This window comes from Pteropus medius, unplaced genomic scaffold, assembly GCF_902729225.1.
Source record: "Pteropus medius unplaced genomic scaffold, Ma_sr-lr_union100, whole genome shotgun sequence".
NCBI classification, from domain to species: domain Eukaryota; kingdom Metazoa; phylum Chordata; class Mammalia; order Chiroptera; family Pteropodidae; genus Pteropus; species Pteropus medius.
In genome coordinates, this window is record NW_024340692.1 from 14,323,537 (window position 1) to 14,395,625 (window position 72,089).

Here is a 72,089-nt window from a genome sequence, read left to right on the forward strand (position 1 = left end):
AAAAAGTAAAGGAGTCACCTAACAGTCAGATGCAATTTGGGCGTGGTCTTAAAATCACATTTTGCAAACTACAGGGCAAGCCCCTTTAGGCAGACCTCAGCCGCAGTCTGGGAGAGCCCTGTAGTTAAACCATCCTTTTCCAATGTGGCCAGCAGCTTGCCAGTCCTCTGATGTGAACTCAAAGGGGCACAAATTTTTCCTTAATGACCTATAAAGTATATTTCAGATTTAATCGACATCTCAGAACTTAAAATTTTTACTACACATTAGAAAATATTTCTAAAAACATTCAGTACAAGGGGGAAAAAAATCTGTTCATTCTATCTAATAAAAACTAGCAGGTATTAAAATTGAAGAGAGTATTTTTCTCATGTTATTAGAATAAAGGTATATGAAATGATCAAGCTTATCAAAATGTGTTTGAGTTAATTTAAAGCAATTGTCCACATTAAACTTCAGTTTAAATTGATTGGTAGGTATAGATCTAAAATAAGAAAGTATTCCATCTCTCCTCCTAGATGAATTTTTATTTACTTCAAAATTATAAAGAAGATTAGTAATGCTACCAAATGAGTTAGTAAATTAAAAAAAAAAATCTTGTAAGCAGATGTTAAAACCTCTTATAGGCATTTTTCCAAGTATTTTCTATATCTTTTCCAAGAAAAATTAAAATTATTAAATGGTAACAAAAATAATAGTCTATATACTTCAGAGAGACTTAATAATTAACCGTACAAAGACATACATACAGTATGAAAAATTAAACATTTATTCAATTTCCAGTAAATACCACTTAGAATGAGCTTAAATGATAATGCAAAGATAGCTATAAGCAAACATTTTGACAGGAGGAATGTGAAGAATTAGCACAGATTGCCTAGGAAACTACAGTGTGTGTATGTGTGTGGTGGTAAAAGTTATTCTTTTTTCCCCGCTTCTTCTGAAATTAGGTAAAACTTTCCGAAAGATATAGAGCTAGATAAGACTTCTTGAGGTGATCTGTAGCCCTGGTTCTGGGGCTGATGAAAAATTCTTGAGGTAAAAATATACTGATCTTTTATTTTTTTATTTTAAGCGTTATAGACATACTAGCAAAATACAGATTCTTTTCAGCTAAGTACTTTCTGATTTTTTTTTTTTTCTGAATGGGAGGTCTTTTACATATGCATAAGTTTTCATAATATTTTATATTTAGAGTTTCTTTCATCTATATATAAAAAACAAATTTCTAAACATTAAATTTCAGGGTTGTTAAGCATTGAAGTGGGTTATGGAGGGAAATTTTAGAATATATTTTCCCTAAAGGTCTTTAAAACAGGGTATATTTTGCATTTGGGTTGCTGTAGGTGTGATCCAACCAAAAGAGGAGATAGAGATTTCTAACATTTATTTTAATTCTCTATGATTCTATGAATCTCTTTAATAAGATCAAGAAAGTGGTAGAATTAAATATATTTGAGGACTTGGTATAAGCATACTAAATAATGAACTTTATATATTAAAGCCCTCTAAAAAAGCACCACCTTTAACAAAAAAAAAAAAAAGCCAGGTCTTACTGAGAAGATAATATAATAATTACTTAAATTCAGTTCTCAAAGTGTTTTTCCTCCTTTCAGAGTTTAAATAGTTCATCAACAAAAGCTGTAACGGTGCAATAGCACTAGCATTTCATTTATTCTGGGCACTTTCTTTAGCATTACAGCCTCTAAATACCTATGCAGAAGCCAAAGATGACTCCTTGAGGTATATTCAAGTAACTGTTTTTAAAACCACATTTAATAATTACAAAGGGGGGGCGGGCATTCAGAGCATGGTTGATACCTTTCATTCCTAATCTAGTCATTTTTAGCCTATGACTCCTAACTAGAGCTGATACATACATAGCTGGCCTTCTTTAGTTGATAAATATAAAGGCATTCTTATCTGGTCGACTGATCTTTAAAATCGAGAAGCAGAGAGAGATCCAAACATGGCCTTATACATTCAAATCTCCAATTTAAAAAGTACTACATCTTGTTGTGAATTAAACAGGTACACTTAAAAGTACCCTGCCCCAAAATAACTGATAAAGTTCACCTCAGCTCTATCACTACTGGTCATGCGAGCCTGAGCAAGTTAATTTACCCCTTGTGCCTCACTTTCCTCATCTGTAGAATGGTGCTAATAATAGTATCCACCTCACAGGGTGATAGTGAGGATTCAATGAGACAATGTGACTACATGCTCTCATCATTTTTACTGCCACCGAGGATGTGAATGTAGGGAAATATAATTTAATTACTCGGCTTTATGAAAGACTCCATGGCAAAAGAACAGCTGTTAGGAAATTTGGCACTGTATTAGCTGGAAATTTTGGGAGTACTCTTTTGTACAGCAAACTTCAAAATGTTTCTACAGTTTAATACAACTCAGCACAAATACTCAGATAAGTTGGCTTGCCATGTGCTTCCTGTAAATCTGCTGTCAGAGTCACAAGCAAACTCTTTTCCTAACCGAACACCACAAGTTCATTTACTGCATAGGTCTATTTTCTACTCCTTCCAACAGATTATATAAAAACTTCTATTTACAGAAGCTGGGAAACTGAGTGCAGCTTGCTGTAATTAAGCATGCCCAGAATGTCACTATCTATTCATTAGGTTTTACGCCTGTCCCTCAGGCGGCTTATGGAGTTGAGTTGCCTGACTGGATTTGCTCTCTATTGACAGAAATCATCTCTACAACAGATACTCATGGGCCTGCTAAATGATAAGACCTCTCCCTGGAATCTTCAAATGGAAGACAAATTACATTCTTTAGCTTATCTCCTACTCCCTCTCCAACATAAACAATTGTCAGAGGTACAAAATGTGTCTGCTTTCCCTTCAGTCCTCACCTTAGAAGTCAAGGTAGAGGTATCCCCTGACACTCCTGAGGGGCATCCCAGGGCAGCTAAGGGGGGAAGGAGTCTTTACTGGATGCAATGCTATGCCTGATTTTAAGGAACAGGGAAATAAACTCATTAAAATACCTAAGTCTCACATGTACAGAATTTCTGAGCATTCGATTTGCCTTCTAGGACAAAAGCATATTTATGCGAATAACCATTCTGTGCATTAAATAAGGATTGAAGTGGTTTCCACAGGTTGAAAAAATAAAGTGTATTTAATTGAACATATCAAGAAACTTGAGATAACTAAAATGTGATGGGAGAAGCAGGAGAGGGACAAGCATTGAAAAAAAATTAGCAATAAAACTTTTACTTTCTACCATGAGGTCCTTCTGCCCGCTGCCTCCAAAAATACCGAACCTTATTCAGTTCCTATTTTTAATTTTGCTTTAGTTTCTAAAAAGAAAAATGAATCAAAATGAAAAGAAAAATGATGAGTTAGATTTGAGTGGAGCCTATAGCAGGCAAGGACTGAAGAGTTATTTGTTCATTGAGCAATTCTTCCAGTCCAACTGTAATTCTCTGGTGGTAGCTATGATGATGTCAATTTTGGTGATTTATAACTTTGGAGTCAGTTTGAGGCAGACCACCCCAGCCAAAAAGATTCTCTTCACATATGAGTAACACTAGAAAACGGGACAAAAGAAAAACGAAATCACAGCTACCTCCTGATAAGTGGACATACTTAAACTTATTTTTTCCTAAAATATTAGTAGATGTATTTGTAAACAATTATACTTTTTATTTAAAGAAGGGGGGCAGAGAAACAATAACAATTAATAAAAAGTAATTTAAAAAAATATTTTTTCCCCTTCTTTTGACTTGTCTTCAAGGCCAATCCAAAAAAATGTCTTTGTCAAGTTATCATAGGGAGATGATAACCTTCTCCCTATGAAACCTGAGATATGGGGAAAAGTTCAGCAATGCTGTCAGATGCAGCCTCCTTCCCCAGGGGCAGGAATGGGTCGGCTCTATTTGAAGGAGGCATCTTCTTTCCTCCTCCATCCACGGCCTCTTTGCCCACTCTGTCATAAAACACAATCTGCCTAAATATTTTCCTTTCTAATGAAGCCTGACTCCTGGAAATATAAAAGACACAAGTAGCCAGTAATAAAATAAATTCCATCAAATGACAGGGGCTTGGTTAGGGAAGATGTAGGCGTCAGAGCTGGGTGAAAAAAAAAAAAGGAGCCCTCTTTTCTGAAAATGATCCAGAAAACACATAAGATTGTGTTTATAAGGACGTGACACATTTGTTATGTAAAAGTGTCCAGACAACTGAAACTTTATCCTTTAACCTTCCCAGAGAAAACATTCATGGAAGGTCATCCTATAGCCTCCTGCACCTTTGAATTCTATCGATGGGATCACGCCAGCCCACTAGAAGGCCATACAAGGACTATCTCATCTCCACCGATGACATAATGTAATAGCTTCAGATTTGATGCCAGGGTATGTAAGAAGTAGGCCATGTAGATTCTGTTACTCTGTTTATTACAAACAAATGTTATCGATGCCTGTATCATGCAGTGCCTCGTACAATAATTTAAAAAATAACTCCACCTGGGAAATCTACTTTATATTCTCATGCTAGAAAAGGGTCTGTGTCCTCTGTGAACTGGTAACCAACTTCCTTGTGAAGGATGAGAATTAGGCACCTGACCCCGTCTCCTTTCCTGACTGCCAGGAGATCTGAGTCACCTTGCAAGCTCAGATGCAGCAACCATAAGAACTCTGGAGGCCCTCAGGTGCCTGATCTCGATTTCGATTTCCCTTTGTTTCTGATTTTCTACTTGATAATTATTTCACTGCAGGTATGTTTCTTGGAAGCCTCCCCAAATGCTTTTCACAACAACAACAAAAAAGGGTAGAAATAAATAAATCAACAAACACAAAATGGCTCAGAAGAGAGCCGATTCGAGGAATGTACTGGGTGTAGGAACCCTTAATCCACGGTGTGTACATGGGCTTCCCATAGACCTGGAAACTCTTGAAAGAAAATGCAAAATCATGGAGGGTGGTGCTTTTTTCCTAGGTCCACAGCTTGTACCAGAGTCCCCAAAGCTTAAGAAGCCCTGCTCCAGGACTCTACAGCAAAAAAGACCAAGAATCTTGGCCAACTAAGTAAAGCAAGACAAGGGAGCCAGCGAGGCACAAAAAAGGCTAAGTCAGCCCTGGGCTTATACCAACCCAGCGCTTCTGTGCAGTTAGCAGTCTTTCTCATCCGAGTGGGACCATCACATTATTCATTTGTTTGCATATTAACCTACCAGATGGTCTGCTGAAGTTAACAAGGGCCTGCTGCTGCTGCGGCTGTTGTGGCTGGGGCTGGGGCTGCTGCGGCTGTGGCTGCTGCTGCTGCTGCATGCCAGGCAACGTCCTTTTCCCCTGGACTGCAAGCTGCAGTGTTTCAGGGAGGTGCTGGCCCCGGGCCAGCATTTTGTAAGCTAAAATCTGAGCTCGAAGCTGATGCAGCTGGACAGGACTAAAAGGCGAGGGACCTCTGTTGGGCTGGTTCATTGCCTGTGGATCTCCTGGGATGAGAGGCCCTGGCTGGTTGGGTGGCATCTGGGGTGGGGTCGGGCCACCTCCCGACGACATAGGGCTGGAGATATGCTCTGCAGCTCCCAACGGAGATGGGTGTGGGGACATATAACCTAGAAGAGAACATAAAAGGAGATCACAAGCTGTCCCTGATGACCCTAAAAGAGAGGCATTCCTAAATATTCTGGTAATTTTCTATAACAGCACTGTTTGCTAGAAAATTAAAATATATATAATTTAAAAATAATATATAATTTAAAATTTACATATATCAAATATATATAATTTAAAACTTCCTAGTAGTTGCATTAAAAAGAAACAGACAAAACTAACGTCAATAATGTATTTCATTTAAATCAGCATAGCCAAAATATTATCATTTCAAAGCATAAAAATTATTAAAGAGATATTTTACACTTTTTTTGTACAAAGCTACAGCATGTCTCAACTCAAACTAGCTACATTTCAAGCGATCAATAGCCATATGTGTCCTAGAAGGTAAATTGTTTGTCTGTTGTATACCTAAAGGAAAAGCACCAGGGGTGTTACAGATTGAAAGAAGCTCCAATCTAGAGAACAAAACCTGAAGGTGTCTACTATATCATAATGTGGAACGAAGAGTCTCTTATGGGGATAACAAATATAACTTGGTTTACTATTATGCACATTATGAATAATTTGCAGTTATTGAGGGCCTCCACTTTCTAGGCAATATGCAAGGTCCTGTACATACTGTCTTAGTGGAATTCTCCCTGGAAACAGAGCCTGATGGAGGGATTGAGTGCAAGCGATTTATACAGATGGTGCAGGTACACTGGCAGGGGTATGGAAAGGTGATATAAGGAAGGGAAGGCAGCCAGTAAGGGATGCGCTATTAATCCAGCTGCTGCAGTGGATGCCTGAAGATTAATTTCATGCAGATGCTCCGAGATATAAGGCAAATAACTTGCCTCCAAATTATCCCAGGGAAGAGGTGAAAAAGCTGAGTATTTATACTCTAAGGATCATCAGTCACTGTTTATGTCACTGGTTAAGACTCTGGAGATAATTAATCCCAGGGACTTGTCCACCTGTGGGTAAGGTAGACATAAGTAGATTAAAGGCAAGATGGTGATCTGGCCAGTGGACATCAGGCTGGTGGGAAAAAAGAAATGGTAAGGAGGATTAAAGGGATATGAATGGAGTATTCATTATTTCCTTAATCCTCACAACAACACAAAACACATATATTGTCACCTCATTTTTTTAAATGAGAAAACTGAGGCTGAGTTACAGTAAGTGAGTCATCAAGGTCACACCATTAGCCCTTGGCAGCTCCTAGACTCAAACCACAGTTCGCCTGATTCCAATGAGTATATTCCTTCCATGGTCTAATATTAATCTGGTTTTTAAAAATATTAATTTCGGTTTTAAATTAAAGACTTAGAAGTTTCAAAAATCTTCTAGAAAATTATGATTTGACATAAAAATGAGTACAATCTGTTTGGGTTATAAGAGATCTAAATGGGAAATTCAAGAATACCTTTCTTGGGGAAGAAAAGTCAAAATGCACAAAAATTTCATGGAACTTATTTTAGACAAACTGTATAGCACTGGAATTCCTAGAAAAATGTGTGACAGTATTGTTGGAGGGAGATCCAAGATAAAGGAGAGAACAAAGGGGCCTACTGCAATCCAAAAGGTTGCCTTGAATTCAAACTAAGTGCTAATTAATGAAGTCAAAGGTGTCCTCAGACACAATATAAAATATTAGATTAAAAGTCTTGCCCTTTAATAAATGTACTTCCATCACAATTAACATAAAGGTCATCACATAGGTGTTATTTAGACATCTGCTATGTTTGAACTTATGTCAAGTTTGAGCTGAAACAGCTCTGTGAACCTATGTGCAATCACAGTGACCCGAGACTATGTGACTGCCACTGACAGGGGCCTCACCATCGTCATTCACAAGACTACAGAAAATAAAAAAAATATAGTTACTTTTATCTCGAATTGCCTTTTGGAAAGGGAAACAAATTTAGCTTGATCCCCTAATACAAGAGTATGTTTTGTTCTATCAGTTGGTGGGTGAGAAGTAGAACTCCATTCAGAAAAATCCTGTCCTGAAGAGAAATAGAACTACTTTTCACTCTCTAAATCCCTACTTCACAACAGAGCATAAAAACCATGCAGCAATTAGAGTTCTAGTTGGTCGTATGATTAGCCAAGAAAATGACCCTAAAATCAGCTTGCAAGACTAGCAGAAATTTAATCCCAGTATATCGTTATAAAAATAAACACTTAGAGAATATAAATAACATACATCTATCTACCTATGTCATTAACCTTCTTCCTTTTCCTTTTTAATGAGGTACACATTTTAACTGTAATGCTTGTGCAAAATGGCATTTTATTCATTATGAAAGCACATTTCTGACACCTTTTTGGCCAAATCTGTACCTATAACAGAAAGAAAAACTTCCTACCAAAGCTAATGACATTTTCATAGTAGAAGGGATACAACCAGGTGTTAATATGAGTCATGTCTCCTGCCTTCTGGTCTCTCCTCTTTCCTAAGGTGATCCATTATAGCTTACCCATGATAAATCATAGGATGCCTAATACAGTAGACCAACACATTAGACAATCTCAACTATATAACACTGTTTATCAAATCACTCTTATAAACTATGAACTATGTGACAAGGCAAAGCTATGAAGGTGAGGCAGTCACATTAAGCACAATAATTAACTTTACCTCAAATTTGCTAAGAAAGAAACTGAGAGTGGAATAAAATTATTTCCCAGAATTAATCAATAAACAAAATTTTACCTCAAATGTAAAAAACCGAAGGTGGGAAAAATCGTTTCCTAGAACTTATAGGGGATGTTAATAGAATCATTCCATCACAGTATGATATTAAAGATGTGTGTTTCAGCTAAAGAGAGATTTTTTTTTCTAGATGACTAGCATTCCATAAAACTTCAGGAAAAAACAATCTAAATGATGAAACAACATATTTTAGTAATTATCTTTAGTTGAGAAAACAGAGAATAGAAATTGCCTAAAAGTGAATATATACATTTGTCTGTAGGATGACAGTGTTGATGCAGAATTTGCTTTTTAAAAACTCTGGTTTGATTTGCTCATTCAAAAGTAGTCAAAAGAGGCAGTTTTCCTTTCCTAGTCTTCAAGGGCCATTATCTCCCCAGTTTCACCTTGCCTCAGAGGGAAGCAATCGCCTCTCTCTCTCCTTTTAATAATATTGAACCAAGTGCCAATTTTATATAAATTTTCTCTTCACACACACATACACACACACAAATATTAAATGGTATATACTAGCCTTTGAAGGTTTTTTTTTTTTTTTTTTACCCAACTACTAAAAATAAACAATGTTATCATTGAGACCATAAGATACACAATTCAGTATTTATTGAAGGAAATGGTTTTGTTTCTCAACCAATACCTTAAAATAACCTAATAGGTTGCTAGGTAGTTAAAGCTGGCAGCTTTCCAATCAATACCACACCTCTCTGTACTTGTGTTTATAAATGGTTTTCTACAATAGGGTTTTTAAAGATACATGTTATTACAGAGTCTAAATTCTTTTTAAATCATTATATAGAATAAGACTGCAATATACCAATACTACTTAGTCAAAAATATACTTTTAAAGAAGTCGTTCCCCAGCCTACAATGCACTTTGCTATTTTAGAGAAACTATTACATGCTAATTCTGATTCCATTTAATGCAGACCTCTGCATTTCAAAGTAATTATAATTTACTGAAATTATATAAAAATTAAGATCTATTTAAAACTGTTGACTTTTGAATCCACAGGTTTATTTCTCGACCTAACTGAACAAAATTTACTAAGTATCTATCCGGTTATGCACTAGACATTGTGCCAAGTGCTAGAGATACCAAGAAAAATCATCATTCTTAAATTGAAGAAAGGAACCAAGCAATGAGAGAAAGTCAAAGATACATAAAAGAAAAAATGTTCAATTATAATTCACACATTTAAAAGTGTTTTGTTTTAGAGTTTTCCTATGGCCCAGCTTATCAGAGGTACGGCAAAGCCAGGAACAGATAGAGCAAGCACCTGGCTTTGCGAATCACTGAATAGAACTCATTTACACTTCCCAGATATTAAAAATGAGACCTACAGTAGCTCTGTGAACATATCTGGCTCCTTAGAATTTAAATGATAAACTTGGAAGTGTCGTCTTAATTCCTTCTCAACAATGAATGGGTCAAATGTTTTCTTCCCGGACTGCAAAAAAGTCCCAAGATTTCAGTGTGCTTTTCTGACAGGGTCAAGATTTTATGAATCATCTGCAACAGTGATACCTACTTGTCATCAAAATTCAGATCAGAGTGTGGGATATTCAAAACTTGTTTGAATATCAGTGAACATGTACTCCTAGCCTCCATGACTTGCTTATTTATATGTATATTTTAAAACTGAATATATTTCTCTAAATTCTCAGAGCCAAAAATCTTCTTTCGGGTGGATGGATATCTGATGGATATCTGAAACACACATACATTAAAGTACAAAGGAGTATACACGGCGATGCATAAACTATAAACTGAATTAGAATATCAACATATTGGGGTTAATTAGTACAGAATAATGCATGCCCCTTGCATATTAAAATGACCATATAATGATTCTGAAAACAAGTTAGAGTGTATTCAAAAGACTTTGAGGTATCTTTAATATGTCTCCAACAGTTAAGGAAGAAGGCACCAAGGAGAACTGAAATATACCATACATTGATTCGGCCATTATTATGGGTTGACTTGTGTCTCTACAAAGATATGTTGAAGCTTTAACCCCTAGTACCTGTGAATGTGACCTTATTTGGACATAGGATCTTTGCAGATGTAATCAAGTAAGATGAGGTCATAGTGCATTAGGGTAGACCCTAAGCCAATGACTGGCATCCTCATAAGAGGGAAATCTGGGCAGAGACACAGACACACAGAAAAAATGTCATGTGGAAACCAACACAGAGATAGGAGTGATAGATCTACAAGCCAAGGAATTCCATGCATTGCAAGCAATCACCAGAAGCTCGGACAAGGCAAAGAATTCTTCCCCAGAGCCTTCAGAGAGCATGGCCCTGATCATACCTTGATTTCAGACTTCTAACTCCAGATCTGTGAGAGAATAATTTTCTACTGCTTTAAGCCACCCAGTTTGTAGTAATTTGTTACAGCAACTCTAGAAGACTAACACAGCCACCCACCAGCAATGACAGGTAATTCCACTGCCATAAAAACCACTTCCAGACAACGTATGAGCATGCAATTCAAGGGACACAAGTGGCTCCTCTAACCTTCACATTTACACTGTTGCTGGGGGGCGGACCGGGATTCTTCTGGCACTGTCACTCACAGGTTGTGTAAACTTAGGAAAACAAAGTAAATTCTCTGAGCGTTAGCACCTCTATCTATAAAACGGGGTCATATAATTTACCTTAAAAGATCACGATAAAGATTCCACATCAAGTACATGAAGCACTTTGCAGAGTGCTTGGAGTCACAGAAGCTAGTAAAATTACTAGGATTTTGTTAATCAAATTGACCATATAAATCATAAAGTTGGTCAGGACTTGGGGAGATTTCTCTAGGGAAAAGAAACCTGCTACATTCAATCTTCCTTAGAAATGTTCTTTGGAAGTCATAATTAAAATAACCAATACAAAAGATGAAAGACTACAATATGGAGCCACAATCAGGTAATTAGAATTACAGACCTTGGCTGTGTTGATCCATCGGACTCTGGGGAGGGCCCATTCCTGGGTGTGGTGGCCGCATACCAGTGCCCTTCATGGATCCACAATGAATATCTTCTACAATCCCCTTATCGTGCATACCATCAACGGGCTGAAAAGACATGAGTTAGATACCTCTTTAAGGTAAAACATTTCTATTTGGAGTTTTAAGACCCCTCTTTAAAGTCTTCAAAATTGTGGCACAATCATCTATTACTCATACAACAGTCACATATTTTAAACCCATATTACTTATATTATTATATATTACATATATATTATAGGCGGGGGAAAAAATTTTAAAAGACTACACCAACAGGATCAGCAAAACTATCTGTAAAAGTTAAGGCTTTAAACAGTTGAGTTTTTTTGTAAAGTCAAAACCTGAAAATAAAAGTAAAGTCCTATTCACAAGGTATACAAATATAAGCTATTCTGCCATACCATTTTAAGTAAATCCTGAAACTTGTTATATGTTGAAGTTAGTCCAAAGTCTGAAGGACGACTATTTGAAATGTCTGCGATGATCTATTTTTTGGTAATTTTTTTTGTCATCAGAGGGAAAGGAACCATGGAAAGTTTAAAAGTTGAAACCAGAAAGTTCCATGGCAGTTGGGAAAAGAGAAACAGACAGGGCAGGGCAGTGAATGGGGGTGAATACTGAAAGGGAAGAAGGGTGAAGTAGATGAAGCAATACTACAGAGGGAGCAAGTCCAAAAAAGGTTAAAGGTACAGGTCTGGAAAAAGATTAAGAACATAGGGTCTGGAAACAGGACTTGAGGCCAAGTACATAACAGACACACAATAAATAGCTATTGAACTGATGTTAATCTAATCCAGAATTGGGCAATAGAGCATGTGTTTGAAAAAGGAAAAGTCTATTCCTCCTCAAACTAGAATAGCAATTTTCAAAACAGCCTGAAAGGAATATTTCCAGGAGTTTTATAGAAACCAAATGACTCCGAGCAAGAAAGTCTGAGTGTTTGCAGTTTTAGATAAAGGAAAGTTAATTTCTGCAGAGTCAAAGGCATACACTTGAAAAGAGGAAAAATCTACTATATAGAGGATGTTAAGAAGGAAAATGGGAAGAATTTGGAATAAAGAGTGTCTCTGAGTCTGTTAAATAGTAATAATAGAGAGGAAATCAAAGCAACACAGCAGATGTATTTATGCCACTTGTTTATTTCCAGGAATGGGGAAAAGCAAAATGCTGAAGCTCAGAGTAGGAATGAGGAGAAAGAGAAGGAATAAAGCTGCCTATATAAAAGAATCTAAGGAAGTGAAGGCATCTGGTCAGCAGGTGTGAACTTAGGCACTTAACCATGTCCTCACGCAGGGAATTATCTGAGGGGCTGGGAGTTAAGGAAAACCAGGGTGGCAAAAAATGCAATACTTGCAAGAATGAGAGCAAAACGAAAAACAAAAAAGAACATCAATGGGAGTAGAGAATATGAGAAAATGTGACAAAGATGCTAGGTAACAAAACAGAAAGGACCAGAAGAGATAATTAATTAAAACAATCCAGGGCCAAAAACGTAACACTGACCCAACACTGCTCATACATTTAACTGTGAAATGCTTAAACAACAATAAAGCTTAGCTAAATATTTCTTTAAATTTTATCTTTCATTTCGGAGGTGAGACACCCTTAACCCATTCTGAAATTATCCAACCCACCTGGTTTAAGGTTTACAAATGATAGATCAGATCTATAATACAGTTCCTAAATTAATTAAATATGATCACAAGACAATTTAATGACTTCAATATGTCTATGTATTCAATATGTCTGCTAAAAAATGTGATATGGAAAATAAGCAGCTTTATTTCTTCAGTTACCTGACAAGCTAAAAATGTGTTTAAAAAAAAAGGAGGGAGAAAACTTGGGATATTATAAAAATATCCATGATATATTTTTAAATGAAAACAAAAAGTTTCAGAGTAATTAATATGATATGATTTTATAATGGTAAAAGAAAAATTATTTAAAACTCACACCTGTATATGTATCCCTGTGATTATATGGTATTTTTATTGAACCTGGAGAAAAGTAAGGTGTGAAAAGCATGTAAAGTAAGCTGTTACCTGGGGTGAAGCCAGGATTAACCATTTCCTTTATCTCAGTATGGTTTTACTTTTCAAAATAAGCATTTATTACTTTCCTGATTTGAAAATCATCAAATAAAATTTATAAAAAAGGAGATCTTCTCTTCCAAGTTCAAACACCTTACCTTAAAATTCACCTACAGTCCTGTACAATTAGAGGGGAAACTTGCTCTTTTTTACAGTAATCTTTCTGTTTTAAACCAGTATCTTCCACGGCTTGCTTATTTTAACATCGAGAGGCATCTGTCCACCTTATTCACCTGCAACGTTGTCTAAAAGGAATATAAAACCTCTACTTGTCTCATCAGGCACAACCTTTAGGTAATATACAATGGCCTCAGAGAGCTTCTCTAGCTTTTGCTAACATTCGAGGCAAACTGTCACAGAGGTTCTTGTTTACTTTCTCAAAAGCCTGTTCTCTCTTCTTTGTACATCCTGCGAAGGCGTAATGCCAAAATTGTACCAATATGGTCATCCCCACAGCAACAATCAGAGTCTCATAAAGAGAAGATTATTATAACCTTAGACCAGAAACAAACAACTGGACCTGAGCTCTACTAAAAATCAGATCCCTCTTCCGAAACTAGAATAAGGCCACTTCACAGAGTCAGCAAAGGGCATTTTAGGGATTCCCTAGAAACTATTTTAAAATCTTTAGAAAGGTAGTCATTTTCCTTTTACTCTTTGGGATTTTATTTTTAAAATAAATACCAACATTTTAAGGAAGAATAATTAACAATATGTCCATTTGTAGATGACATAAGTTATTTAACACATATAGTCAGAAAAAAAAAATCAAGACATGCATTTATATACTTATTCCTCAAGCCAAAATACCTGCAACCCACAAATCACAGAATTTAACTGTCAGAACTGCATATTCTATCCGATATTTTTAAAAAGCCAAGATCTGCTCTTTCTGAGTAGTACAACATCTATAACAATAAAAGAGCTTCAGAATGTCTGTTTTTCATAACATTCAAGATAGGACAAAGACTTAGCTTCTCTCGTTAAAAATAGTAGTAAAGAGAGGGGCAGAGGTTATCAGAGCTATTAGCCATCCACGACTCAGAAGACAAGGCTGAGCAGGAGAATAAAATCTCACCTTATGCATCTGATGCATGCCTTCCTGCGGGAAGTCGGCAGATCCCATTGCAGGCATAGGGTGCGAGACACTCGGGGGTCCAGGACTTGGCCCCATCATACTGTGGACGGAACCTGGGGATGGTCCGGGTCCTGGACTAGGTCCGAGAATTGGTCCAGGAGAGGGTCCGGGCCCTGGCGAAGGCCCTGGGTGGGGCATCGCACCAGGGTCTGTGGGCGTGGACATCTACTTCTCTCGTCTCCGCCAGTCGGTACAACGACACTGAGTTGAAAAGAAGAAAAGAGAAAGGAATGTTTTAAACATGATGTTAAAATCAGAATAAAACAGTTGTATTTGATGGTGCCATTTCTATAACAAACATCAAACAGAACTGCCCTGTCTGGTCCAGATGTTTGAGTGTGATATATATCCAGCTGCCCTAGTCTTTATGGAGACCACTTGTTTAGAAGAAAAAAAAAAAAACACACTCTAAATGATTCCCCAGAAAGATATAAATCATCTAAGATACAGAAAAGACTCACTGGAGAAACTAAAATGTAACACATAAGCAGAATTCTAAACAAGTTTGAAATTTATTACTGAAGTCAACAGATGCTCTCCATTACTTACTGGCTTGGGCACCTTACAAGTCATTAACCCCCAAAGCCATTAAAATATAAAACCCCTAAAAAAGGATCCAACCAAGACCCATTTTCATAAGTTAAATGGAAATTCAGAACTTCATTGAGAATTCTAGACTGTTAAAAAGGGAGAAAAAGTACAATTTCATAAATTGATAATGAAAGAGAATTCCAGATCATGGGAATAGGAGACATTATGGGAGTCAGAAAAATATGGGTTCAAATATCCATATTATATAATTACTAGCTGAGAGTAAAATGCAACGGTACATGTTAAAAACATAGCTTTGTGCTTGGCACAATAAGCAGCCATCTTTTTTATGATTATTGTGATGAAATTGGTATATAGATTATACATATATTTCAGGGGTTTAACATTATAGATATTTGTATATACTACATAGGGTTTACCAATGTAAGTCTAGAAATCATCCATCACCATACATTTGACCCCCTTTATCCATTTCGTACTCCCCTTAACCCCCTTTCCTTCTGGTAACCACCAATCTGTTGTCTGTATCTATAAATTTATTTTTGCTCATTATCTTTGTTCATTTTTTAAGATTTCATATAAAAGTGAAATCACAGTATTTGTCTTTTTCCATCTGGCATAACACTACCCTCAAGGTACATCTACTTTGTCGCAAATGGCAAGATTTCTTTCCTTTAATTAATTATTCCTTCCACACACACACACACACACACACACACACACACACTCTCTCTCTCTCTCTCTCTCTCTCTCTCCTCTCTCTCTCTCTCTCTCTCTCACACACATCTTCTTTATCCATTTAACTATCAGTGGGTACTTAGGTTGTTACCATGTCCTGGCTATTGTAAATAATACTGTAAATAAACAAGCATAGGGGTACATATATCTTTTTGAACTAGTGTTTTTTCTTTAGCCACTCTTTTCTAGCATTAGTTTCTCCACTACCATCACTGTACTAGAAGTGAGCAGAAGGATCCGTTTAAGATGTGGTCCTCTTGCCAGCTATTTTAAAGACAACTTGGACAACTGAGATTTGTCTAGGCCTCTCTGCAGTCTAACATTCCCCAAAGAAGTCATCCATGACTACAGGATTGGGGCCCACCACAGACTACGTATGCAAATTCCAGTTCTTCAGTTTCAGCAAAGCATATTCCACTGCCCATGCTCCAAAATGTCTTGGCATCCCCACCAGGGAAACGCCTCAGGGGGTGGGTATGACTGCATCTTGGATAAGAGCCAAAACAAGTAAATAAGCTGTTTTCCAAATTCTGACGGGGATTGATGATCGCAGCAAGATCACTAAAAACCACTAGTGAGAGCAATCGTTACATATTATATTATCTGGGGGCGCACACCTATATACACAAAAACTTTCCTGCCGTTAACCTCACAAAATACAGAATGAGAGACACCCTAAGCAATTTGCTTACCACCCACTACTTAGTAGCAGGGATGGAGTTAGACTGAGGGGCCCAGTCACCCATAGCAGGGCTCTTTCCACAGTGAAATCAGAGGTTAGAGGAGAAATACAAAAAAGAAAGAAAGAAAGAAAGAAAACCACATTAGTTTCATTCTTAGCTACCTACTGTCACCTCTCACTAAATCTCTAGACTGTCAAGGCCATGAAGGCTGGGTCTAGCTCTTCTTCACTCTTGTATCCCCAGCACCTCCAATCAGCATGTAGCAAGTGCTCAAAAAAGATCTCAATGAACTGTGACACAATTTCAAGGGAATCTATTAATAGTCAATTATTGTATAAATAAAAATTAGAAAGTAATCAGTGTCTGAGGTGAGCTTACATAAAGAAATCTTAAAAGTGTAGGCAAGAATTCAGGGCAGAAGTCAGAGAAAGACAAACATCATTATGGTTTTATGTATATGTGGAATCTAAAAAAAAAAAAAAAAAAGAGAAACAGACTCATAATACAGAGAACAAACTGATAATTGCCGAAGGGGAAGGGGGTGGAGAGGTGGGTGAAAAAGGCGAAAGAGAATAAGAGGTATACATTTCCAGTTAAAAACAAATAAGCCATAGGGGCACGATGTACAACACAGGGAATATAGTCAGTAATGTCGTAATAACTTGCATGGTGATAGTGAACAGACTTATTGGTATATAAATGTCAAGTCACTATGCTGTACACTTAAACCTAATACAACATTATATTCCAACTATACTTTAATAAAAATTTAAAAAACAAACAAACAGGACATTCTGATAAATGAATTAGGGCTAAAAACGGGCAGTGATGAAAGGGCTACTTTGGAGTGATAAGCAGGGGATCACTCAAACCATTTTGCAGACACAAGTTGGGACTAAGCGAACAGAGTTCAAGTGGTTTCTAACACAACAGGGAAGCCTGGCGAGTGAATTATAGCCTTGAATTCACTAGAGAGCCAAATGTTATTATTTATTCTTTGTGAATAACAAAGCAGGCGGAAATAACATTTTTTTGGCATTCCACTCCCCCACCCAACACACACACGTTCAGTCAGCATTTTAAATTTAGGAAGCTGACGTCAATTCAGGGGTACTACAAGTTACAATGTTATTTCATGTATGTCAGCAAACTAATACACCCCTTTATTTTTTAGTGAATAAAAGGAAATTGCTTACTTCCTGTTATGGTTTACATTGAAATGGGCTTCAATAGCTATTATGGTAATATACCATAACTCTGAACAATGAAGATACAAATACTTTGCCTGGTAGTTCTACTTTTCATGTTTTATATTTTAATATACATTATCCCATTATACTACTTTCCGCATATATGATCGTTTTCATCTGGGAATCTCATAGAATGCTGTAATTTCTTGTATATAGTCCCATAAAAATGCTCCTCATTTTTTGTTAAAGGAAACTACTAAAACCTTCTTAAAGTATAAAACATATGAGAAGGAAAATGGAAAAGTATGGGCATATAAGTGGAATGGTAATATGGGAACATGTTATATAGGGAACTTTTTAATAAGAAGAGAAACTTCAGATGCTTAAACTTAATGAATGGGTCCATGAAATAGCATAGATTCACAAACGAGAAGCTAGCTCAGAGAAATAGCATAGTTCAGTAAACGAGGAAACTGGCCCCTGCCACACAGCTAATGAATGGCAGCAATCTGGACTCTCGTACAACTTGAATATGACACTCTCTGGCTTCTGACTTGAGTCCAGAGACCTGGGTTCCTGACTTCTCATCTCAGGGCCACCCCCAAGCCCGAAGACCTGGGAAAAGTGCTTTTTCTTCAGGGTCTTTAGGCTTCCTCTGGGCTTGGAATAGGAGTGTCTCAAGGCTCCCTCCATCTGTCTATCCATGACTAGGAGAATCTCGCAGACCTTGTCCAATCCAACGCTATGCACGGTAGCGTCCATCAGTGGCAGAGTCTGGGCTGTCCCAGGATTCATGCCTTGCTCTCATCACCCAAGTGTCCTAAAGAGGAGCCCATCTCAAAGATACAGCTGTGGTCCTGGTTTCTTACTCCTATTCATTTCTGGTGGCAACTTCACTGTATAATTTAAGTACATAATTAAATTTCCCTACCGTGTAAAGCCTCTTGGGGGAATAAAATACAAAGAGAGGCCAGTCTGAGACAGAGGTGCAGATTATGACTAAATTACTTTGATTAAGGTTTAAAGTTCAGTACTGATCAATTCAACTTCTCCTTCATCAATACTACTGGCATTCCTAGGAATCCAAACCCCTTTCTTCTTCAGAGCACTAATGAAATTACGCAGATAGGGTGGTAGGCGTGGTAGAGATGGGGAAGAGGAGAGGGCTCAGATAACTTTAAAAGGGTAGTGGTAAGTCTGTCCACAAGATAACACTCAAAACTTATTTTTATTTTGTATTGGAGGAAGGAATTTATATTGTCACGTAGAAGAAAAACCCATTCTACAATTATGTGGCTAATATAATGAAGAAAATGTGTGTGTGTGGCGGGGTGGTAAAAGCACAGTGAACTCCTCATACATGTATCACTAGTCCCTTAGCCTCCTCTATTATGCTCTCCTCTACCTCAGACCAGCACTCCCTGAGGGCCAGGCCACTGCATTCAAGAATGTCAACAGTACACCCTGCTTTCTCTCATCATGATGTTCCTGCCTTTACAACTGGGGAGTGTGTTTCAAGTTTGGAGCTTCCCACAAATCCAACCACTATAGACATCATCCCTCAGGCCCAATCTCCTTCCTCTCCCCTTAGCTTAAAGCCACAGCATACCCATCTGCATATTAAAAGGAGTTCAAATTCATGGAATTTTAAGGGTCACCAGTCCGACCATGACAACATGACAAAATGTAAACTTTACTGTCTTAAAGGCAATCAATGGAAATACCAAAGACCCCCACTCTTGTAATATTTAAATACACCCACGTGGGCTTCATAATAATTTTAGTGATTTAAATTGAGGAGACATGTTGTCGCATCCTCATTTAAACGATGAGGACAGGAAGGCAAGAAGAGATCACATATTTTGCCCAAGGTCACATCTCTAAGTAGAACTTTTTGTCTCTCGACTCCTACATCAATACCGAGCCAATGCACCTACCAGGCACGGCCATCCACCAGTGTGTAGAGTATGCGACAATGCATAGGAGTAGAAAGTAGAGGACGGAGAAAAAAGATGGAAACAACGGAGAGATATTTTGCAAGGATTAGGATTTGTCTATGATAATCGTATTAACTTAACTTGAAGAGAAAGAGAAGTAGAGAGAAGCCCTAGAGAGAATATAAAGTGGAGACGATGTCATGAAGTCAGCAATGTTTCATCGAACATCCAGGGCACCACTTTACTTATCTATTCCCAACTGTACTGACTTTCCACGGGACATAAGGAATGCAGGATGTACAAAATGGCCAGAGGGCTTACCCCAAGACTCTGCAAATCTGACAGGGAAACAGGACTTGTTCATAAAAAGCAGTGAGGGAGAGAGAGAACAAGAGAGGGGGCGGGGGGAGAGAGAGAAAGAGACAGAGAGACAGAGACAGAAAGAGAGACAGATAGAGACAGAGAGACAGAGAAAATGAAGCTCCTGCAAGACAAGAAGGGGTATAGCTAAAGTGTCCAATGTAGCCACAGGGTAGAAGAAATTACTTCTAGCCTGGAGCATGGAAGAAGGAAAAGAGAGTTAGGGAAGTCTTCATGGAGAAGGTGGCCTTTCAGCCAGACCTTGAAATAAAAATAAATAAATAATTTCCTAGAAACTTTTGTTTTCTAGCCACAGAAGGAGTTTGAGGAAGCACCAGCACCTTGACTAGACAACACTTCTTAAAGAACTTTTCACCAAAGGGTGTAAGGAAGATGGGAAGTCTTGGATCTCCAGCAGATTTTTGTCACTGCTGGATTTATAGAAAGACTTCAGGGTACAGGTCAAAGGTAGAATATTAGAACTAAAAATTAGGCCTAATTCACATCTCTAAGAATAACAGCATTTTTAAAGTTATCTGGCTGTGACTGGAGAACAAGGCTTAGGAGATAGTTAAGAGGTTTGTTTTTTTTTTTTTTCTTTTTTCTTTTTTAAAGAGTTCTTTTTATGCCTGTTTGCTGATTCAGAACTTCTCTCCTAACACGAAGAGCTTCTTGCCTTCTATGTAGCTTTCTCTATAAATGAATTGATAATTCCCCGACAAGAAGTAGCAACATCTCTAGAACTGCAAGATAAGCACTGCTATTTTTAATGGGGGAGCAGAGAATTGGGTAAGGAGAGTAGCAAGGAAGATAAAGGAAATATATCTACCAGAAGTTTCCTTTTCAGAGGCCAAGGTTGTCTGGATAGGTGATGAAACTTTACCAAAGCCCTCATACTTCTTGGCCTAAGACATCCATCTTTAAATAGTGCACAATATGATTTGTGCCACAGATAAAAACCACACTGGGCTTAGAGTTAACATTATACATTGCGGGAACAAAACTCCAGAAAAGCATGGAAAACATTTTTTTCTTGTGGTTATTCATGTCAGTTTACCATTCAAAGTCGAATGTGTTTTAAAAAAGGGTTGGATAAAAAGTTGGCCCTGTTTGTTGGGCTTCTGTGAACTCTTCATCATTCAGTCAAGGAACAAATCAGGATGTAAGCTGCTGCCTTCACTTTAAATAAACTGCCTTGGGACCGTCCTTGCCCAGAGTTAGACCTGGCAAAGGCTGAGAGGCAGCTCTGTGCAAGACAGAAGGTAACAACAAACTCTGCAGTGGCTAATTAGTGCCCCACGATTCCCAGGCACAGCCTCACAGGAACCTGGCTCTTAACATTATCACCCTGGAGATACCATGAGTTGTCGTCTTCCAAGAGTTTACCTGCGATACAATTTGATGACCTCCTCAGTGAGGACGGCCAATGTTTCCACAAAGGAAAAATTCCTTTAAAAATCATGTTCATGAGAAAACCCAAAGTACTAGAAAACCCCTCAACAAAAAAAGCACCTCAGCAGAGAGCATCCCTGTAACCTAGGACTCACTTCCTTTGGCAGATATAAAGGTCACCATGGATAACTATCGCTTCTAAAATTCAGTTGAACCCAGACTGCTAGGCAATGGGTCAAAACCTAACCAAACAAACCAAACCAACAAAACCTAGTATTAAAGCATGACACTCTGCAACGTACTTAGTGTCCGTGTTTCTCCTAAGTTCCGTTAGCCCCCTTTTCAAAGCAACCTCATTTGGGATGCTGGTAAGAATTAAAGCTAGCAACTTCCTTCTGTCTGCTAATAGAATTTTATTTATACTTTAAACATATAAAAAGAGTCTGAAATATATACTTTAAAAACTTTTCAGGTTGAGATGGCACACTGTGACTTAGCACTAAAACTCGAACATTATATGCTGAACAAACCCTGGTTGCGTGATGAGTGTTGATATGCCCCACTTGCTCTGACTTTCATAGTAGCAACAAATATTCAGGAAGAAATGGATAATGGTCATTTAGGATGTTAACATGCCATTTAAAAAAATCACCATGTAGTTTATTTTACTTCTGAGCTTCAAGTTCTTCATCTACAAAATAAGCATAATAATGGCCGTCTACAACCTCGATTTTGATATGACTCAAATAAAATATTACATACGAAGATCTCTGATGAGCTATCATATAAAAAGTGTACTTTATCCCAAGGATCCTTCTAAAGGCTTTAATTCCAACCCTGGAAATGCATCCACAACCTGCCAGATTAATCTAAAATAATTTTTGTTCATGAATTCTCTTGGTCAAAACTTTGGAGAGACAAGCCTGCAATACCCACTGGATAAAATATTTATGCTTTAGTCTGGAAGTCAAGTCTTTCTACCACTTCCAACTTTATCTTTTGAAAATTCTACCCCACTGGAACCTCTTGCCCTGGGCAACCAGGTCAAAACTGGTTTAGTCTTCCAACAGATTCTTCATGCTCAGACCCTGTGATCTCAGATCTTCTCTTCTGATCTCAGAAGATCACAATCCACCACCGCACCCATGCCCTCCAACAGCAGCAGCAATCCTACCTCATCTCTAAGGCCTTATCTATGCCATGGACCCAAGAGAGCTCACCCTGATCGCTCCTTGTATCATGCAGCCTGTACAGTTTACCATCTGCTATTCATATGTTTACATATTCAGGTACAGTCTTTAAAACACACAAATTCTCAACTGTAGGCCATTTATTTTTTTTTCCGAATGACAGACTTCGCTTAATAGCATTTTAGAACATGTAGGAATACAGCTCAACAGCAAACTATAAAAGAGTTGTAAATATTTTCAAAGCTATTAAATGCCCAGTTGAAAAGCATCAGGGGGAAGATGGGAGAGGATTTTCCTCATGGATATTGGACTTATAAGTTTGATGACTTAACTCCCAGTGGGATGGTAAAAACCAGAAATATGTATCAAGTAGGTTAGGAAATGTACAATCATCCTAAACAAGAAAAACACAAGCTAAATACAAACTGATATAGGATTTCCCTTGGACTACTATTAACCTATCAACCAACAATATCCCAATCCTGTTTGGTTAGAGGTATTTTCTCTGTTTAAGTACCTTTAACTCCCAGATTCTGAATTCAGTTAAAAAGGGACAAGTGGGGGGAGATTATAATTATATTTAATGGTTTTTAAAATTTAAATTTATTTCAACTTCTGTGGATTTCATTTGATTTACAAAAGGCCATATTTAAATTAGGTCAGTTTCTGAAGTTTCTAAAACACTAGTGTTTGTATAGAGGTAGATGATAAGTTGATATAAGACTGATGCTTAAGTTGATGCTTATATACCTAAAACTACAATAGAAGATTGCTATATTTTTAAAGATTTTAAATCATAGAGGCATATAGCCTGATAAAAACTGTCTGAATGTTCTCAAAGTCTTATATATCTAATAAAACATCATAATTCATAGTAGGCTTCAGTTACATAATAATATGTTATTAATACATTATATATCCATATATATAATACATTATATGAATCCAGAAGTCTGAAAGGGTACCACTTATGTCAACATTCAGCCAAAAATCCTGTATTCCAGATCTAAAACATCATTCCAGATGAGCAAATTAATGAGTTGACTCATAACTGTTTTATACCCAACATTCAAAAGATCTAGCTATTTAGCTCCTAAATTTTGTCAGCTCTATATGTTTTGCTAAAGTATAATTATGCAAGTATCCTTGACTATATCTTTAAAACTGCTATTACTTAAAGGCCCTCTCTAACATATCCTGAATACTTTAGGGAAAGTGCTAATTAATATAAGAAAAAATGAAGTCATAATAAACAGTAATAAAGTGGTAAAGTTTTCCGAACCCAGACTGCTACATTCCATTTAATTAGTGATAGATAAGATATATCTTAGGCAAATAAATATGCTATCTTTCATAATGACTCGGGCAAAACTAAGTTTTAGACTATGTTTCCTAGTAAATATAGAGTCACAATTTTCTATGTAGAAAAAATAAACACCCCAGACCTTCCTAAATGCTCTACCATATAACTTACCACCATCTGTACTTTTTATTACCAACTACTTATGGAATGATCCATGACTTTACTAACTGGCTAGAGATTAAATTTCCATAAAACAAACTCTTCCAAAGATGACAGAAAAGTCAGCATCCTATATTGGACAAAAACAATCAGAACACATTTAAGGAAATGGAACAATTAGGAAGAGTTTTTTTACATTAAAAAAAAAAAAAAAAACCTGACCAAAAAAAAATCAGAAGTAGCTCCCAAACGTGGCTTTTTACATTAAGGAAATTTTCTCATCTGTTCACCAGAAGTACCGGAGAAATGTGACTCATTAACAGAGAGCTTTCTAAGGGCACTCATGTTAAGCAACAAACTGTCCATTACTTCCCTTAAAACCATCTTGACCAGAAACCCTGAGACCCAAAAGTGGTGGTTTAATCAGGTCCTACTAACACACCCTCAATAATCTAGTGCTGGGAAACACTCCTTAGCATTATGTTTGTGATAATTCATTTGTTCTCATGGCAGCATGTCAAGATGTCTTATGGAATATCAAAAAGCTGCTGACCTAGGAAAGTTTGACAAACAAAGCCCTGTTTACAAAGGAAGACTTCTAAAGGGGGAGGAAAAAACATGAAAACACTGGAGAACAGCATCACTTTTATAATTTATGAAAGTTTTCTCTTTTATGGTCTTGCTCCAATACATAATAAACCTTTAAAATGAAATGTCAAAATATTACAGTAATATAAGGGGTATTCCAATTATCTCCTAAAAAATAAGGGGATGTGCTTTTACACTGGTCTGTAAACTGACTTATTTTAAAATTAAAGGAAAAAAGTGTTATTTGTCAAAGTCTTCTAGTTATACCGTCAAAAATATTTTAAACAGAATTCAAGCATTAACAATATAACTCAAACATAGGCACTTTTTTTTTCTCAATTCCAAGCCTCAGGTGTTGGTCAAAGCACCTTTCAAGAAACTTGACGAGAAATGCTCAAAAACCGCTTTAAAAACGAACAAAAGGAAAGATCTAAGGCTGCTTTGAACACACTCTTGCGGTGAATATTTTCTGTGAAACACCACAGTGCAGCTACTCCCAAAGCTGGGATGTAACTCATAAGAGAAAGGCTGCATTGAAGGAAGCACTCCCTCACCTCTGCCAATTCTTCAAGGATTCTGATTCCCCAAACTCCTATTTTATTTTACAATGTTCTTTACCAATATAGTATCTCTCTTTAATGCCTCAAGGAGAGAGCCGACTTCAGACTACAAGTTTGTTGTTTTTTGTTTTTTTTTTCCCTCAGTCCACTTCAATATCTTTTGTAGCTAATAGGTATCTCCAAATCTCTCCTTTCCAGGAGCCAACATTTGAGTTGCCAGGGAGCTTAAAAAAAAAAAAAAAGTCCAGGAGAAGAAAAGGGCAATTAGATTCCTAAAAGTGTGCTCAATTTGCATAACAATGCACCAACTTGAATTCGAACCAGCCACACCTCTTAACACTTCACCAGTGTGCTAACAGTAGGCTGGAAGTCTACCAAGTCTACTGTTGGCAAACAAGCCTCCGGTAGTTATCCCCCAAATAAATGATGGAAAACATTACGGAAAACAACCGAATGTACATATGTAAGTAGACAGACACACACTGGGCATGGCTTTTATTTTAGTACAACTCTCCGAGATTTTCTGAGTCTTAGTAGTTGGACAGGAATTTACTTCTCAACATGCAAACAATAATATTTCTGCTCACACAAGCATACTGTCCCTATAAGCATGGCACAACCAGGTGTATGTAAATAAGTCCTTTGAAATGGAAGTTTAAAATTTACCTCTGCTATTGATAAGCACAGACGTTAAAAATAATCACTCAATGCAGTAGATAAACGTGTATCCTTAATGTCTTATGTTCTAACACTACACACACTTAAGAATGCAGCCTACATAATGACAATGATGACCCTCCATCAAATACTAAACCGGGTCGCTTTGCTTTTTCGAAAGCACCAACCTCCATTAGGTTAGGGAGGAGGGAAAAAAGCAACAACCTTGCAAAACTCTCCCAAAAGTTATATAAACAAAGGAGGGGAGAAGCCCAGAATGGGCTTTGCACCCATGTGCTACTAAAATTACATAACAGCCGGTGCAGACATTAAAGAAGGAATGATTCTGCACAACACCCCCAGTTCCCTCGACTTCCGAGCCAGTCTCCTTCTCTTAAAAAATCCAAACGCTTAGCAAGACCAAGTGGATGACTCTGAATACTTATTTATTGCTGGAGTAAATCCCGCAAGAGTTAGAGGCACGTTTAGGCCCGAAGTTTGAATATGCAACAGCCCCAGGGCGCTGCGACTCCACTCTCCGGACCCGCAGGAGAAAACTGACAAGCGACAGCAGCCAACAAGGCCTTCTCCTTCTCCCTCACGATACCTCCCGCTGGAAAGTTTTCCACGCTATCGATAGGAGGGCAAGGAGCCGGTTTTCCCCCCTCCTGCCTGACTTTGCAGGAAAAACGAGCCGGGAGACCTGAGGGAGCCAGCAGGGAAAGTGCTGGAAAGCTCTGCACAGCCGGCGGAGGCGGCAAAGGCTTCTTACCTGGAGGACGCGGAACAAAAAGAGGAGCGGGGCTCGCCGAGCCTGTAGTAGCTGTGCCGCCCGCCACCCGAAACGAGTGTCCCCGCCGGAGCCCTAGGCCCGCGCCGGAGCCCGCCGCCCGGCCCCCGCCGCCGCTTCCTCCCTCGCGCGCGTCATGTCACGGCGATCAAACATGTCTGTGCGCTTCGTTGCTGTGACTTCCTGATTCTCTGCCGCTCGCGCGCGCACACTCACACTCACAGACACACGCACACGCCATCCCAACCAGCTGCCGCCACCAAACCTAGCCTTGTCTTCCAGGGGCTCCGGGGGAGGGCACGGGCAAGCTGCCCTCCCGACGCACTGGCCCCGGCGCGCGCAACCCCTTCACGCTCACACACGCGCACACTCACTGGCCCCAGGGCACGAGAGCAGGCGCCGCCGCCCCCCTACCCCTACCCCTGCCAACGCCCTGCAAACTTTCTCTGCTGATCCGCTCCCACTTCCACCTCAGCCTCCCCCTCCCCCAACAGTCCAGCTAGCCCGCGCTCACCAGGATCCGCCGCAAACTGCAACCCGGATAAAAATAATAATGCAATCCAGGCGGCGGGGGTAGGGGCGAGCGCGCAGACACTGGCAGGAGGCGATTTCCCCGCGTGTACCGGAAACCGGCCCGAGTGCCCAGACCAGAGCGCTGGTGTCTTCTGGATCCTGCACTGCTGCCCCCGGCCGTTCGCCGTGCAACTGCGCCCAGGGTGCGAGGCCTGGTACGGGGCACCCGGGGGCATTGGGCTCCGTGTGCGCCCCGCAGCCGGAGGGAGCCTAGGGGCTGGAGCGCCGGACCGGTTATTTAGGGAAGTGCATCGCGACACCTTTGCGGATGGCATGGCCGTGTTTTGCAACGCAAACGGGAGGAGGGAAGACAGCGGGATGGAGGGGAGAGTAGAGGAAGGGGTGAGCCAGGTTGGGATGGGAATAAAGCAACTCGAAAGCAGGGAACGAGAAAGAAGGGGTGCGTGTCATCGTTGGGAGGAGGCTCCCACCTGGTCTCCCCGCCTCGGGCCCTCGCCCCCCATTCCCACCCTACCCCCGCCATCCCCTGAAGCCCTTCCCCTTATCCAGCGAACGCCACAGCCGCTGCCCGGGTGCGCGCGGGTCCTGTTTGTGACAGAGAGGATTATCCGGATCATGGCCTCCCGGCCCGCAGCCACCGTGGTTCTCCCGCGCCCCTAGCACCCAGACGATTTGGGGCGCCCTACGCCCGCGGCTCAAGCTAGGGGAAGACGCAAAGCAAAACAAAACAAATCCGGGGAGGAGGATTGCAGGGTAACTGTGCCGGACTGGCACCTCCGACCTCCTCCTTCTGTGCATCGTCCCTCACTCCCTCCTTCCCATCAGAGAGGCCCGGGCCGAACACCCCGAACTTCAACACCCAAGCCCGCGCGGCCGCCAGGACGCCCTCAGAGCCTCGGGCTCAGCCCCAGGGCAGCCCCTTTCTCTAAAGGCCTGCCTACTGGTCACCATTCCCATTCTCGCCCGAGAGAACGCGCAAAGTGGAGGTGACACCTCCGATGCCGCACGCACCGGCCCCGCTGCAGTGGCAGTCGCCTCCTCCGCCCACCAGCTCAGGCTTCTCCCGCTGCGATCCGCTCCGGTCTCCACAGCCGGAGCCCTTTAAACAAGTCCCCGGGAAGCGGGTTACAGCCGCGTTCGTTGGCGCCCTGCTGCCAGCCCGGGCTCCTTGCCTTCCTCTCCCGCTCCACTTCCAACTCTTCCGAGGAGGACTCCTCGGGATGAACTGTCGCGTTTCCATCCTCCTCCCCTATCCTCCTGCCTCCCCCTTCACCTCCCCCCTCCCCCCTATGGCTTTTAAGGGGGGGGGGGCTGTATTGCAACCTTGCCGAGTGTGTGTGTTGCAACCTTGAGTTGGCAGCGCATCGCTGACTGCCTACCCAGGGTCAAGGCTATGGTTTGTTGGGAATTCCCCCCAACCCTTGCCGCCTTGAAGTAGTAATTACTACTGTTATTATTAGAACAGCAAGGTTCAGTTGAAACTTTCCCGTTTCTTCCACCGCCGCCCGGTGCTGTCGTTAGAGCATTCCACCTGAGGCCCGCGAGGAGGAGGCGGGCTTTTTTGTTGTTGTGGCGGTTGGCCCGCCTGTTTGTTTTGGTCTCTGTGCATGCACAATAAATAATAATTAGGATAATAATGAATAATCCTCAGAGAAGGCGGCGCGGTGCCGGAGGGGTTTGTGCGGCGGCTGCAGCCGGGAGGCCGGAGGGAGGAGAAAGAGGAGAAAGGAGTTGTAAGTTATATTTACCTTGCTCGCGAGGAGTGTGCTGGCTGAATCTCTTCCCTCTCTGAGTCACCCAGAGTACAGAAACGGAGGGAGAGAGGACTAGATTATGAATATGACTTCATTGATGACAGCCATCCCCTCCTCTTCCTAAACTCGGGCTCCGCCCCGCATCCCACCCTCGCCGCCTCCACGGGCGCCGGAAGACGCGCCGCAGTTGGCCCCGCGCGCCGCTCCTCCCTGCCCTCCCCGTCGCGGGTTGGCAGGAATTGCCTGTCACTCGCCGGGCTCAGCGACTCCGGGAGCTCGTGGGGAAGAAGGGGGCGGTGTGCAAGAATGTGGACCGAGACAGCTCTACTGTATGCGTGGATCCGTGTGTGTCTGCAAGGCGCCGGCTCTCGGGCCGTGTTTGTGCCTGGAGCAGAGAAACTGCGCAGGACGCAGAAAGCCCCAAGCCTTGATGGAGTTCGGCGCCTGTTATCCCTCTTCCGGCAAACCTCTTCCAGGGGCGCTGCCGGGCTCCAGAGAGGCTGGGGTAACAGGGGAGGCAAAGCGAAAGGGAGGGCAGCGTAGTAATAGCGTGTAGTAGTTTGGGGGTATGTGAAGAAGGTGCTGGAATTTAACTGTGCCTTCGCCAGCCAGAGCAAGCCTGCAGAAGGAAGAGGAGGGGACAGGGGAAGGGCTCCGAGTGGCACCAAAGCTGTTAGTGGCACAGTGATGACCGCGGGGTGGGGAGTGGCGGGGAGAGGCATTGCCTTGCCGGCTGAAACTTTTTCTCGCTCCCTGCGCCCCCCACCCAAGGCATAATTACAAATCGGCTCTCTTTCCCCTCCGTAAAAAGGGAGGCGGGCACAAAGAACATTCCTGCTAAATCTGCCTCCTTTCTAAAAGACAGCAAGCTTCCAAATGCCAAAGAGGGAAAAACAACTGAGAGGCTTAACTCCTTATAAATAAACAAACCCGCCCTAACCTCTCTGTTTACTTTGTGGACCAGACACAGCACTTTGACCTTCCCTCACCTGTCATCTTCGCGTAAAATATAAACAAAAAATTGGAAAAACAACCCTGTAGGGGCAGGGAGGGCGGGTTAGGGGACAGTTGAAGCATGGAATCTGCTTTTGATTTAAGAAAGGGAATAAATCTCTTATTCTCTACAGACTATAGACTCTTCCACCCCACATTTAAGACCAATTAAAGCTACAAACAGTAATCTACTGGCACTTTGTGGTTTTGAGACCTCTTGCTCCAATTTTCCTTGAAATACAGTTCTTTTGCAGGAGGAATAGGTCAATGTTTGCTAAGACAATTTTATTTTTAGTTTTATGAAGTGTGAAAGAATGTTAGATTTTAAATCAGCAGCCTATTATTTTAGACTCAGATTAATGTAGGCGCTCGCTTTTTAAAATTAAAACTTCCTATACAGTAGTGTTCTGAAAAGTGTGATTTATCCCTTATTTTGTAATGTAATGGCTTAAATTAGTCATTCAAAGTGCACTGTGACTACTTCGTTGAGGATTTTTCCCCCTAGAGTAAAATCCTATTTTAAGACCATTTTACTGTTGCCAAATAGACTATTTGAGCAATCCAGTCTGAAATGCAGTTTTAGGATGCTTAAAAGTATGTACTGGATACCTTGAAGACATGAAGCAATGAAAAAACAATTGTTGCATGTGGTCATTAAGTGGCAAGAATCATTTACCTTGCTGGTCCACTGCTGGCAGAAACAGAATCTGCAAGGGGGAAGGGCACCATTTTCAGGTAGCTAGGCGTGTCAGTGATCACCCACCTTGTTGTTTTTCTAAAGCCTTGTATTTGCTTGTCAACTTTAGCTTCATAATTTTCTGTCTATGCCAAAGTGAACCTCATGACAACAAAATATAACACATCTAAGATAAATAGGATATAGTATGCTTTGAAGAATATTTTGTAGGAACTTCGTTTTCTGCCTGAGGATATGCCAGTATAACTTAACGGGGAAATACAGAACCAGAAATCTTAAACAAAATTAATAATGTAGTAAAAGTATAATTTCTGCCTATTAAATTGCAACTAATAATATAACCAGATAACCTAGTTGTCTATAAAAGGGCTTTAACCTAATGGCAAGACTCATTACATTAGGTAATATGTTTTAATTTGGGGGTGGCTAATTTGTTTCCCTCACATGCCAACCTCACATGCCAAGTTTTCAGAAATTGATGACTTTACCATTATTTCCTTGTGAATTAGTGCCCTAATCCCTTTAAGATTCTACCTCCAACTGCCATGCCAAATTTCAAAAAGAGAACAATCATTTTAGTAAGAAACTAGAGGAAGAGATTGGTCATTTCTTCCAGAATTTTGTCAGAAGGAAAGTAAAAAAACACTCCCTTTGTTACATACATATATTTTTCAGCTTATATAAAATTTTGATGCACTACCTGGAGGGATGAGTATCTAAGTATTATATGCACAACTATGGGAATTGAAAAATAAAATCTATCATTGGGAGCAGAGATTAAATATAGATATTCCATCTCCTTTTCCCTTCACATCGGTCTAAGAAAGCACCACCTTTTCCCTTCAGGTCTTTCCTCTAAAGACTTGTCTTGTTTGTAGCTTGCACTGCATCAAGTAATTTTATAAAACAAGACCTACACTCAGGAGAAATGAAAAGGCAACACCATCGACTCGTTAAGAAAAGAAGATTGTACAACATATAGCATGAGCTTCATCTCTGAGGTAAAGCAAAATTTAACAACTGATGTTAAGGAGAAAAAATGATGGAGTTCTTTTGTTTTGCAGAAAATCACACAAAAGCAAATATGGTTGGAGGCTAATAGGACTCTAGGAGGATATATTCATATGCTATATTCACATGAAGCTTTTCCTTTAGGACTTTGATAAGTCATAATGTATTCTGCGAACTTGCTTTTCTCTTTCTAGTTTGCAATCAAGGGACAGAAGTTTTGTTTATTTGTTTGTTTGTTTTTCATGTCTGTATGGCCACATTCACTTCTTAGGTAAGTCTACTATGGTTGACATTCTACAGAGAGTAGATATTGGGTTTAAAAATTGATATCTGGTTACAACACCCTTGTAAAGAAAATTTCCATGCATAAAGTTAGGAAGCTTCTAGTTCTACCAGGCAAACTGTTAATGCTGACGAAAATGTTGCCTAGCTTCAAACAGGCGCAGGTAAGACATTTAGGGAATGAGTACCTATCTGCAGTCATGGAAACTAAACTTTGACAAAGTGAATCAGCCAACATTTAATTTAGTGAAGAGTTTAGAATTAGCAAGTAAATTTATTTCAGAAATAAACACTCCTCTCTTTTCTTTTTTCCATTCAACAATCTCAGTATTTTGTTTTTCCACAATTACTCCTCCAAAATACCACCCTAATTCTTTTGGTGATCATATTACTCTCTAGATTAAAAGCCTTTGTCTTTTCCCAATCCATTATATGATAAATTTCAGCTTTCTTAGTGTGTTATCCAAGGCAGTGCATAGACAGATCTCTGTCAGCCTTCTTGATTTTCCCCCAAATGCCTGAGCTCTGGAAACCTGGTCTACCTGCTGGTTCCTAAGGGGCCATATTGGACATACTTTCCTCTGATGGAAATGCAGGTCCCCAGTACACATCCTTCAAAACTCAGCTATGGCCCAGCATCCTTCCAGGGGCCCTCATTGCCCTCTTCAGGCCAAGGAAACCACTTATCCTACTCTGCTCCCTTAGCAACCGGGGTACATGGCCATTACAGCATTATAGCCATTATCACTTTGATGGGATTATTTGGTATCCTCCACTAGATAGTTGATGCCTAGAGGGCATAGAGCATGTTCAATTCATCTTTGAAACTTTCAGCAATCAACTGGATGTCTAGCACATTGTATGGTAGTCCCCCCCCCGCCCCCCCCCCCACCCCCCCACATCGCGTGTTTTTCCTTTTGTAGTTTTAGTCGCCCACAGTTAACCTTGGTCCAAACATATTAAATAAGAAATTCCAGAATTAAACAATACATAAGTTTAAAATTGCACGCCATTCTAAGTAGTGCAGTGAAACCTCTTGCAGTCCCGCTCTGTACCACTCAGGATATGAACCTTCTCTTTGTTTGGCGTTTCCACCTTATATACATTTCCTATCTGTTAGTCACTTAGTAGCTTTCTAAATTATCAGGTGGACTGTTGCAGTATTGCAGTGCTTATGTTCAAGACACCCTTATTTTGCTTAATAATGGCCCCAAAGTACAATAGTGATTCTGGCTATTTGGATAAGCCAAAGAGAAGCCATATAGTGCTTCCTTTAAGTGAAAAGGTATGTATGTATAGAAAAATATATATGTAGGGTTCAGTGTTATCTGTGGTTTCAGGCATCGACTGGGGGGTTTTGGGACATATTCTCATAGGTAAAGGGAGACTACTGTATACTGTTTAAAAAAATTATATTGAATGAAAAGATGAGAGATCTATATTAAAACTCTGACAGAGAATTCGGCAGGTCTTCTTATTACTAATTATCATGTTAATGAACAAGATTACTAAGTGTTCTGAAGCTTTATGTTATTTTCCAAGCTGAAAATGCTGGTATGTTTTTGGTGTTTTGTTTTGTTTTGGTTTGGTTTGATTTGTTTTGTTTTGGCGTGGCATGGAGAAGGTGGGAGGTGAGGAGAAGCAACAGCTCTTTCAGTCAAATAAAGAACTTCTAGAGGAGGTTTTGTTTAGATTTTAAATTAGTCTCAGAATAACAGGAATGTTTACATGGCAATTGTGTAATAGAGTAATAGTAATTATAATAGCAGCTCTCTTTTATTTATTTTTTAATCATCTACCAGAATTTGTGGAGAGACCTTTATATATGCCATGTAATTCACTTAACACTATGAGATATGTGATATTATCCCCATTTTACATATGAGAAAGCTGAAAGGCAGTAAGCAATTTTCCTAAAGAAGGAATCTCCAATGTAGAGCGGGCGAGATAATTCATCTTGCTGTGGGAAGAATGTTAGAAATTCTTTTTCTTTCAATGATAAAAAAATGTAATGATGTAATGACCAAAAAAAAAAAGAGAAAGAGATTTATAAATGTTTACTATATTCATTTACTCTACCATCTTTACATGGTCCTAAATAAACTGGCCATGTACCAAGAATTTTATCTGAAGAATACTTATGGAAGAGCAGGGCTACAGGCAGGGGAGTGACAGTGGTGTCCCCTCTGGTTCATTCACTTTCAGGGCATTGGCATTGCCTAAAGTTTAATACTTCCACAGATTATATCATCTGATTTTAATCAATCAACCCTCTTATTTGGAAAACAAGTGGCTTTAAAAAGATTCCTTCAAAGAAATCAAAGGTAGAGATAAATCTGATAATGCAAAGTACAGGTGAATCGGAGTTCTTTGTCAACCATATTGAAAGGTGAAAACAATGACAGTCTAATTAGATCTAACAAGATATAGGTCAAAAGCATTCACAGTTATCCAAGACTATTTGAAATTTGGCTTTATGTTAATGATGAATTCTGACCTAAACATATATTTTGCCTTGAGATACTAGCTATTGATAGTATGATATCATTATGATTAGCAAGATATTTAAATTTTTTCCATCATCTTCATCTCATTTTATAACTTCTATTTTGTGTATGTTTTATAATGCACTTGCTATATTAATACTGAGTACATGTATTATGAATAAATATATATAAATCATTCTCTACATATTTTTCTTTTTAATTGCAAGGGGAATGTGATCAACCAACTTAGAGATGACTAAATGATGAAGTCAGAATTTTTAACTCAGCTTGGTATACCTCCAGACTCAGAGTGATCTGTTTCTCATGTAAAAACTGCCCAATAATTTGTCATCAATACAGGGTTCTTCACCCATTATGGGGCAGGGGGCAGGTAGAATATAAATGATCTTTGGAGCATTTTAGAATCCCTTGAAACTGTGTTTGAAATTCCATAATCATGTTAATGTACACTTTCTGCAAAAGGAGTCCATACATTTCATCAGATTCTCAATGAAATCTTCCTCAAATGGGGTAAGAATTACCGATATTGAGTTATTAGCAGCATTAATAATGCAGGATCCTTTCCTGATAAGAAATTAATCTTTTCTGTAACTTTTATAAAACAAGTGTGACCCAAATAGACATTTCTCCAAAGAGAACATACAGATGGCCAATAGATATATGAAAAGATGCTCAATATCACTAATCATCGGGGAAATTCAAATTAAAACCACAATGAGCTATCATCTCACAACTGTCAGAATGGCTATCATCAATAAATCAACAAACAACAAGTGTTGGCAAGGATGTGGACTTATTGGGGTGATCACTTTGTAAGTTATTTAAATGTCTAATTGTTATGTTGTACACCTGAAATTAATATAATTTTATATGTCAGCTATAATTTTAAATTTTTTAAATAAAATTTTTTATTACTATAAAAAACAATGTGCACATTTTATATGTCCAAACATGTCTACCCTTAAACCTTATACAACTCAATACATCTTTAGATAATTTAAATGCTTTCTAACTGCCCAAAGGAAAGCTTCATTTGTCTCTAAAGATAGGCTTTCTGAGTATAATTTCCTTCTGAAAGATTTTCTCAATAATACTCCATTGTATGTACGTTGACTAGACAAAAAAAGGATTTTATAAATGTTGTCATCAACATGTCTTTGAGGCTTTGACACATCTTTGGGCAGGTGTACATTAGGAATCAGAACATGAATTCAGTGTCTGAAAATTTATTGTCATAAATTGTTCAAATATTTTAACTTTTGTTTGGCAGGCCATTGTACCTACTGCCCTTTGATTTGTACTGTGTTTCCCTGAATGATAACATGCTTCTGTACCAATGTGACACTAGCTCATCTCCAAGCCCCTCAACCAAATGCCACAATAGCAGAATAGGCTGTATCCGTCTCTCACGCTGTTTTATTAGATTTTATTGTAGCATTTTACTTTTAGACCACCTTCAGCTGTAACCGGACTTATCTTTTCAGTTACTATTCACTGCCTTTCATTTGTATGCCACCCTTTTCCAGCTTGACTTGCATTATGTCACCTACCCAATTCTTACTTCAAGTACAGTATACAAAAGCACAATCTGCTGTTGTCTTATTTCAGTCATTTTTCTTTGCCGAAGTTCTATGTAATTCAAGAGAAGAGTAGAAAATAAGCAGGGACTTATAAAAACAGAAATAACTACTAAAATCACATTAGGTGACTCTCTAAAAAAATTGATATAAACAACGTGCTTTTGGAGAGAGAGGGAAGTCATGTTCTCCGCAGGGAGGTATGAAGTACATTCCACATCAGTATGGCTTTATTTTAGTTTTCAATGGTTACCAGCCAGAAAAGTGATAAATATATAAAACAAGAATAATAAGTTTGGAGAAAAGGTTGCAGCATCTGGATTCTACATGGGGCAAGGTTATCCTGGGCAGGAAGCTTTTATCTCCCTTTAAGATAAACTCAGCTGAACAGTCACTGACTTCAGTGATTGTTGGGCATAAAGGAAAAGTCTGGAATTGTGCATATTCAATTGCTTATCTTAGCAGAGCCATTCTGTTATCTGTTGGCATTTTACTATGAAGACTATTTGGGAACTTTTGGTAGTAGACTTTCCTTGAATGTGGGGGAAAATAAAGGATTTGTTGATAAGGTAAAAGAAGATCATAATATACAACATTTTTTGTTTGCGTGTTTGTTTAATACTTAGGACTTAGGGTTTGGGGGGTACGTCTGAATCTTAAAGTGGTTGACACCTCACACTTTATCTATAATTAATTGAACTGCTTTAAAATATACCCACATATCAGGGGCATTTGTCTTTATATGACAATTTTACGGTGGGATCTATTTACTGACATTAATGATGGTAACTACCATTACCTGATATTCTGCAGGTCCTATGTCCTATATCAATGTTTATTAGTTTCATAAGAACCTAAGAGCAGAACGGTGAGCTATTATTTCTAATGCTAACATAATAAATGACTACTTATCAATCGAGGAACATAATTAAATAATGAAAACAAAATTTAATGATCTAGATAAGTGACTATTCTTTCAAACAGCTTTCAAATGCTAATATGACTGGTCTTTGAGCTGTCACAGATTATATATCAATGTCTTACTTGGAAGAGTAAAACTATAACTTTTTATAATAGTCACTGGTTTAAAAAATACATACCAACCTCAGAAACTCTGGTTTCATCACTTAAATAAGCATAATATGCTGGAACACACAGTTGAATGGACTGCCCATGGCCACCCACGAAGGTTAGAATCTTGGTCTCCTCACTCTCAATCAGTACACCTTCTACTCTGCCACCCTGTTTCCCTTAAAAGAGAAAAATAAGTCTCCAAGTTCACATTCTTTAGTTCAGTAACAGCCATCAATGCCCAACTGAAGAAATGGTCCCAGCACCATTCATTGCATGCTATCAAATTTATTTTCATAGACCATGGCTTTCAAACTTTTTTAACAACTACTCTCAGTAAGAAATGTATCATATATCATGACCCAATTTACATGTACTTTATGTACATAGTGAATTGCATCAGTCAAGGCCCAACCAGGAAAACAGAAAGAATTTAATTTAGGGAATTAGTTACATAGGTGATGGAAGAGCTGAGAAGTCAAATAAGGAACTGAGAATACCAATAGTTAGAAGTCACTGTTACCCCTAAGCTGGGGTGAGAGAGAATTAACAGAGCCTAGAGGCCAGGGGCTCCTGGTGAAATCTGAAACCTTGATGGTTCTGAGTCAGAGCCAAGGTTGAGATACAGCTGTTGCTAGAGACACAGCTAGAGGCAGAAAGAGGAGAGGGAAATACCCTGTCTTCTCCTCTCCTGTCCTTTAGTTGTCCTGCCTCTTGCCAGTGCCTCTCGTAGGCTGATTGTAGCTGACACAGGGGCCTGGGAAGTACAGCCTGTAAGAGTCGACCCTCACTTGCTTTATAGAGCTGAGCAGAAGAGGGAGGAATGCATCTTAGGGCCAACAAACAAAAGTAACCAAAAGTTTCCTAAAATGGTACTTAAACTTACTAAGAGCAATACCTTCTGAAGTTAATATTTTCTATTCTATTTCTTTTTATGTTGTACACATCCCACTATGACTCATAATTCACAGTGAGTTGAAAAACACTCTTTGGACTAATAGGAGATAACATAATTTAGGAACTTTTTGACTTCACCTAAATATTCTGATTTTAGGTCAGGTTACTAAAACGTGGGTCTCGTGATCAGAAGTTTATGTATTATGTTATACTAATCTTAGCAAAATAAAAATTTCTACTGGGTTCAATAATTGGACCATCTTTTTTATAATAGATATAATAATATATTAATAATACATAAATATATCTAAAATTGTATATATAACAGTTATAGATTTTTATAAATCTAGTAAAATAGACACACTTTTCTAATTCAAATTAATAACAAAAATTTTAGTACATGGTTACATTTTTGTGGAAGTATTAGGTCATATATTATACTAACAGCAAAATCTATAAAATTTCCCATCTTAGTGAGAGTTTAGACTGTGATATTTGCTAGCGATGCTTCCAGGGCCCGAGGTTTTAGTAGACGCATGATGGATTGTTGGTTGATAATCACCATCTAGGGTATAGTATATGGCCTATTCTAATTAGTGTATTCAGAGTATTTTTAAAAACTGGGCAAAACTGTCTCTATCTAAAATTCTATTAACATAAACGTTGAAAGCAGAGATCTGTTAGGCCACTTATAACCGAAATAACTTCTTTTGTAGGATTGAATTGTCAATATATAACATTAATCACACTTTCAATCAGTGTTCTACTGAATTATCACAACTTTTCCTTTCTCCTGAGTAAGATCCCATCTCAGATCCAGGTGATAATCTCCACTTTAGTCCTGGATCCATTACCAGGCTTAAACAGCATTGCCATACAAACTGCTGCTAATAATGAAATATGAAAGCTACTTGGAGCAGCCAAATAACATTGAGTGACAATAGCATCAAAATTTGTACGTTTAGACAATTTATATAGTATTGAGAAAATGTAGAAAGTAAATATGAGGAACCACTACCACGGGGCTAAGCCACACGAGGAGGTACATTGGCCATCAGCAAGGGACAGTTTGGGTACATAACCCCCCTCTGATGTGAGCTCTTCTTTAGATGGGTTCTGTCCTGCACAAGTATATGACTTTGACTCATGAGCCCTTTTAACCTCACTGTGCCAAATAATTTCTAAGTTTTCTTCCATCTTAAATGCTCTGTCTTGGTTTCTTCATCTTTAAAATGAGGGTAGTATCATAATGGCACCCAAAGCAAGACATTGTTATGAGAACTGTAAAAGACAATAGATGTAATGTATATATTATGGTGCTAATACAGAGGAAACACTCAATAAATAAAGCTACTATTATTTTTTTCACCCCCCTCAGTCCAAGAAGTTAGAAACAGTGACTTTTCTCAGTCCTCATTTTTTTTCTAACTCTCAGAAGTCAGCTACCTTATAAACTACTAACTTACATTGGTTTCTTTGTCCTAATAGGTTTTAACACTGCTCCTTCTTTTCAGGTAAATTATGTTCCATCCCTTCCATAGACTTCACTTCTTCTTCCTCTTCTGCACCTTCTTAAGCAACCACTCCCCCGCCCGCCCCACCCCAGCCCCCAAGGCTCAGGTCTTTTTGCTCAGTCTTTCTTGCTTTGAATTCCTTATCAGGATTTTCAGTCACTCTCATGGCTCACAAAACAGAGTGTCAAATATTCAATACGCTCCAAAATTTTAATCCCATAACTGCAGCTGCACAAAGCCATCCACATTTGAATGGTTTTCTTTTTATCTTATTATGACCAAAGTATAATTTGCTATTTTATTTAAAATTGGTGTCCCCTTCAAGAATCTCGTTTCTGTCAATAATTTGTCATTATTTACATGCATTTTGGAAGGGGGAATGACAAACTATGACCATAATACTAAAACTCTGATTAAAGAAAAAATCATGTGTACAATGAAATATTATTCAGCAATAAAAAAGAATAAAATTTTGCCTTCTGTGACAACATGGATGGACTTGGAGGATATTATGCTAACTGAAATAAGTCATGTGGAAAATGACAAATGCCATATGATTTCACTTATATGCGAAATCTAAAAAAATGAAACAAATGAATAAACAAACAGAAACTGTCTCATAGAAGTAGAGAACAAGCTGATGGCTGCCAAAGAGGGTATGGATAAAAAAAGAAATAAATGTCTATGACCATGCTACCCTGAACAAGCCTGATCCTGTCTGATCTTGGAAGCTAAGGAGAGTCAGGTCTGGTTAGTACTTGGATGGGAGACCACCTAGGAAGACCAGGTGCTGTAGGCGTAAAAAAATTTTAAAGAATGAAGGATTATAAGCTGACAAGGTCTTTGCTATCTGTGAGGTCAACCAATGGTTGCCTCACCTAAAAAAAAAAAAGAAAAGAAAAGAAAAAAATCACCCATAATTCCACCAGCCAAACCCAATAACTGATAATTTAGTTGGAGTTCTTTCTAGTCTTTGCCATTGCATATGTTTTTGTGCCATTGTAATCACAGTTTCCAATTCTAATTGTATCTTGCTTACAATTCTAATTATTCCATAATGATTTTCCATGTCATAATAGATTATTGTTTTACTGTTATTTCTGTTTCAAGTAACTCTCTCCTCCAGTTATTCTACACACCTGGCTAACTTTAATCTTATTCACAGCACAGCTTTACATATCTTTCATGTGCTTAAGAACTTTGGGCAATTCCTTATTGTTCAAAAAGGAAGCCCAGCCTCTTTAGTCAAAAGTCAAACACCCTCCTCAGGCAAGAGTCTATCCTTTCTAGCCTCGGCCCCTATGATAGAACCTTTCCTTAGGCCTAATCGTACTGCTTATTATTCCACAGACAAAAATGATAATAGCCTCAAATGCCTTCCTTCAAGCTATTTTGCCTACCTGTAATGCACACTTTCCTGTTGACCCTTCAGCCCAGGAGCTATTATTTCCTTTCCCTGAAAGGCTTCCCAAGCTCTATTTTTCTCTTTTGAACAATTTCTACTTGTTACCTGAACCACTTGTTGGACAAGCTCTAGGGCCATATCTTCTACCTCTGTGTGTCCTCATTGTTCAGCACAAATGGCATGCTCAATAAATATTTATTAATGATGGTTATGATGCCCACTGTCAGCACAGCTGTTCTGCTTCTACAATAATGAGGAGAGCAGTATGAGAGCATTAGAGAGATAATTCACTATAGTCCTCCTTAAATGCTGCCAAAAGTCCTAAGAGATTTGCATACATTCTATTCCAAAAGCAAAGACATAACTAAAGTTTAGAAGGAGGGAAGGAAGGAGGAAGGAAGGAAGGAAGGAAGGAAGGAAAGAAGGAAGGAGATAATCAAGGATTATTTTGCATTTTTACCTAATCTATTTCATTTATGATATAGCAGAGATAAATGTGAAACATTCTTAGATTGTAACACCTCTATTATAAAATGTCTTTAAATTCAGATAGCTTAAACAGTGGGTAGTAGAACAGTCCAAATTAGAATCCTAGGCTTTGTAAGTCGTATCCTAGGCATATTTCAGTCGTATCATAAACAGCATGATGATTAAAAGCTTGAGCTCTCAAGTGGTGCTGCCTATCATACAATTTTAACTACTGACTACTACTTGCATGATCGTGGAAAATTTACCTAACTATTTGGTGTCTCGATTTGCCCAATCTGTGAATAAAGAACAATAGCAGTGATATTCTAGAAAATGGTTAACAGGTCTCCTCGCCAAAGCCCTGATTTGTAGCATATGTCGATTTCCATGGTATAAACATTCCGACAATGGCTGATTTCAAGCTACAAACAGGCTTACAAAATTTATGACAATTTAATAATGGATGCTTACAGGGTATCTTCCTCACAGTGTTGTTGTGAAGATTAAATAAATTAATACATGCAAAGCACTGAAAACTGGCTCTGGCACATCATATGCTTAGTTTGATGAACATTAGCTATTTTTATTATACCATCTTAGTTTGCCTTCTATGGAAATGGAAGATAGAAATAGCAAGTACTATTGAAAAAAAAAAACAAACAGTTGCCTTGATTTTAGTTTATTTCAACCTCTTCCTAACCACATGTTTTATGTTCACTACTGCCAAGCAGCCCCATTGACTTATTTGAATTTCTTTTCTGTCTCCATAATTCATCTTTTTAGGGAGGAGCATTCTAAGAATCAAAGGACTGGCTAAAAGCCGTGTACCAGAAAAGAAAAGAAGTTATAAAAAGTAAGGATAATCTCAATTGAAAAATTTCCCTGAATAATTATCTTAAGAAAAGTTTAAATACTTAAACAACTAGATATAAAAGTTTATTCAGATGTAATTACTTACTGCCCATTTATGGGGGGAATATAAATTCTATTCCATCTAGCCATTTTTCAAAATAATTTTATTCCCTGGTGTTCTTCCTGATGCAAAATAAACAAGAGTTTTTATTAAAAAGAATCCCAAAATGTATGACTCTGAAAAGTATGACGCTCTGCTTTTTGACTTATAGTTCTAAGACTTCCGCTTATAAAATATCTGCTTATGAATATTATGTTTCATCAGAACTAATATTTAGACAATAAATATTTGCTACCCTATAGAAAACAGGGCATTTTTTTAAATCTTTAAACTGAAATTTGACTAGCCAACAGCTCTGTTCATCAGCTGGAACCCCCAGTTGTCAGCATTTTTCTATAGAATGTCTTCTTTCTTGCTCAGCTCTTTTGTCATCCCTCTCTTTTACAACTTCTGAATTCATCTTTTGCTTCTCTTACTCATAAAATGGTTTTTAATTTTACTTTTGTGAATTTTATTCCCTTCTCGGTCATTTTTTCCATTGCCCCTTTCCTCCTGTTGCTATTCGTTTGTTACTTCTCCCCAAATGTCACACCTAAAGTCATCTTCAACTGTTAGGAAGTCTTTAGATTATAAAGGGCCTCTTTTTGCTGTTGGAAGAATGCCAAAGACAGTGAATCACTGAGGCTACAATCCCATGCAAGTATCTGCTTGAATTCTCCCTGTTCTGAGAAAACGACCGTCTCTCCTAACCTTTTGGCCACCATTTTCCCTCCCCCTATCACTCAGAAAACACCCTTCTACTTTCTTTCTATATAAATTTGTGCTTAAAATAGGAGAAACCATTGGCAATATCTGTCTTTTGGGGAATGGCTTATTTTGCGTAGCATAATGTCCTTAAGCTTCATCTGTGTTGTAACCTTTAACAGGACTTCCTTCCTTTTCAAAGCTGAATAATATTCATTGTATGTACATATTATATTTTGTTTATCCATTCATCCATTGATGGACATTTTTTGGTTGCTTCTACTTTTTGGCTATTGCAAATAATTCTACTATGAACATGGATGGGCAAATATTTTTCTAGTCCCTGCTTTCAATTCTTTTGGACATATATCCATAACTGGAATTGCTGGATCATATGGTAGTTCTATTTTTAAAATTTTTTTAGGCAGCCAACATACTGTTATCCATAACAATACATTTTCCTTTTGTACCATTTTATATTCTCACCAGCACTGTACAAGAATTGAAATTTCTCCACATCATTGCCAGCACTTATTTTCTGGGGTTTTTATTTTTTATTACTAATCTTCATTAAAAGCAAATATGTTATTAAACAAAAAGCTAAGAATATCAAATTCCTGTCACACAGATCCTCGGTCCCATGTTCATAGTTTTCAAAATCTCTTGAATTCTGGTTATTACTGTAGCTCTTGTATTTGTGCTTTGTTTCCAGAATGAGACCAAAGACTGCAGAATCTACTTAAGTTCTGTGACATGTTTGTGAAAAGGTTTTTCTCTCCACTTTTTCCAAAATGAAAGCCATCTTACAGAACCTTCTATGTTTGGTGAACATCTTTCCCTAGCTAGAGGTTAGTAGGCCACTTCTCTCTGAACTACAATTATTTGCATCTAATAGATGTTCAATAATATTTGGAATTGTAGAATTTTAAAACTCAAAAGAACCATGTAGAAAGAAAAAAATAGGGGTACATGCTTATGACCTTGGATTTGGCAATGGTTTCTTAGATACGACACCAAAAGCACAGACAATTAAAAAAAGAAATAGATAAAATGAACTTTATCAAATTTAAAAACTTTTTACTTTAAAAGACACTATCAAGAAAGTAAAAAGACAGCCCACAGGATAGGTGAAACTATTTGTAAAGTATATGTCTGTTAGGGTCTAGAATCCAGAATATATAAAGGACTCTTAGAACTCAACAACAAAAAGATGACCCAATCAAAAAACAGGCCAAAGAAGTGAGTAGACTTTTCTCAAAGAAGATATATAAATAAAAAGATGTTCAATGTTATTAGCCATTAGGGAAATGCAAATCAAGGCCACAATGAAATATCACTTCATATTGACTAGGGTGGCTACAATAAACAACAACAACAACAACAACAACGACAACAACAGAAAATAAGTATTGGTAAGGATGTCAAGAAATAATTGGAACCCTCATACGTTGCTGGTAGGAATGTAAATGGTGCAACCTCTGTGGAAAACTGTCTGGTGGTTCTTCAATCAGCTAAACATATAGTTATTATATGACCCAGCAATTCCATTCCTAGGTATATACCCCAAATAATTAAAAGCAGATATTCAAACAAAAACTTGTTCCTGAAAATTCATAGCAGTACTATTCAAAAGCAGTACAATAGTCAAAAGATGAAAGTAACTCAAATGTCTATGAACAGTTGATTGGATAAACAAAATGTGATATATTTATACAATGAAATATTATCCAACCATAAAAATGAAGTACTTATCCATGTATCCCATAGATGAACCTTGAAAACATTATGCTAAGTAAAAGAAGCTGAACATAAGGGCGACATATTGTATCATTCTATTTATGTGAAATGTCCAGCATAGAGACAGAAAGTGGATTAATGGTTGCCAGGGTCTGGGAGAAAGGAGTGTAGGAAGTCACTGCTTAGTGGGTATGGGGTTTCCCTTTGGAGAGATGAAAATATTCTGAAATTTGATAATCATGATGATTGGAAAACATTGTGAATGTAATAAATACCAATGGATTATATACTTTAAGATCATTAAAATGGTGAATTCTTTGTTATGTCAATTTTACTTCAATTAAAAAAAATTATCAGTGAATGCTTTCTTTGTTTACTGTCTATGGGGTTAGACATAGTGGCTGTAGGGTTTATTAAGATGTTGCTTCTCTCTAGACTCTGAGGTCCTAAAGAGACTGATAAATAAAATAATAAAGAATGAAGATATGTGCTCTAACATATACCTGAGCTTCTAGAGAACCACTACCACCTGTGATGATAATGGTAATGATGGTAGGGCTTTTCAACAAAAGGATTGAGAAGGAGGACTGGTTGACTAATTCATTAAAATTTTTCTGAATGCCCTTCTTGTGCCTGATACTGTGCTAGGTTAGGAATTCAATGGAGGACAACAACAGATGCTACCTATCTCTCATGAAATTTGCTTTTGGGGCAAAGACAGACATTAATTACAACCACCTGTGGAGTGAGGTAGGTGCCATGAAGAAAAGGAACATTCTTCTTTGAGAGTGCAGAATAAAGAAAGTTAACCTAGATCAGAGATCAAGGAAAGATTCCTTCTGAATATCTTGAACTGAACTCTGTGGAATGGATAGGAAAAGTGAGCAAACAGTCTGAGAAGAGGCACCAACACTTGTAAAACCTATGGCAGGAGGAAACATGACATTCAAGGTCATGAAAAAAAGGTTGTGGTTTGGACATAAATAGGTCATTTTGGCAGAATCCATAGAAATGTACAGATTCAGGAACCAGGGGAAGGTGTTGGAGAAGTCTACAGGAATGCAATCACCACTACAGTCATTGAAAAGTCTGGACTTTATCTTGGTGGACATGGGAAACTGTGAAGCATTTAAATTGGAAATATGACTACCAGATTCATGTTTTACAAAGATCATTACAGGGTACTAGAGAATGGATTTAAGGGAAATAAAGGTAAGATCCTCTTGAGTATAAACAAGGAAACTGATTAGGGAGGCTGTTATTATTGCTCAGCATGAGAGCTAATGAGTACCTGGACTACACAGTGTCATGAGGTTGGGGAAATGGGATGGATGTCAGACTATTTCTGAGACAAGATCATCTGATAATCATAGTAGTCATGATTTGTTGAGCCTGTAGCACATATATAACCCCAACATCTTCTCTCATATGGTCTCATGGATCCTTGCCAGTTCAGGGAAGTAGCACAAAACAAATGAAAAGATGCCACTGGAACAGTCTGATAGTGTTTGTTCTTTCAGAACTTCCCCCAATTTTGATGTGACATGGTCGCCCATCTAAACTACAGGTAATTGAAGGAGAGGGGTCACGTTTTGCTCCAGATGTCACATGCCAACCCTGCTGTCATGCTTGCTTCAAAGAAGGGGCTTAATAAATACTTAAAGAAATGTGTATGTGAATTAAAAAGGCTTACCTCTCAGTGCATCTGCCACACCAGTGTAGAAAATACAAACATCAGAAGAAAACACAAACACATAAAATAATTAGGGAACTCTGAAGCCCTCACTTGTGATCTTACTGATATCTCAACTATCTTTTAAGACAAAATGTTGCCCTTATCTTGCTTGTGCTGCATAAGAATCTGCCCTCCTTATTATCAAGGTATATTGGTCTTGATTGGTATTCCACTGTCAAACCTGTTGTACGTGCATGGTGGCGTAGACTATTATGTAATTTTCATGAGTCTGAATACAACTATCTGAGGCTCAAAACACCTATGAAGAGACTATCATACCACCATCCAAGTAATATGGTTGCAAAAGTTTCCTTGAACCTGTTCGAATTGTGTCAGTTCCATCTCAAGTGTTCCACGACAAAATGAAGAATTTCCTTTTTTCTCCTCCCAATGAGCCTGACTTGTCTGAAATGAATTCTATTCAGCAGACCACTAGTCTTTAAGGACATAAGCAGATCCCATTGGAAAATCTGTTTTTGAGAAACTTTCTAAGAAAACTTAGTCTCAGGAAAACTTTAGTTAAGACATAATTCCCCAAAAGCAAGGCTTTGAACATACTGGGGATAGAGAAAAGCAATTAAATTAGTAATTCAGATCTCAGGACTTGTAGTACCAGTGTTTAAAGCTTAATAAAGGCTTTAACAAAGAACAATTAGATAAAGTCTCAGAAAGAAATTAGAGAAAAAGTTTGATGTGTGAATACTAAACAGCCTGTGTGTGTGTGTGTGTGTGTGTGTGTGTGTGAGAGAGAGAGAGAGAGAGAGAGAATTTATATATGTTTATTAGCAGGTTTGGTCTTCTAATTATGACACAAAAATATAGAAGAAAGGTCACGCAATTTCTTTTAGAATTAATTTGAGCAATCTAAGAGATAAATGTTAACCTTTTTTTTTTATGGCAAAATCTAGTATAGCTATAGGATTGTCATTTTCTTCACCAACTTAAGTCTACTTTGAAACTCCCTGTCCTTCCTGTTCCTGATTTAGTAAATGAAAATGGAAAAAGACAGTGGGGAACAGTGCCAAGAGAAGTGTAAGAAGGAAAAACAAGGTTCAGGGAACACATGGGGTTGCATGGAATATTGTGGTGCTAGAATTCTCCATCTGGCTCTCTATATTTACACTCCACTCTTCTGTGCCCTGTTCTGTGTCCTGAAGAAGGCTGATATTTGTTCCTAAACTGCATTGGTAAACCCCTTTGTCTTCTGTTTTCCAGTTATCTTCTGTCTACCAGTGGGAACTCTGACCCATCAGCAGGAGCTCTGGGAGTGGGGTGACAGTGAGGTCAGGGTACCCATTATCCTGCTGAACTTCCAAGTGGCTGCATGCCTCCACCTCAGGCCACAGTTCTTTCCTGGGAGGTGGGTCTTCTATGGCTACTCTTCTAGAATGTGCTACTTTACCCCACCCTCTCAGATCCACAGGTATTAATGGTCTGCCACTATTGCCAGCCTTAGGATGCTTCATATACTCTGTGGATTATTTCCCTGAATGCTGCTCACACCTTCGTTAACATGCCTTAAGTTCCATTTGAATGTACCATCAGCTTCTTGCTGGGAACCCTGACTGATAATACAATTGTCCTCTAACACAAATGCAGCACAAAGCTCTGACAAGATGATCTTGGAAAATCCCAAGGAGATACGGTAGTAATTTTTACTGACCTTTTTCTTTGGCCTCAGTAATGAAAAAGTGAATGGACGTTTAAAACGTAATCTGTAGTTAATTATTTATGGGATAATGTTCCCTTTCTTAGCACTCACTCTCCTCTGGTAAGCCTAGCTCCCCAATTAACTATAAACAAAATTATGAAACTACTTTATGAATTAAGTTTTGAGCATCTTAAGTTTGAGGTGCCTGAGGGAGAGCATAGTAGTAATACCATCTAACTGTTAAAAGATAAAATTGTTTGCCACTAGAGATACTGAGTTCCACACTGTAGAAAGTGTTCAAGCAGAAGCTGGAAAAGCAATGGATTGGTTGTTGAATTTGCTGTTTTTAAGGTCTTTTTCAATGTGTACTTTTATGATTCTTAGCTTTCGTGGTCTATCACCATAATATTTATCATGAGAATGCTGACGACTAAGTTAGATATTTTAATATAATAACATACAGACAATAGACACAATCCTAGCTCTCAATGAAAAGCTGTGTCTTGTGAAAGTCACCTAACATCTCTATATTTCAGTTTTCTCATATCTTTCTCATAGAGAGATGGTAGGAATTCGATGAGATAGTCCCTAGGACAAATTGAGGGTCCCAATAAACATTAGTTCTCTTTGATTTGTCATCATCATTAAACTGTTCTTCCTGTTACATCAACTTACAGTGTAAAGGTAAATAAGAATGCATTTAAGAATTCTTTTTTTAAACTCACAGCTAACATCGACTCAACAGTGAAAAGCTGAAAGATCAGAAAGAAGATAAGAATACTCACTCTCACCACTGTTATTCTATATGGCATTGGAACTCCTAATCAGAGCAATAAGGCAAGAAAAAGCACCCAAATTGGGAAAAAAAGAAGTAAAATTGTCACTATTTGCAGATGACATATTATATATGGAAAACCCTAAGAACTCCACCAGAAACTGTTAGAACTAATAAATGAATTTGGTATAGTTGGAGAATACAAAATCAATATACAAAAAACCTGTTGTGTTTCTATACACTGACAGTGAACTATTGGAAAAAGAAACTTAGAAAGCAATTCCATTTATAATTGCATCAAAAAGAATAAAATTCTTAGAAATAAATTTAACCAAGGAATGAAAGAGCTATATACTGAAAACTCTAAGACATTGATGAAAGAAATTGAAGAAGACACAAATAAATGGAAAGATATTTCATGCTCATGGATTGGAAGAATTAATATTGTTAAAATGTCTACACTACTCAAAGCAATCTGCAAGTTCAATGCAATCTCTATCAACATTTTGGTAGCATTTTTTACAAAAATAAAAGAATTCTAAAATTTGTATGGAACCACAAATAGCCACCAAAGCAATCTTGAAAAAGAAGAACAAAGTTAGAGGCATCATGCTCCCTGATTTCAAACTATACTGTAGAGCTATAGTAATCAAAACAGTATGGTATTGGAAGAAACACAGACACAGATCACTAGAACAGAATAGAGGGTACAGAAACAAATTCATGCCTGTATGGTTAATTGATTTATAATGGAAGAGCCAATAATATACAATGGAGAAAGAATAGTCTCTTCGATAAATGGTGCTAGGCAAATTTGACAGCCATATACAAAAATATGAAACTACTATCTTACACTATACACAAAAAAATTAACTGAAAATGAATTAAAGACTTGAATGTAAAACTTGAAATCATAAACTTTCTAGGAAAAAAATGCAGGCAGTAAGTTTCTTGATATAGGTCTTGGCAATGATTTTTTTGGCTTTGACTCCAAAAGCAAAGGCAACAAAATAAAAAATAAACAAGTAGGACTACATTAGACTGAAAAGCTTCTATACAGCAAAGGAAATAATCAACAAAATGAAAAGGCAGCCAATTGAATAGAAGAAAATACTTGCAAATCTCATATCTGATAAGGGGTTATATATATACAAAGTATGTAAAGAAATCATTCAACTCAATAGTAAAAAAAAAATGATTAAAAAATGGGCAGAGGACTTGAATAGATATTTTCTCAAAGAAGACATACAGATAGATAGCCAACAACCACAAGAAAAGATGCTCAACATCACTAATCATCAGCGAAATGCATATCCAAACCACAATGAAATATCACCTCACACCTGTTAGAATGGCTATTATCAATAAATCAACAGACAACAAATGCTGGCAAGGATGTAAAGAAAAGGGAACACTCATACATTGCTGGTGGGAATATAAATTGGTGCAGCCACTATGTAAAACAGCATGGAGAAGCCTCAAAAAAATTAAAAATAGAACTATCATATGATCCAGCACTTCTACTTTTGGATATTTATTAAAAGAAAACGAAAATACTAATTTGAAAAGATATATGTACACCCATGTTCATTGCAGCATTATTTACAACAGCAAAGATATAGAAACAACCTAAGTGTCCATTGATGAATAAATGGATTAAGAAGATGCAGTATACATCAATGTGTGTGTGTGTGTGTGTGTGTGTGTGTGTGTGTGTATGTGTGTAAATGGAATATTATTCAACTATAAAAAAGAATGAAATCTTGCCACTTGGAACAACATGGATAGGCCTCCTCGAGGGTGTTATGTTAAGTGAAATAAGTCAGACAAAGACAAATACCCTATGATTTCACCTATACATGGACTCTAAAACAAACAATCCATGATCATAGGTACAGGGAACCGTTTGGTGGTTGGCAGAGTTCAGGGAGGGGGGAAAATGTGTAAAAGGGGTCAAAAGGCACAAAATTCCAGTTATTAAAGAAATAAGTCATGGAGATGTAATGTACAGCATGGTGACTGTAGTTAATCATACTATATTTCATATTTGAAAGTTGCTAAGAGAGTAAATCTTAAAAGTTCTCGTCGCAAGAAAAAAATCATTTTGTATGGTGATAGATGATAACTGGACTTATTGTGGGTGATCTTTTGAAGTATACAAACATCAAATCATTATGTTATACATCTTAACCTATGTTATATGTTATTTATACCTCAATAAAAAAAATTTTCTTTTTTCATTCAAACAACAATCAAAGTAGTGATCAACACATTCACTTTAGCATCTCACAACTTTGAGGGCACAGTGTTACATGCTATGGAGAATACAGCCTATAAAAAATGTCTTCCCCGAAAGAACTGATATTTTTAAATACTAGTGAACAAATTCTATTCATATGGTGCTTTTCACCTTATAGCCATTTTGCCTGGAGCCTCACAACAATGTTATTAGGTAGGCATTGTTATCTCCCTTTATAAAGGAAGGCTTTTATAAAGGGCAGAAAATCATAATCCTAGAGGAAGTGGTCTTTCTATGAACTCATTCAGACATTTTCTTCAATGGAGGAAACAAGATTAAAATATCAAAAAAGAAAATTTGAAAAATTAAAAAATTAAATGACTCAGCAGCATAGATGCTCTACATGAGTTAAACCAAATCATCTTAAGTGTAATTAGGAATTTCTAAAGGAAGAAAACCGTGGTCTGGGGGAGTAGGACTATTAGAGACATGTAGCCTAGGAGTTTAGAGCATAGGCTCAGAAAACTTAGTCAAATCCTGGCTCTTACACATCTAAATGGTGCTGGTGGCACTTTGTGTCAGCCTTTCTAGACTTCGGTTTCCTCATCTATAAAATGAACATAATAATAGAACCTACTCATGGGATTTTTGTAAGGTTTAATTGAGATAATTTAGTTAAAGTCCTTGGCATAACTCCTACTTCACAGAAAGCGTCTAATAAATATAGCTATTATTATTACTAGACAAAGCAATGGAGTCCCAGTAGAGATCTAATTTGCCTAGAACCACAGAGCTTGTTAGTGACAAAGCAGAGCCTGGAGCCCAGATCCTGTCCATTGTCTTTTTGTTATAAATGAACCATAGCTGAATTAGGTTTTGAAACATGGGTGATATGCATTTCCACTAAAAGAGAGAAAAAGAGCTAGATATTCTGCTATCTGCAATGTACTTTTCCAGGAAGCAGGCACATCACGACTATCTATGTAGAAAACATAAATAAATGAAATTCCTTTAGAATGTGAAGACTACCTCACGACTGAACCCCTTATAACACAGTTTGTGATTCAAGTGACCCTATCCCCTTAGATATCAAAAGGCACAGGCTATAACATGTTTGTCTCTTGCTGTAACTGATGCCATAGTGAGGCCCCAGTGTAGACGGTTCTGGCAGGACAGAAATGGATGTGCAGATGAAAGAACTAAAGTAAAGCCTGCAATCATCTTTGGGACTAGCTTGTGCCTTGCTTTATAAATACTCTTCAGCTATTTTGAGTCGCCAGGGACTTATCACTCCCAGCCTCAATTCAGAAAGCATTCTTCTAGTCACATGTTATAATCAGGAGAGCAGTAGCCCTACGACCAGTGACCATTACATGCTTGGTTAATAAGGACAGGCTCTATCACAATGTGTTAAAGTTGAATGGATCTGGGTAATCAAGACTTCAATAATAATGAAACTTTAAACAAGATTAAGCTTAACATGGTTCTTCAGGCTTTGCCCTGTTTATATCTCTTCTGCTAGAAGTATTTGTCGTTCTTTGCCTTTTAAAGTCATTTCGCATCAACCCCAGTCAATTCCAGTGAGCACAAGTTGACCCAAAATCTTTATTAGGCTCTTGCGACACCATTTTCCTGACTTTTCTTGGAATAAAAGTAGAGCCTCCCTGGGTTTAGAAAGTGCTTTCTGGTTAATGAGAACTGCGCAGTTTATCCCTAATTATGGTAGTCTCTTTTATAGCGTTATGTTTCCAGAAGAGATTGGAAAGTTTGCATCCTTAAATGCCAAGCCAGCAAAACAGTGGAACATATATTAAAATCTAAGTTGTTATAATATTCTATTTAATTCTTTAAGCCTAGTGGAGAGGCTTCTACATGGACTGTCAGCAGATTCCCAGAGAGTAACATAGGAAGGCATTCCAGTCCAATGTGTCTGAGCTAGGACTGAACAGAGAAAGCTGCAGTGTTGACAACTTGTACATTAGAGAGCCTGCTAGATGCCTTTCTCAGGTCTACAAGCTTGAGAAATCTATTCATCCTTCTCCTTTCTTAAAGAATTAAGTGATATTTTCCTGCTTCTCTGATAGGCATGAAGAATTTAAAACTAACCAGTTTAGCGTCTTGCTTAGATAACATAACTGGATTTTAGCCAATTTGTATGGTGTTGATATGGCTGTTTCAAAGCATATTATCCAGCAATATTACCGTGTGAATTTTTTAGTTCTTTTTGGGAGATTGTGCATATTTAGCTTGTATCCCTTTAGTTGGCTCCTCTCTGTTTTGATTTCATTCTAGTTACTTAAGTCCACCCTAAAAAGCACAAGGAGTTTGGTAACTACTTTTCTCTTTGAGAAAATATAATGGGTAATACCTGTTGTATCTTCAATGATGTTACAAAAGACAGAAGGTAATGATGTTGGCGTCTCTTACCTGGAGTCACCTTTTACACTAATTCAGTTAAGACTTCCTTCTATGAAGAAGCCAGCAGGATAGGAGAGAATCTGACTTGATTCTCAGCATTGCCATGCATGCCACCTTTGAGTCTCAACTTCCACATCTGTAAAATAGGGTAATAGAGCCAATCTTTAGATCTCTTGGAGAATTATGAGATAACACATACCGAGTGCTAAGCTTGGTGCCCGAAGAAGTGTTTGCCACGTTAGTGGCCTTTCCCTCTCCCCACAAGAGCCTACTTAGGAGAGAACGTTTGCAGTAGAAACTTCAAAAATTGTTAACCAATTCTTCTTTGGTAAGGAATTGGAGAAAATTAGAGAAATTTCTAAATATGAAACTTCTTTCATGTAATTAACCTTAGACCTTTTAAATAAGAAACAGCAAGTTCATCTTACATAAGGAATATATAATCAAGCAGGAGATTAGCACTTGCCTACTTACCACCAGGGGACAATATCAGGCTATAATTACTGTGCGGATACTTCTTATGAGATACTGGGCTAGGTGATGTCAGACCCCAAAAGAGGTATATGATGGTTTCTTCCAGGAGCATCCAAAATGGGGGCACAGTATAGTGGCAAGAATATTGGTTTTTGACTCTAAGACTTATTACCTATTAGCTAATTAAACATCTATGCATATTTTTTAAAATTTATAAAACAGGCAAGGAGATTTCTGATTTACTCACAAGACTATGTAGAGTAGACCATCTCATACTTCAATATGTGTGCAAAGCACCTGAAGATCTTGTTAAAATGCAGAGTCTGGTTCAGTAGTTTTGGGGTGGAGCCTGGGATTCTGCATTTCTAGCAACTTTCAGGAGATGTCGATGCTACTGGTCATGGACCGTGCTTTGAGAAGCAAAATTTTAGCAGATTGTATATTGTACATGTAAAAGGACTTGTGAATTCTTGGGTTCAACAGGTAGAAGGTAGTTCCATTTAGCAGTAGCAGTATTCATATATGCTACTGAGAAATTTTCTCTAATAAATAACGCTACTGTTTTCACGTTTTTCCATTCTACACTGTTCTTTTCCGTGCTTCTAACAGTACCTATATTAAGAATTAGTTTTTTTAGTGTGGTTAAAGTGAGGCCTTATGAGACTATAACGTGCCTGGCATAACATACACACCGAAGGAAGAAAAGGAAAGATGAAGAGAAGAAGAAAGAAAGGGAGAAAGTATAGAAATACATTGTGTTTTAGGAGTAGAGATGGCTGTCTCCTCTTAGAGATAAGAAGATGCAAAAGAAAGAAGGGAGGCAGCCTGTTGGCATTTGCATCAAGTATTTAAGAACAGCAGTCAGTAAAGTCAGATTAGTCAAAGGTGTTTACACTGATCATGGGGAAATTTAGGGATGGTACCATAAAGAGATGTCGCTTGATAAATTTCCAGAAACTACTTGTGGTGCCTTATCTGTCTACATGACCGTATCTACTCACAGGCTCCCGAAAGAGAGAAAAAAACATGGAGAAATATATATATATATATTTTTGATAACAACAAAAAAAACCCTGTTACTTTTATATCCGATCTAAGACCATGGATTTTATGTATGGGAAAACAGCATTTATTGGGTACTCATAATGTGTAGAACACGATACAAATGCAATGCCTTTTCCATGGGACTTGCTTCATGGCGAGGCACGGCCAAACTGGACCTGAGTGCAGGGCTGCTTGGCCTTCTCATTGTTTTGGGTGAGCTGGCTTTCCATTTAAGTTTTAAAAAGATTTCACAGGTAATTCTGAGTTACTTTCTGCTAATATTTGAACTAACAACAACAAAAAAAGGCAAGTATTTAAAGGTAAAGGTCCCTAAAAATTCTTTACTTAAGTGATACCTCTCAATACTACTGTCTCAAATTGCACCCTATCTCACCCTGTCATTCCCAGTCTTCACTCCTGCTCATTTTATCCATAGCACTTATGACCATCTTAGATACTCAAGAATTTTCTTATTTTATTATCATATGTCTTTACCACTCAGACAGAAGTTACTGAAGTCAGGGACTTTTGTCTGCTTTGCCCACTGGTGAATCCCAGCAAGTGGAATTGTGTCTGCACATAGCAAGTACTCAGCAAGCTTTGGTTGAAGCAATAGATAGTGAGAATTTATAGTAGATAAATTCTTAGCAATATTTTCTTGAAAGATTTTAGAGAAGAGACTTTGTGGTTTCACGCTTGTAGAGGGCATCACTGGATTTCTGGAAACCACATCTAATGTCTCATATTTAACTCCTTTTCTCCCAAATAAATTTCTGTTTCCTACTAAAGATGACACCCAATATAATGCATTGCTCAAGATTTAATGAATGTTTACTGAACGGTGAATATCAACAGGGCACCTTTTTTTTTTTTCTGTATCTGTCTAAAAGCAAGGCACTCATGGAGTCGCCCAGAGGGCTCCCTGGAGGATTACCTACCTGAGAGCTTCTGGAGAATATAACGTGACTTCTGAGTCCCTAAGGGATCTCTTTCTCCTTGTCTTGGTGACTAAAGAGCCATCAGAACAGAATTGAGAAGATGGCTAATCTTTCTTGGTCAAGGAGAAGGCCTTTGATGGACCTTAATCTGTCTCCCACAAGCCTCTTGGACAGCATCTCCTGAGGCAGAGAAGTATGGTAGGAAATGCCAGTCCCTAACTCAAGGTTCCCCAGGGATGTGCCAGTTGAGTGTCAATCAAGCCCCAGTGGAGAACGTGCTTCTCTCCTTCCCTATAGACCACATAACTTGGAATGTCTTAAAGGTAGGGGACTTCAGTTAAACCCAGGCTCATTTGAGAGCTACTGAGATGACCACATTTTACTGTCTTAACCCTTTAAGGTGACATTGACAGTGTCTAACAAAGTAGAGTGTCATGGTAACCTGAACTTAGAAGTGGTTTAGTGAGAGCTGAATCCTGTTTTCAGTCTTCATGCAGTTTTAAGATTTAGCCCAATTTCCAGACCATCCCCTCCCTAAGCTTGAAAATGGCTTTATTTCATACTTTACGGCGGGAGGTAAGTGGGTTTCTATGTGAAAGCGATGGTGCCAAAGACATTTATGAACATTAAATAATGTCTGAACATGGCTTCAAGCCACTCAGTCTATGTCTCATCCTGTGCCGTGCCTTGTGGAGCGTATGCAAGTTCAGAGCTCTCTTTGAAATCAGTGGCAGTTATGAGCTTGGAGCAACTCTGTGGGGCACTGAGCAATATAATAAATGAACCCCTTTGAAGACCAACCATTGTAGTTGGTCTCTTTTTGTGGTATCTGACACGGATATCTAAGAGATGTTCTGTGGTGGTGGGAGTGACCCACCAACACATGTCCTCTGGTTTCAACTTTGGGCCTGAAAGAGGGAAAGGGGACAGGGAAAGTAAGTCCTTATTTCCTTAAAGAACTGGCCTAATCCCTTTTGCTATCCTTTTGATATCAACACCTGGGAAAAAGCATCCCACACCCGCATACCTTAAGTTTAAATAAAACAAAAGCTGCCTTTCATCTGCATGTACTTACTGGCGTATGCAACAACAAAAACAGTAACAGTAACAAACAAAAAAAGCTATAATCTTCTAGGATATAGAGCAGACTTATTTGTATACCAAGGTTTGACAGATTATTTGTTTAGCTGAAAGTAAAGAATAAGACCTGGGATATTTTTTATGTTTCTCTGATGACATTACAAGCTGAGTTGATATTCTGTTATCAAGATGAAATTTTTTAATATTCTTAAAAGGTAATTAAACTTTTTTGTTTTGACTTTTGACTATTTCTAAATGGCTAGTATATGTTATTTTAAATAATTAAGTTCAGTAAGAAAAATACTTTAGGTTGACTTTAAACACATTTAAGAAGATTGATTTATTTGGCCCACTTTTTCAAGTACAAGTTTGAATGGTTATTTGAATGTCACCTCTTGCATTAGATGAAGATTCAACTAATTTTTGCCGAATGCCTTCTTTATTTCTCACAACCGCACTGTATGATCAATATTGTTAACCCTACTTAGCATATGAATGAACAAAGGCCAGAAAGTTCAAATAGCAAGGGAGCTAGTAAGTGGCAGGGCTGACACCCAAACCAAAGGCTTTGACTCCCAAACCCAGTCCTTGTTCTACCACAACTATAGCTACTTCTCCAGTTACAATAATTCATCCCTCTCTGCAAATAAAGTAGTATGTTTTTTAAAACATAATGAGAAGTACTGAAGCAAATATTGAGTTAAGGTGAAGTCCCTGTAGGGGCTGATCAAGAATGGTTGTAAGAAAAATAAATATCAGGTGAAATGGACTTCAAGAAAACTTACATTTCTGGATGAAAAATAGAATTAGAAAGCTCCAAGTCCTTTTTATCATCTTTGAAACTTTTCCTAAAATAGGGACAAAAATGGACAGGATAATTTTTATAAATATTGATTGCTATAAGGCCTCCTTTAGTTTTTTTCTTATATTCTGCCTCATTCCAAAATGATGCCAGGTAGATATCAGATAACAAATAAATGAAGTATGGGTAAAGAACAAAAGGAAAACATATAAGTAGAAACCAGAGGTAAATCAATACTTGCAAATGTATGCCGTAATGAGAATAAAAGTAAAACACAGAAATAAACCCCCCCAAAAGCAGTTGTAAGATAATAATAACAACAATGGTGAATATTTATTGAGAACTTACGATGTGCCAGACACAGTGCTAAATACTTTCACATGGCTTGTCTCACGTAATTCTCATTAGTCTTATGAAGTAGATACAATTACTTTTATTATTTTACAGATGAGGAAATTAAGGCATGGAGAAGAGGCTTAAGGTCAACCAGATAATAGGTGATGGAGGCTGGATTTGAACACCAGCATTCTAATTTTAAGACCATGCTTCTGGCTATCCTTAGCTTTATGTCAGGTAAACATGTAAACAGATTGTCAGTACTCATGAAAAACCAAATGTTTCCTGGCATTTGAGTCTAAGGGAAATGACTGTGCCCTCATGTGTGGAACATGAATGGTTCAGAGGCTAGAGCCTTTCTCAACATCCCCTGCAATGCTAACGATGCTGACAGACCTCTGACTGTATCTTGCCGGGTCCCTCCCTGTAATGCCAAATTGCAATTCAGTAAAAGTGACTAAAAGTAAAAGAAGCCAAAACAATATGGTTCAAGTATTCAGTTTGGATGGTTTACCTTGATCTTGAAATATAATCTAAACTATCTGGAGAGATGGATGGACTTCATGTCCTTCAAGCAATCCTCCATGGAGCCTCCTTAGCTGTAAACATTCCTTGAGCACTGCTCTGCTGGAGGAAAAAGAAAAATCACAACCATGTAGAATGGAGACCATAAATCTGGAGTGCAACTAATCTCAGTTGTGCCTTCAATGTTATTCTGCAGTCCTATTACCAGTCCTTCTCTCATTTCCCTCAGCTGCTATCCAAATCTTTACTACTCTTCAAAATGTTCAATCTTCTCTTTTGGCAATGATCTTGTTTCCAAGTTAAGCAGCTATCGAGAGTGGCTCCTTTTATATTCCCACCCATTCGCCCATGAGCCCACCTGCATCTGCACCCATTCTTTCCTTATCTTCATTCTAGCAAAAGACAGTTTTCCTGTCCAAGGCAACTCCATCCACCAGTGCATGGACATTGTTCCACCATGCCTCCTTAGGAAATTTGCTTTATAAATAATGTCCTTTTCTTACCTTCAATGCTTCATTGGTTATTCTCTTCAACATAAAAAATGTGTTCATCCCTCTTATTTAAAAACAAAAAACAAAAAACAAAAAACAACCAACCAACCAACAAAAAACAGAACACATTTAGTGGTCATTTTTTTTTCTTTGCATCTCATGTTTCTTTCTTTGATAGCTATTCTTTCACAAATTGCAACCTAGATTTACTTTCACTGGCTCCACAGCACCCATTCACTTTCTGATTCATTCTAACCTGGTTCTACCCATATCACTGTGCTAGGCTGTCCTGCTTCCTTTACTAACTCAGTGGAAATAAGCATTTTTAATTCTCATCTTACATGACTTGTCCTGCTAACTATTCTCCCATTCTTGGAGTTCTGGCTTTGCCTTCTATGACATTTCTCTCTCTCCCAATTTATCTCTGCACTGGTTACTTATTTTCTGGTGCTTTGATTAGTTTTTTATTTTTCTGCCCTTTCCTTAAATGTCAGTATCTTCTTTTCCCACTTTATTCACTTTTGGGGGGATCTTGTACCTGCCAATGCTTTACATCTAAATTTATGCACTGAGCTCTAGTCTCATATCTCCAACTGTTTTCTAAATAGTTCCACCTGGATATTCTAGTGGCACTGCAAACTCAGTATGTCCAAAATTAAACACTCTCATCTTTGCTCTTGTCCCCATCCCCAGCTACTGCTCTCTCTCCTATATTTTTTATATTGGTAAATGTTTAGATACCTTGCCCAGTTTCCCAAGGCAATGATCTGGAAGTCTGTGATTCTTTTCTCACATTCTAAACAAAACATCCAATATACTTTTTTCTTTGCATATCTCTCATACCTAATGGGGCCATGATTCCACTTGATTAGGCCCATCAACTCACTTAACTACTGCAATATAATCATTTGCCCAGCTTCCAATCCCTATTTCCAATCCCATTTTCATAGTGGCCCCAGAGTTCAAATACAAAATTTTGATTGTGCTACTCCTTTGATCACTGGCATCTCACGACTCACAGCATACAAAATTTAAAATCTTTTGTCTGCCTGGAAAACACCTATTCAAGTTTCTTTTTCCTCTGGGAAGTTTTCCAGGACAGATTTAAATGTGTTATCCTAATCTGCCACTCAATTTTGTAGATCATTCGATTTAGAAAATCTCACTGTATTTGCTTCTTTGTAAGTCTGATTCTCCACTTGTTTAAATGCCTTGAAAGCATGACCCTGCTTTCTCAACTTTGTGTCTATGGCACGTAGTGCTCGAGTAGGCACTCAAAAAACATTTAGTGAATGAAGAAAATGTATATATTTTCAAAAGTATATAATTGCAGTGATTAGGAAAAGTTTCCCCTAGGGAATCTCAAAGCATTTCTTGCCAAAGTTAAAATTAGGAATGCCCACTTAATCACACATGTAACTCTTGAGGCAGACAGTGATGTATCCTGACCGCAACTTATGCTGTAATAAGAATGTGTTTTCCAACCCACTACAGACACAGGTATACATTTCTAAGAACTCTAGGTCATGGTTATGATTGTGCTTGATGTTCTTGAGCAATAAAAGTCTAACTATTCCAATGAATTCACTGAAGTAGGTATTGGGAAAGGGATTGGGTGAGGTCTGTGCTTATATCCTGCTGAGATACACGCCTCCAAGGAGATGGGTTTCAATATTTCTGACAATATACTCCTCAGCTCCCATAGATCTTTTGGACATCCATCCGAGACTCGTCATGTGCCAAGGCCAAGGACACACCGGCTCCTTTAAACTATTAACAGCCACCTCTGCCTGGACTCAGTGTGTAGGGACGGGAAACACTTTGTGGTGTTTTGTTTTCTAATGTGATTTGTCACGCTATTCTATGAATATTCTCTTTAATTTCTCTCATTCCAACAAGATACCTATATTCAATTACTTCCTTGTAATAACTCTCTCTTCTTCTCAGAAAATATCACATATTGAGCAGTAAAAACTGTTAAGATTTACTAGAAAAGGGGAATCAAGAGATGATTTTTAGTTGCCTGTTGTTTTCAACCAGCAACTTGGACGTAGATGACTGGGCACTGACAGCCATTTACTAGCTGGGTAACCAAGGTAAATCTCTTACCCTTCCTCTCTCACCTTTTACATCTTATTTGACTCTGAGGTTTGTATTACAGAGAAAGAGAACCTTTCACCAAGTCTGGCTATTTAGGGTCTTTTCTCCTAGTCCTTATGGAGGTACAACCCTCATAATCATTTGTTACTTCAGTCAATATACAATTAACACATAATTAGAGGTTTACTGTCTATCTTTACCTTTGCCACATTCTTTTAAATTGACTTAATGGTGGATAAAAGTAGGCCTAGAGCATGATTTATCCATTTGACCTTTGACCAGGCTAGAGCCTCATTTAAATTTGTATTTTCATGGTCTGACTATATTTTAATCATTAAAATAATTTCCCTTCTTTTTTTCTTTTTTTCACCCTTGAAAGAAAATAAAATTATTTATTTTTTAGAATCAAGAAAGAATTAGAAAGAGAGAGAGAGAGAGAGAGAGAGGAGAGAGAGAGAGAGAAGAGAGAGAGTAGAGAGAGAAATAAAAGAAAACCAAAAGCAGCAGGGGAAGAGTTAAAAAGCAGATTGTCAATGGTTCAAAGTGAGAACTGTGCATTATGGCAACTGGTGCTCATTGGTCAAGACTAAAAAATTAAGAATTTTTTAAAAGATGCTCACACTTCTGGCTAATTAGTGCTATAGCACTATAATTGGCAATGCTAAATAAGGTATGCCCTTCTTTGTCTGCTTCGCAAGGTTATTATGGAATTAAATGTGGTAACATATATGAAAGCAATTTGCCAATTTAAAGTTCTGCATAAATGTGTAGTATAACTGGAGCACTTAGAGACTATCAACTTTTGGGTCACTAATTTCCATTGTGGCTACTGGGCTTTCCACCAATGAGTCTCAGGGAGCACTGGCCTTCATTAGTATTGCAGAATTTGCTCCCATAAGAATACCGAATATATCACCTGCAAAGTATTTTATTTGCTTTAAAGGCCAACCTCTTTTTCTTATTTTAAAAAATGCAAAAGACTTTCTGTTTTTGAAACAATAAGTGGCACTGACATCTCTCAAGATTGAAAGCACTATTGTCTCATTTTAAGCACCCCTTTATTATTAGGTGAGGATGTTGTTGGCAGGAATGAATAATTAGGTAACTTTGTGGGCACATTCTATTCAGGTCCCAAGGGGAACTTACAATTGTAACATCTCCTTGGATTATTTCACAAACATATGGCAAATGAAGCACCTGAGCCAGATGTACAAGCATATTATACTAGGTCTGTTTTAACTTAAAACTGTGAAATACATCAGATGGTAAAGTTATTTTGGTCATGAACATCCATCACAGAAATAGTATAGAAGCATCTTTTCTTTATTGTCCATTTTATTTGAACTGGAAATAAGAACAAAATAGCTTGGAAATCATCACTTGCAGGATAAGAATCCAGGTAAAGTTCACAACCTAATGAAGTGTATGGTCTGGATTAACATAGGCCTCAGACATCTCTACATAGTTTATTAATGCCTATTATCAATATACTCTGCTGGCAGGTCTGGAATCTCAACAATGATTACTATATTTTCAGTTCTCTTTTCTTCATCTTGTGTTTTTACTTCTCTGGAGATGCATATGGGTAATTTAATATACAATTTTTTAATAATGAGAGTATATTCTCTACTGATTCAGTAGGGAGTTTTTGTGGATTTTTTTTAAGCTTGTTTTATTGTTACAACATTGGTGGTTTATTTTACTAAAGAGTCATCATCTGGTATTGGCTTCTTGGAGTCAGTAATCTAAGAACAAAAGCCCATCCCATTTGCTAGTGAGAACATCATATTTGAGAATGAATGTAATAATTTTTAATCTGAGTTACTTATGTTTCAAAATTAGAAGATTTAGATGCCATTGAACTCCCAAGTGTACAGTGTTGTGCTTGGTCTGATAAGAAAATAAAGAATACACAGGCACGGGCAACTATATTTTCCCTTCGACACATATGTGCAAATTCCATTAGCATTAACGAGTGCTCTGCCTGTGCACTGAAGAGGATGTGGACAAAGTCACAGTGGAATCTATTACTTTATCCAGTTTAAAAAAAAAAAAAAAGACTCGCATTACATTTCTAAGCTTTTCCTGAGAAAGAGAAATACACAGTGCTGAGAGCATGTAAGCAGTATGGTGGCAGTGGCACCAAGGAAAAGGTACTTAGATTTTACAGCCAGTATGGCACGGATTTTGGGGTTGAATTACTATGGTTGGCAAATGTTGAAGTTGACAATAGAGGTCCACAGAGCCTTGGATATTCTGCCTTTGTGTTGTATCAAAATAAAGAAACAAAATATTTATGAATTTAATTCTGCCTCGCAATTTTTTCCGCCTTTGAAATGGCAATTCTCTGTGTGATGATATGTATAGATGTGCAGTTCAGATGTGTTCCTAGCCAATGTGATATTCCATAAATGTGGTGCACCTGTGTTTTCCTGGTCACCCAGCTGTCACTGGGGTGTTTTAATGTGCTCTTTCCAAAATAAGTGAGTAGGAGGCAAGGACGGGAGTGTGGGGGAAAGGGGTAGGATCTCCCCTTTCTTCTTTTCTTCTAATTTCTTCTCATTTGGAAAGCCTTGGAACATAGATTTAATTTTCAGGCTAAGATGTCAGGTTTATCTCAGTCCAGAGATGTTGACAAATTCCAATTTGGGACCACGGTGGCCCTGTATGTCCTCATATTTTACCTATCTCGCAGGGATGTAGCTATATTTATAACACACACTTCTAATATTGCAGAACTGCTAAGGTCAGGGCATTCTGAGCCTCATGGAATCAGGCAAACAACCGCACAAAACTGTGCATCACTCAGAGGTCCCCTTTGTAAAGCTGCTAACCCAACATCCTCTCTGCTGCACCAACTGGGACGCTAGTGTACAGCAGGTCCTCAAATAACATCTTTTCATTCAGTGTTGTTTTGGTAACATTGATGAGATGCCGTAGGAACTTAACTCTTTATATCAATTAGCCTATGGTGAAATTGGTTTTGTTATACGTTGTTTCACTTAAGGTCACAGAACCTATTGATGGCATTGAAGACTTACTGTATTAATGACCCTCTACACGGCAAGCGCAACACTCTGATTAGCCTGAGAAATGGACTTTTAGTGTTGGGAGAAACCACAACAAGCGAAACAAAATGACTGCCAGTGAAGGCAGACAACAAAAGAGAAATACCGATTCTGTGCCCTTACCTTCATTTCCGCTCCGAAGATTTAAACTTCTAATGGTAAAAGCAATAACGTTCTGACCTTAAAGGGCTGAGGCTCTGTTGTCACTGGCTGTTTGAAGAATCATTCCTCAGCAGCACTCGTACCATTGGCCCTCACAGCCGGCCGCTGTGGTGGCAACCACAGAAACTGGAGTTCAGTTATGTTGGCATCAGATTCTGGAAAGGGGAGGGCGGGGAGAGAGGGAGTCTATTGGCCTAAAAAGCTGAAACATCTGCTGGAGTTATTAACAGCTTTTTGGCTGAGTTCAGCAGCAGGGCACCTTGTGGTTGATAGATTCTTCTCTCAGCAATTCAAAACAATGCAGTTAAAGCAAATTTCTCATTTTCAGAGCACAGCTTAATGAGGCATACAGTATTTTAAAAATAGTCACACTTAAAATGGTCAATAGCGGTGACTGCAATCAGTGGTTACCCTCGGTACTCCACTGTGTTAACTTTGCCAGGGTGATTGCATAACACAGATTTTTCAAAAGGCCATGTAGCTCATGGTTAACTCCCTTTGTAGGAATTTACATTATTTATGAAGTTTATGCAGATTATCCTACAATGTAAATATGAGAATACTTGATCAAACCACTTAGAGGCCTTGTGGCTCTCCCTTCCCAAAAGTGTGCATTAAACCATTTTAGACTCAGAAGTCCAATTCCAGGAAAGGTTTCGAGGGGCCAAGTTTTGAAGATGAAGTGAAACTGAACAAGTGGCGACAGCCTGGGCTGGAAAGAGCACTGAATTGGAAGTCAGGGCAGAGGGTTCTAGCTCTAATCCTTGCACTAATTGCCCGTGTGAGTCCTTCGGGGCAGGGGAGGGGGGTCACTTAATTTTTCTGCCTCAATTTCTCCCTGTATAAAATGATCAGGCCTATTAAAGGGTACGTCTCCAAATATTTCTATTCAGCTCTCCCATCCTGGGAACTGTGGAGTTCAAATCCAATTTTAATGTATTCCTCTTATGAAATCTACAAGTCGTAAATAGGTTGAGACTGTTCACCAGTGCTTTTTTGCATTAGCACATGACAGTATGCGTGGTATTTGGGTAGGGGCGTCAGACAGACAAACTGTAAAGTTAAATAGCTCTGTCAGTCACTCTAAGTAAACGCGCCATATGCTGTAACAGACGTGGGCAAGTACAACCAGCCCCAGCTGGATTTCCTAGCCTGTTAGTTTATCTGGCCAGATGACTGTCCAGCCTAAGGAAGGGTCACACACATATTTATGCCCTACTGATCCAGCATGCAGAAGGAAGAGGGTGACAAGGGAGAGAAAAGGCTTACCAGTGGTGAGCCAACATCTGTGACGGGGCTGCAGTCCACCCCATTCCTCTTTCATCACTTGCCCCTGTGCCCAGCACATGGTAGAAGAGGAGACAGAAGTTAGCCAAGTCATGGCGTAGCCAGGCAAACTGACGGTCTGACCCTTTACTGCAGAGGGAAATCAAAGGAGGACAAGACTCCCCTTCCTACATTCTGATCCAGGAATCTCCAGGGATAGAGACAGCATTTTTAACTATTCAAAAATTATCCTGGTTGGTTCTAAGATACACTTACACCCTGACAGGCAAGGGTCCCATGAATGCCAAAGTGGTGCTTCTAGCCTCTATCACCAAATGATTTCTATCACTGAGGCGGAGGGCACAGGATCCAAGTCAAATTGTTTTGTTTGGTCCTCTACCTCAGTAAAAGCCTCAGGTTTCACGTAAACCTACTGGGAGAACTGTACAAGAAAAGAGAGTAGAAACTAACTAAAAGCTTTCTGCACTTGCAAGAAGGGTTCAGATGTTGTGGTCCTTGATTCCTGAATGAACTTAAGGAAAACCTTCACGACATCCAGAGCCCCTTTATCCTGCAGATGAAGGAGGAAAGTTTCCTCCAATTCTTCAAGTGGTACCGGGCTCATCTTTTAGATGGAACAGCATATCTGTAAAAGCAAACCTCATACTTCTGGGGAATGCTTCTGATGGCAACTGAGGCTTTGCTGCCATTGAAAACCCGGATGATTTCATGTCTTGTCCCCCAGGGACACCATTCAACATGCCATTCTGAGGTCCGCTGTTGCCACAGGAGGCTTGCCTACTGTTGAACGATTAATACCTGGAATCCTGTTGAACCTGCTCCAAGCAGCTTGCTGAGAGCCTTAGTTTTGGGGGCTAGAAATCCCAGGGCAGACCACCAGCCTCTTACAGGGGCATCTTACGTGGACCTGGCGCTCTGCGGCACAAGCGCAGCTCTGTGTTCTTGTGTTATATGGACACTGACACCTTGTTCAGCAAGAAGGGGGCCACCAATGGGTCTGATGTAGGGGAGTACTGGCCCAGAAATCCTGCATAAACAGAGCCCATCTCATACCAGCTCCCATGGAAGTAATTCCTGAATTCTTCTGCAGAGAGACAGGTGAGAAGGGAAAGGAAAATCTAGCCTTTGCTGAAAGGACAGTGAACCAAGGTTTTAAGGTAAATGGAATGTCCAGCTCCTGAATCCAGTGCAGCTGAACTTGGGGTTACAGACTTTCTAAAGGTTGGCATATCTCATACTACTTGTTCAGTGGTTCCCCATGGAAGCTTGGGAACTCAGGCTGCGACTGGAGACTGCCTGCAGTTCCCGAACCATGGGCTGCTGAATGGGTAGCCACAGCCACGGGGTAGGCTTAGGCTGGCCTTACAAGGCTCTTAAAGAGAGTACTGGAATAAGGTTTATGGGAAATAAATATCAATTTATTACTCCCCTCCCTTAGATACCAACAAATCTATGTCAAAGGCAAGTGTAGACATGCCCTCACATCTTGTGTCTCCTAGAGCATGGATGTTGATTTGCTGAAAATACGTCTGTGTGTGTGTGTGTGTGTGTGTGTGTGTGTGTGTGTGTGTGTTAAACTAAATATCACCTGTCAAGTCAGGGCATGCATGAGACCTAATAGCAAATATTTTTTGTATTACTGAATAAAAAGCAATAGTATCTTACTTGAACTTTGCCATACTTGACAACTGCCATAATAAAACACAATTCTAATTCAGACTCAAAAGGCATGTGTAGTGTTTAATAAAATTAGGAAGTAGAAATTAGGAAACTCATGGCTGTCTTACTTTGGCTAATAAGCTAATAGTTTATTTTGAGTGAATTGCCTAACCTGTATATAACAGTCTCCTTTTTTCCAAAGTAAAGTAAGATTAACCATTGTTATCACTTACTGTTAAAATACAAGGCATCATACTTTGTCAGAGTGAGTATGAAAATTTTGGGATTTAGTAGTAAGTGAATTACAACTTAATACCAACAATGGGTAGAACTGTTCTATAATCTTTTTTTTTCCTTCAGCTACCATATATTCTTCTATAATCTGAAATAAATCTTGTAATGATTTATTACTTAGATGAAGAATGTTTCTTGGGACCACTACCTAAACAAAAGGAAATAACACAATCTTGGTATTTCAGAGCAAAGTAACTCTATCTTCACAGCATTCCAAGAGACAATAAGGGTCATCTGGTCTAATCCCATTGTTAAATGGGGAGGCAGGCTCAGAGAGGTTAAGCTACTTGTCCAAGGCTACACAGTGAGGTTTCTTTGCAACATATTCCACTTCTCAGTATAGTTTTAATGATAAAAATATAAAACCAAGGTATGTTATCAAAGATAAAATAATCTAATATAAGACTCTAATCATGTTATCTGTTCGTCTCTCTCTTTCACATGCTCTCTCAACACCTTTCTTTTGGAGAAAGAGTGCCTACCGCCTACTCCAAAAGGACTAGGGAATTTTGCTCCTAAAATCCTTCAGTAGAAAGTCTGCGTTGATATCCAACACTAACTCTTATCAATTAACCAATGAATTAATAAATGTTTCGATGTATTGAAATACACAAGAATATAAGAATATGAAATACATAAGAATGTATAAGAATATAGTGCCAACTGTAAGGAAGAGGTTCTCAGGAAGAGAAACCAATAATGCTGAGTACTGTTTATGTTCCAGATACCCTGCTAAGAGACTTTTAAAGTAAGTGATTTATTTTAATTATCTCAATCCTATAAGGTAGGTACTTTTTTCACAGATAAAGACACTGGGACCCAGAGAGTGAAAAAACATTGCCTACTGTCACATCATTACTATGTGGTAGAGAGAGGCTTTAATCTCAGGCCACCCTAACTTGATCATTTACCTAAATGTACAACACGAATGCAGAAGGATACATGTTCAGAGGAACATATATAATAAGTGATGGGAATTATAGATAGTATCTGTCATGAGAGTTCAGAGGAGAGATCACAATGATGAATTCTGTTAGATTAGAGTGGCCAGGTATCAAGTTTCACTGAGAAAGTGGGATGCACCAAGTCATGGGGAATGAGTAGGTTGTGATAGGCAGATATGACAGGAAAAAAATATTTTACTTTGGAAAATAGCTCCTAGCAGGGAATGCACAATCAAGAAGGATGATTAGATCTTCTTGGTTGAAAAAGAATATTACCTTTGGGAAGTTGTGAAACGAGTTCAGAAAAGATGCTTGGGTTTAGACCCTAAAAACTTCATTACCAGGGTAGAGGGTTTGAATTTAATACTTTGAGGAACAGTGGATTGAAAAAGTTACTTGGAGATAGATTACAGAACCAGAGAAAGGAGACGAATGAGTACCTCAGATTTTACTGTGATTGTCTAGGCATAAGGTGGTGATGATGACAGTAATGATACAATGAAAATAAACTTAAAGAAACTTACAGGGTAAAATAAGCACTGTTCCAAGGAGATGTAGTGATTGATTGTAAATCGATCTAGGTGTTTTTCCGATAGAATGACCTGGATGGAATAATGGATGTCCAAATTATTTTTGCTTAGATTCATTTGTTGAACATTCAATTGTAGAATGCCTACTATATTCTCGGTGCTATACTTTACTGTCCCGTGGAGATATGTAAGTTAACTGGACAACCACACTCTGCACTGCCAGGGAAGTTACATTCTAGTGGATGATCTGAAGACATAGGTTGCTAGGAATGGGGGGACCTCATGAGAGAGAACTGGTTTCATTAAGAAGATGATGAGTTGAGGTGAGATCAGGGTAGCCCAGGTTAAAATGTAGATTAGGTAGATAGGTGATGATAAAGAACAATATCTTGGTAGGGAGACCAGAGTTGGAAAGAGAAGTTAGAAAGCCCTGTCGAAGTAACCAGGTAGCAAGTCACTTCCAAATTATGAACTGCTGCCTTCACAGTTCCCATGTTCATGCCTCCTCGACTTGCTTTTATCATTAGATTTATCCCATCCCCTGAACCCACTTTTCTTTAGTGCACTTTTTTGTATCACTAAATTTTTGTGTATCAAGGATTCATATGATTTGAATAAGTCTATTCTTTTGCAGCACGGGAAGATATCCAACACTGATTGCTTTAGGAGAGTTGTGAAATATTTTCTTTCCATGAAATACTTTAGGGCAGTGCTTCTCAAAATTTAATGTACATACAGATCACGTGAGGATCATGTTAAAATACAGCTTCTGATTCTGTATATTTGGGATGGGGCCTGCAAGTCTGCATTTCTAAGCTCCTAGGTGCTGCTGCTACTGGTGGTCCTCAGATCTAACTTCGAAGCTTTGCCATTAGGTTATTAAATCTCACATTGCCCTCTGCTATTGATGGTATTAAAAACAATTGTTTTTCTCTTGCGGGCATAAACATATTAAGATGAAGATGATAAAAACATAGGAACTGAAACTCTGTGGGAGAAAAGGCATGTATAAAATTTGTTACATAGCCAAGAGTATGGGATCAATGACCAAAAATAAGGGCAGACATATGGGAAGGGACTTCCAGATTGGGTGGTCCAAAAAAATTTCACAGAAATGTCTTTGAGAAGGTCAGAATTATAATAGTCAAAGAAGTAGAGAAAAAAAAATCACTGTTAGAAAATTACATCGATGCCATATTATTTTGATTATTGTAGATTTGTAACACATTTTGGAATCTTAATGTAAAGCCCTTCTCATTATTCTGATCTCTCAAAATTTTTGTTTGTTTTGATTTCATATGATCTTAATTAAATTTCAAGTAAAAATATATTGAGATTGATTGGATTTTGTTAAATTTAAGCATTATTTGAAGACACATTGACATTTCTCTAATGTTAAGTCTTTTTATTGCTGTTTTCCCATTTATTATAGTCATTATGCTCCTTGGTATAAGTTTACTGGATATACTTTTTTTTTCAGGCATATTTCTTTGTCAGCTATTATATTTATTTTTGGTTATACTTATTAATAGTTTTTCAGTGACTACTGCATGCCTAGTATTACTGTTGCTTGGGGGAAAATATGTTATAGTTAGGAACTATCTATTCTTCGACTTGTACCCCAAATCATATAACTACTACAGTTTATTTCCTCATATTTTCTAATCAGCTATTGGTGATACATAGGCAAAACTCCTGAAGTTTGTATACTTGACATGCCCATTCATTTTATGTAGAATAAACTTTATTAGTTTTGAAGGACTCTTTCGAGTTTTGCACATAAATAATAGTATCATCTCAAGATGACGATAATCATTTTCTCATTTGTACTTCATTTATTTTTCTTACTTCACTGCCTTGAACAGAATTTCAAAAACTACTTAATAATAATGTTTAATGTGAATACCTTAGTCTTCTGTAGTTTTATATCCAGATTAACATTATTAAATCATTACTTTTATTTATCTTCTCTATCAAAATTAATTTTATTCGTGTTTGATTTTGGTAAAAACAATAATTCTAGAATACTATTAACTGTTCATGACTCTACTTTTCATGTTGAGTTCTGGTTTTGCTTCCTGTCTTGAAAATTTTAAGATAAAGATATGGGTGACATTTTTATTTTTGCCCTCATATTTCTGAGAATTTTATACACATATAAAAATGTGTTTGGGTACAAAATTATTGGGTCACAACCTTTTCTTATAAAAAATCTTGAAACAGTTACTCCATTGATTCTGCCCTTTACAACAGTCTGATGCTGGGCTGAGTATGCTCCTTTGTAGGATAATAATTTCTCTCCTTGACTGAATGGCAGAGAGATTCACTGACAGCTCTCTCTGGTCTGGAATAAAAAGATATCCAGAAAAAGACATATTAGCTCAGCTGTGGTTAGGTCCTCAGGCCTTGGGCATTTCTGTGGAGCTGGAAATGATGATACATTGTATCATCCGGGCAGCTCTTGCTTTTCCCATGCTTGGATGGAGGTATGTTTATAGAAACAGATGGGGAGCTAAAAATCTACCTGGTGATGGGCAAGATAAAGAGAAAAGGCATAATATGAGCTATTCCCTGAGATATGATGATTTTGCCAGGCCAAGGAATGGTAGATAGGAATAATTCACGCAATGAAACAGCATGACTGCACAGCACAGAGCTAGAAAAGTAGACAGTTTCACATAGGTAAACCATAGGGTGCATAAATAGAATGAATGGGACTGAGGCTGACAGGTAGAGCAACGCCTTAAAAACATGGGTGTTATTCTGGAGGCTATAACCATCTGCATCAATGAGGAATTATCCATAGTGAAAAAGTGA

General features: G+C 38.2%; 1 protein-coding gene and 1 pseudogene across 4 annotated transcripts; one reads left to right on the plus strand and one right to left on the minus strand.

Moving 5' to 3' along the window:
- Positions 1-931: 931 nt before the first annotated feature.
- LOC120621864 (probable global transcription activator SNF2L2) lies at positions 932-29,068 on the minus strand. 4 transcript variants are annotated; one of them, XM_039887812.1, is made up of 4 exons: positions 28,162-28,375; positions 14,458-14,718; positions 11,229-11,358; positions 932-5,586 (listed from the first exon to the last, which is right to left on the minus strand). In XM_039887812.1, the coding sequence occupies exons 2-4, from the start codon at positions 14,680-14,682 to the stop codon at positions 5,150-5,152; spliced, it is 792 nt and encodes a 263-aa protein (XP_039743746.1). In that variant the 5' UTR covers positions 14,683-14,718; positions 28,162-28,375; the 3' UTR covers positions 932-5,149. The 4 variants fall into 4 exon arrangements, with proteins under 4 accessions (XP_039743746.1, XP_039743821.1, XP_039743679.1 ...); XM_039887887.1 differs by lacking the exon at positions 28,162-28,375 and adding an exon at positions 27,131-27,266; XM_039887745.1 differs by lacking the exon at positions 28,162-28,375 and adding an exon at positions 26,599-26,926 and having other exon boundaries at positions 933-5,586.
- An 11,065-nt stretch (positions 29,069-40,133) lies between these two features.
- On the plus strand, positions 40,134-40,252 carry LOC120596236 (uncharacterized; annotated as a pseudogene).
- The last annotated feature ends 31,837 nt before the right edge of the window (positions 40,253-72,089 follow it).

Bases quoted from the DNA above. Each gene is read 5' to 3' on its own strand.
- LOC120621864 (XM_039887812.1), bottom strand. From the start codon at position 14,682: ATGTCCACGCCCACAGACCCTGGTGCGATGCCCCACCCAGGGCCTTCG. The intron at 11,359-14,457 runs GTGAGATTTTAT...ATGTCTTTTCAG, and splicing joins GCATGCATCAGATGCATAAG to CCCGTTGATGGTATGCACGA. The intron at 5,587-11,228 runs GTCTGTAATTCT...GTTCTCTTCTAG, and splicing joins GATGGATCAACACAGCCAAG to GTTATATGTCCCCACACCCA.